Below are 72089 nucleotides of genomic sequence, written 5' to 3'. Positions count from 1 at the left end.
GTTGGCGTGTAGGTTTAAAGAAAATAAATGGGATTATAGAAGGATAATCCTTGCATCAAGATTTTTAGGCATAATACAACTTCTCATATTCAATAGATTTCTTGTGCATCGCATAGGTTAGCAACTAGTTTATACTAGTATTAGACCCTTTTGGACAAGCAGTAATCCTACCAATTCTACTCTACTCTACTCTCCCTCCCTCTCTCTCAATCCAAATGGATCTTTAGCATAAAGTGTTGATTTATTAATTTCTAATCGGTTAAGTATATGTTGTAAGACTTCTTGGATGGTTCTTGATTGGTCCAGCTTTTTCCCATGTCAAGGAGACTTCTAAGAAAGCACGCCCTAACTCTTTATAGAGCGTTTGCATATAAGGGTGCAAAATGCATATAAATACATTTTAGATGATACTGTAGCAAAAAATCATAAAAAATTCACACTTTATTATATATTACTATTCAAATTTATACACATTTATTGCTACAATATCATATAAATATAGATGATCATCTTAACATGTAAAATTAAACACAAATTTTATTCCACCTAGTACTAAAGAAAGAATTAAAAAATGATTGTTGAGGACAATAGAGTATATTATTAAAGTGGTTATGTAAATAGATAGAATGACTTTTTGGTGATGCAAAAATGAATATTTTTTGCATAACCAAATGTGAATTCCCTTTTTTTTTTTTTTTTTTTTTTTTTTTTTTTTTTTTAACTTAGTTCTTGTGTCTTTCACTAGTTTGCTTTTGTTTCTTAATTTTTGTGATTTCTTTTGACCTACTAAAAGTAAGTCGAAGACTTGAAATACTAATTAAAAAGAAATAAAAATTCACTCCCATTTTTTGATTTATACTTTATACTGTACTAATTACACTGTGATGGGTGTTTGATTTTTTTTTTTTTCATTTCAAAACTTTGATTATTTTATAAGAAAATTTAAAAAATGCATGTGACAAATTGTGATTAGTAGAGCACAAAAAATAGGACAAAAGATTTTTATTCATAAAAAAAATAACTTAGCTCACCGTTCATTTTCTCTACCAAAAGGGCTTTAATGTTTGAGATGCCGTCGAGTTGAGGTCGTACGAAGCCCATATGTATAAGTGCTAGAAAAATGATAATCTTAAAGTCAAAAAAAGAAAAAAGAAAACGGTAATCTTCTTTATCTCAAAAAAAGAAAAATAGCAATATTTTATTCCCGACCTGGGCCTCATACGAAATTTTGGATGGATATTTGGTTGAACTGGGCCTCGTAAGATATGTTGTTTGTGGCCCTTAGGCCCAAATAAAGTTTATATTGTTGTTATGTCAGACCAATAAAACTCAAGGATGGGCCTTGTGGGAGCTTGACCGTGCCGTCAAATAAGCCTTCCTAGTTGGTGTGTATCTGAGATTGTGTTTACACTATTCTTAGACCCGTTTAATATACCCACTTAAACATATATTTTCAGTTTTTAAATAATATTATATGTATTTTCAGACATTTTTTCACCCACACGTATTTTTACACATGTTTTCAAACACATATTTTTAGTTTTTAAGTGCATGTACCAAATACCTTTTTAGCTTTGCTAAATAATCTCTTCAGTTTTTTAGCAACTACGTCAAACAATTCTCTTTTTCATAGCACCAGGAATAATAAAGGAATATTTAAAGGGAAAAAAAAAAAAAAAAAAAATTGTTGGAGTGTGTATTATTCAGTAGATATTTGGTTCTTCCATGAGCAATCCACATTGCATCAAGTATGATTTCATTGGTCTCACAAGCAAAGGACCCTCTTGTATTGGACTTTGTGGCCCAAGTCGGTTAGTTTTGTGGTCTAGCTCTTGTTAGTTTCATGGGTTACCACAATGGATTCTGGGCTGGACCATCAATGTATGACATTTATGGACTTCGGCCTTCTTTTATCGATAGAAATATTTTCACAGCTCAAATATGTGCAAAAGGTGACATTAACTGTTATGTATTTAAGTCTGATGACAAGAGTAATTAATACAGAGAACATTAACTATTAGTGGGTTTCAGTTAGCTTAATTGGTAAAATTTTTGATAGTTGAATAAAATATTTGGTAGATTGGTTCAATCCCCGCCTATATCAAAAAACCAATTAGTATCTTGATTTAATGATAAAAAATTATCATCAAAAGTGGACATTATAAATTAAAACTCCCTCTAAAAATATATATATATATATATATATATATAGAAAACATCATAAGTTGAAATAGTATTTATTAATATAAAAACAATCATTATCATCAAGTTTAATGAATCACCGACAATATCAGAGTCCCTCCACATATAAACCCAAACATTATATTTACATAATTACTCCCCCGTATAAATCCAAACAATATGATTGAGATATCAGCAGTGAGAACCACATTTTTTTAATGCTAAAATCGCTGAAATAGTATGTGGGCCCATTTTATGGCTTTTCCAATTACAGAAGAGTAGTACGTTTTTTTGGGTGGGTAATAACTAGGGGCTCCTCATGCAAATCACGAGAATCAATATATGGTCTTTTTCTCAATGCTGGTCGGCCTAAGTATTAAAGAAAAGTATGCATTTTTGTGCTGACCAGGAAAATTTGAAGGAGAAAAAGTCCAATTCAATTTGCAATTGACTACTTAGTGCGCGTTTGAAAACAGATTAAAAATTAAAATTATTTTACTATTTAGCTTATTTTTGTTACTATTTATGAGTCTCATTTCATTTTTTGGTATTATTTATGAATCCTACTATATTATTTTAACTAAGTTTTACCTTTATTTACAGTATTTTCAGCAATAAATTTTAGTTTCAGTAAAATAAGTGGTATTCAAACACACCCTTAGTAGTTACTATATTCTATTTGTTAGGTTATTGGTTGACCTGGTTAATTAATTCAATTATTCAAGTTGATTAATTAGTCAAATTATATGTAAATTAAGTGGAGACACAATCAAATCACCAAACTATATAGAGTGCAATAGAATGTAAATTTGACACGGCTATTGGATCACGATGGAGAAAATCTTCGCAGACAAAAATCCCACCCAGTGAATTTCAAGCCACCACTCTTGAAGAATACACTAATCAAGAATCAAGCGGTTACAAGTATAGGAAATCCTACTCCATTGGCCTATCCCAAAATACCAATCTATAGTTGAATCTATTAACCTATACCAGTATTAGCTCTAATACCCATTTGGACTTGTTCTTATAGATACTTCTATTTTGCATGAATCCCGGTACGTAATTAACAACACAACAAATGTTGATTGTTATTGTATGGCAAAGTTTTTTAATCCACACTTGTACATCTAGAAGTAGCTTGGTACAAAACCCTAAGATGCACAAAAAGTCATAGCAACTCCTGTAAAAGCATGTATTTTTGTGTCTCTTTGTGTGTATGATGATGACCGTAAAATATAGTTTTTATGTACTCTGGAAACCTAGTGCACGAAACCCTTGTCATCATGGGCCGAAAATAGATTTCAAATTTCAAAATACCGGAATCTCAATAGAATGAGAGGTGTCAAGCTAGGTATCGAGTTTCATTAAATCTCAATAGATCGACAGGTATTGAGAAGGTGTCAAGATCTACAATTCTAGCTTTTCTTGTATTATTTCTTGAGTATTCTGCATGTCTTAAATAATACCACTTGTTGAGCACTAAATGATTTTCTTGAACACATTAGAACCTAAGACTCAAATACAAGTATAGTATGTTTTATCTCGGGATTTGCCAATTACAAATATGACCCTTACACTATTATAATTTGTCTGATGTAAAACAGAAAGCAAACATATGCAACTACTAGCTAGTATAATTATTAAATAACATATCCTCTTTTTTTTTTTTTTTTTTTTTTTTTTTTTTTTTTTTTGAGAAAGAAGACATTCATTAAATAAAATTAAAGGTCGGCCAAATCAGCCTGAACAAAAAGTAAGGTACGAGATAGAACCTCCTTCATCCACACAGTACAATCTAGTGTGATCAAAGCTAGCCTAGCTAAACTATAAGCAACTTTGTTGACATCTCTCCCAATGTGAGAGTATGACAATTCTGAAAACAAACCCGAAAATAAAGAGACATCATTTATCAAAGGGGCAAAAGAAATTAACCCATTATCGTTGTTCCTCAAAGCCTTCACAATCAATTCCGAATCACCCTCCATAATAGCACAGTCCACTCCAATCTCGCTGCTAGACTCCACTGCTTTGCATGCAGCAATTGCCTCAACTTCCAAAGGTTGGTATGCCTGCTCCAATTGCTGAACTAAGGATGCAATTACCTCACCATTGCAGTCATGAACTACCACTCCAACCCCTGATTTATTATCTGCATTTGAGGTCTCTCCATCATAATTTATCTTATATATATTTGTTAGGTTCTAAATGTTTAGAACAATTGGCAAATCGTGAACACAAACTTGTTTAGATATAGATCTTAGAGTCTATAAGTTTTATTAGACAATGCTCAATGTGATTCAAGTCAAGATTTAAGAACATACAAGCTGCAGGAAGAAGATTTCATAATCTGTCTGGCTCGACCAATCGAAAGACAGGATCGACCGATCGAAAGTCGTATCTGCAGAATTTTAATTAAGCCCAAACAGCTGTTCAAGCCCATTTAGGATTAGGGTTTCTAATCTACTTCTCCCAGTATATAAAGGAAACCCTAAGCACGTTTTTGTGTGGGTTTTTAGAGAGAAAATAGTGTGCCTCTTTGGTATTTAGGGTTTTGTTCCTAAAAAGCTCTCTTATGTCTTCTACCGGTGCTATTCCTTGTTGAATCTCAAGATCCGGTATTGTAGAAGTTGCTTCCTTCTCTTGTCATCAAAGATGTTGATGATCTAAACCTTCAAGGGTGGTCTTGGAGTCACAAACAGGAGTGTTTGTGTTGCTAAACCTTTGGGTGAGATCTCAAAGTCACAAACGGGGGTGTTTGTGTTTTGCAAAGGCCAAGAAAGAAGGAGTCCGTGGATTCAGAACTTGCACGTGGTCGTGTCAGTAAGTTCTACTGGTTGGTAGCATTAGGAAGTCAAGCGGGGGTGCTTGTAAGTCCTTTTGTATGAACTTCGATTCTTTCTAGTGGATTTGCTTTTTACCTTGAGGATAGCTAGGTTAAATCCTCCCCAGGTTTTTTACCGGTTTGGTTTTCCTGGGTGATCATATCATTGTCTTATTTATTTTCCGCTACTATGCATGATATGATTGTTTGATTGTGATAACCTAGACTTGTTTAATTGGACTAAGTAACAACTTGGCTAATTACCTAGGTTTAATCAATTGTTTTAAGGGGTCTAAAAACTATCAATATTTAGTGGAGGTGCTATCCATTTTGGCTTTGGCTGTGGTCTAATCGGGTTTGGCAGGGGATTGACAGAATAACATATCCTCTTGATCTAACAAAAAACAATTAACACATCCTCTGGTTTATTTAAAGTTTTGACTTTAATATTAATTAGTCGCTAACCCGTGCGATGCACGGGATAATTTAAAGCAAGTTGTTGACAATTATTTTTGTTGAAAGTAAGTAATTAACCTACTGAAAGAAATAAGTTTTTGTTGACATTTTTCCTTCAGAATAATTTTCATAAACTTAGAAGAGTAGGTGTTGCGTTCCGTCAATGATCAATAGAATCTTTTTTTTTAAAAATCATACCCAACGGCTATATAAAGATGGTCTAATCCCAATTAGACTACCAAAAATAACCTATAATTATATATATAAATTACATTCCCACTTTTTTTGATTGACCACATAGAAGTCATTATTAAAAAAAAAAATAAAATAAAATGCAATGATACAAAAAGAGAGAAAGGGGGGGATGAAACATAAATTTGACATAGACACCAGAAATTAATATTGAAAACTAAGAGCATACTCAGAAACTTCAAACTTCAAAGAGTCTCTCAAGTATATAGAGCCCCTAAAACAATTCAGGTAAAAAACCATTTTGAGAGGAAAATATATTTTTAGACCCCTTCATAAATTAAAATAATAAACGAAATAAGCCTTTCATAATCATCATTATTATATTTCTGCAAAAACTAAGCATGATAATCACAATAACAAACTACAAAATTTGTACTATAATTATAAAATTTGACACTTTCAATGATGATAACTATCAAACTGGTAGTAGGAAAAATTAAATTTGAAATCATAATGGAGATTAAGGGTCCGTTTGGATATTGCTTATTTTGCTGAAAATATAAAACACTGTAGCAATTTTTTTTTTTTAAAAAGTATGAATAGTGCTGTGGGACCCATTTTTAATGAAAGTTTTGTTGAAAAAAGAGATTTATGGGTCCCGTGAACAGTGCACGAGACCCACTGAAAAAGCAAAAAAAACGCCAGTGCACGTTCTCAAAAAAAAAAAAAAGAAAAAAAAAAAGGAAAATGTTGAAACGCAGACGCTGGGTCTGTTTTAGCTATACCCAAACAGGTACTAAATTATAAGCTTACTATTTCAATCAAATTTAATAGAAGATTGGAATAATAATAATAAAAAAAAAACCAAAAAGTTCCTCTCAAAATATGATTTTGAATAACATTTAGCACCAAATTAACAATAAATTAAGGATAATTAACATATAAAATTTAAATAGTAAAGTCATTTTGGAAACATCATATAGCCAAGTTTCAAACAATATAATCAAATCCAACAATACCAACACATATTAGAAAATTCATATAAGGTTAGCACAAAATGTTGTTTAGATAAGCATATCAAAGCACTCTGCAAAATAGAAGTTTTAGCAAAGATGTGAAAAAGAATGGCTTACTAAATGGGCAGATAATGTCACCTACTTAGGACTATTAGGTTGCAACCAATTTGATCAACATAACATTGTAGGATATAAAACATTGCAGAATAAAGCTGAAAGAAGCAATCTTTTTAAGCAGAATTTTTTAATGTTACGATGTGCTCATGCTCATTATCTTGAGCATATATTAATCGTTTCCATTAGTAAAATACCACAACTTATCAAACAAAAAAGTAATAATTTTTATGTAATTCTTTAGACTATCTTGTGTGTTTATTATATACAAAAAAGATTGATTGAAATGGTGAAATTTTCAACTGGGTTTCACACTACAAACAATGATGCATGTTTAAAAGCATAGAAACAAACACACTATACACACTCATATTAGACGTGTATTGTGCATATTTTGAAAGAGGAATTTTATCAAACAGTTGAACTGCATTCAACTGAGAAGCAAACCTTTTAAAGTCATATAAAATTTAAATAGTCAAGTCATTCTAAAAACATCATATAGCCAAGTTTCAACCACTATAATGAAGATACAACAGCTACTAAGAGGAACATACACCATAGTTAGCATCCAAGAAGGGCTTGTCGACTATTTACAAAATATTGTGTGTCCCTAGCTACCAAAGTTTTTGCTAGTGCAGATCAACACAGAGACAGCCACACATGAGAATTCGAAGAGAGAACAAAGTGGATAGATGATGATCAAACCATATAAGAGGAACTCATGCACAAACACAAACAATCAGAGCTCTAAGAGCCAAATATTTCAGAACCCATCACATGCACACCCAACGTTGATACCTTATCATTCACTTCCAAAGAAACCTCGTGCCTTGTCTTCATCTTCCTTACGTGGATTCCCACTTTTGTCAGATTCTCTTATGGTTTCCTGATATATTCTGAAATTTCAAAGATGAAAAACATATTAGATAAGTTAAACTCAAGACTTATTTAGACGCAAACAAAGATTAGCAACTCAAGTAAACTCAATGTAAAATCACAAAAAACTATATATAATAGTGGAGGAGATACATGACTAGAGTGGAGACAAATAAGGCTAGCGTTTTAGGGTTTGAGAGAGGAGCAAAGTGAAGTGTGACTAAAAAATAGAAGAAAGAAGCAGATGACAAAAGGGGCAGCCGTGGGTTTTATTACTTTTTTTTTTTTAATATTGTGCTGACGTGGAAAATTGTAGGAGTTTTAGAGGTTTCGGTTATATATATTATAGATATAGATGATAAAGGATGATATGCTAGCATACAAAAATAATAGTGACGCTAACAACAAATATAAGTAATATTAAATAACAACCATGAAGTAATGTATTTACATGGTGAAAAAGGGTTTAATGGAGACAAAACAAGTTGCTTTAGTTAGAGTAAAATATGATTCAAATCCTTTCGTATATTACTATTTTTTTAATCATTTCCCTTAGTATCTATTAAAAATCTCAGAGCATGATTATGTTTTTTGTTTTAATTGTAAGATTGGTCTTTGTCATGCTAAAAGTCATCAAATTGATTGACTGCTTTGTTTATTGGTAGACTAACAGTATATTAAAGGGTTAAAAAAGGCAACTACTAGTTAGTGCTAGTGCATGCTAATATTAACAAGAATAATGTTTATTACATATACTCTAGTGTAAATAATTGTAATTTACAAGAGAACTCATGACTTTAAATTAAAATTTCGAAGTTTCAAAATTGTGACTTAAAGTCACGAGTTCCCTTGTAAATTGTAGCTTGTGTGTACTGTGTACACTTAGTTGTATGCACTAGTCATTTCTCTACTAACAAACAGATCCTTTAGTTTCTTAAATTTAAGAATAAAGTTATTGGTATTAATATTGATGTTGATGGAAGAAAATGGTAGAGCTAGAATTATTATTATTATTATTTTTTTATGGAGCCTAAGAGCATTAGCATCCTGTTTCTTAAAAAAATACGTCATTTAACACTGTAAATGTTACTTTATCTATTTTAGCATACCATTTATAACTCATTCAACATCCTATTTCTTATTTTAAGATACAACTCATTAAAATAATATAAAATACCCAATAAAATAATATAATTCCACAAATAGATCACTGTAGCCTTTAGCAAAGAAGAGAGAGAGCGAGGAGCTGATATATAAAGGAATTATGTTTAGAAACAATGAACAAAAAGTTCTACAAGTAACAAATCACTATAGCACAGTTGTTATATTTTTTAGATATAAGAATCCGGTTGTTGGGGTTTTTTTTGGTGGTTTGGAGTTCTAAAATGCTAAATTTTAGCCTTTAGCAAACCGGATACTAATGCTCTAAGTAAATATATTCAAAAAAATATACATATCCAAAGAATAATACTTATCCATTAAATATGTCTGTAACATGATTTAACATATGCTATTTTCTTATATGTAACAAAAATATTTACATCAAGTACTTAGTCTTTACATGTGATTAAAAAAAGTTAGTCTTTACCTAACTCAAAAAAAAGAATTCTTTTCATCCAATTAATTTATAAATTATGAATTATCTTTTAAATCACATTGATCACAATTAATATTTAAAAAAAAAAAACTAAATCAAAAGTTTTTGTTAACTAATGTAGAAAGTATACAATTATATTATAATAAAAATCTAAAAATTATTTTGAAAGTTCAAAAAACGTGTACAAAACACCTTTGAACGTTTAGACTCCCAAATAACAACTTAACCAATTCAAGCAATATGTCAAACAACAAGTGTGCGGAAACTTAACATATGCTATAATATGAGATTGGTTAAAAACTATCTAAGCCATAACAAAATAAAACCATAGCAGATAATAAAAAGGCAAAGATAGAGAGGAAGGAAGATGCAAACACAAAGACAACACGCGATGTGTTATCGAAGAGGAAACCGAAGTCCTCGGCGAAAAACCTCTCCGCCTCCCTCCAAGCGGTAAGCAATCCACTAGAAAATACAGTTGGGATACAAGGACAGCAATAGACCCTCCAAGCCTAATCTACCCAGTGCACCTAAGCCCTCCAAGCTTCTTGCTTCAACGAGGTTGCACTGAACCTTTTTCTTTTCTAGCTTCCCGGATTCCGCTACTAGACCGTAGCATCAACCAATGAAGATTGGTTCCTTCCTAACTGCTTCCCAGAAATCCAAACAGCTGACTCACAGTGATGATGTTGGTGAGAACCAGGTTTGGTATAATGCCTCTCAAGGATTTGACAATGGAGAGGAAGAGAGTTGAGGAATTTGAAGAGACTCTAAGGTAGAGATTGTGGGTGATACAATCTGGTTTTTCTTTAGGGTTTCTCTCTCAAAATTCTCTCTGGAAGCTCTCTTTCAATCGTGGGTAAAAGGGGTATTTATACTGGAGTGGGAGAGGAATGTGAAACGTCAGGTTTTACAAAACAGGGGTGGCTCGCGACTTGACTAAGTCGCGAGATCTAGTCGCGAGTTAACCGTATGGCCAGTTGTCCTGTTTTGTCCTGTAGTGCTCCAGCTAGCATGACTGTTCATCTTCCAGCATGCTTGGCACGTGTGCTGCTTCTGGCGGCTTGCAGCCGCGAGTCTCTGTTTTCTTGCACACTCTTGAGCAAACTTCACTCTATCTCACTCACTACCATTACAACAAACCCACCTAAATACAGGGTTACTAAATGCTGAATTACAAGCAAATTTGGCACGGAATAAAGCCAATTAGATGGTTGAATAAATTCAACCTTACAATCTCCCCCTTTGGCTATTCCGTGACAAAACCCTAAAACAAACTCTAGACTTAACATGTAAGTTGAGAACAGTTGAATAAAACTCACTCACATCTAACTCTAGAAGCTGTGAAGCACTTGAATCATATGAACATAATACTCCTGAAACACAACAATACACCATGATCATTGAAAGCAAAAAATTATAAATGCATATGAAACAGACAATATGTGATCAAGCAAAGATGGAGTTAAGGAACAAACCATGGCTTGATCAACCAAGTGAACACCACAAGGTAGTGATCACAGTGCTCATTCACACTTGGAATGAACACAAGGACATACAAGTTAACAAGCACAAGGCAGGACATTTGTATGCTCAACACTCAACCAATGCATAACACAGAAGGCATATGCATCTAGGAACAATCCTACAAGGGCACAAGAGTGACAGTACATAAACCAAAATGCAGAACATTTAGATTAAAGTACTGATTTCAACATAGCATAAAGGCTGCATTAAGCAAGGTACATACCATAAAGCCTACAAATCTATGCATAAAACATTAACCCTAAAAGCTTACAAAAGCACATGGGTACAAAAACAAAAACATCCTGAATAACATCATCAAAATACATTAAAGATTAAACCAAGAGTATAAGTAAAGAGTTAGTAACAACTATACACCAAAAACACAGTGTATCAAAACCATAAGTTTAGAGGTTAAGACAAAAAACAAAAGTATGACAAAAGTATGTGTGTACTCCCCCTATCACTATGCACACTTCCCTTTGAACTTTTCTCCCCCTTACTGAATGCTCTCCCCCTTTTTGTCACGAATAGCTAAAGGCTCTCGTCCAACTTTCGTTGAATATCATCTAGCTGATTCTCCATAGTCTCGAGACGCATTTGGACATGATTATTTGTGGAGTAGAGAAGTGCCACAAGCTCATCAACGTGTTTCTGAATATGCTCAAGTACACTGCCGACTCTATCAGTATGAGGAGCAGTCTATGCTTGCGGAATACTAGCCGGTGAAGCTTCAGGAACAGCACGTGATGTAGATGTGGTATGTGTAGGTGTCTCTGAGTCAGAGGCAGATGGAGTAACCGGAGAGATGTGAGCACTTCTTGGTGATTTAGAGGAGTGACTTCTGCTAGCTTGAAGAGTGAACAATGAAATGGGACGTTGACGAGTCAACATTTTTCCATCTGCAGGAGGAATAATGCCTGCACGAAGAATGAGCTTCATGATGAGACTGCAAAATGGAATAACTTCTCGAGCTGCAGATCGACACGCGGTCTTCCTCAAGGTGTAGTAGATGTGAGCACATATATCAATGGGGGCTCCTGTAATAAGGTCACAAAGAAATAGAGCTCTCTCAAGATTGATGAATGTAGTGTTGGACAGTGGGTAGAGATTGGTGAACATGATCAACTTCAGTGTGGTCAGCTCAGGTGCAAACTTTGCGGTGCTGATGGATGTTCCTGCACTGGATACTTCATGATCGTATCCTAGGATTTGTAAAATTTCTCCAACTTCTGGATTTTGGTCATCGTAAGGAGTGATATTCACATTCTGAGGTCTGGTGATGCCGAGAAGATCTGCGATGGAGTCTGGGGTAACACTAAACTCTGTTCCTCTGACCCAGAAAATGAGTTTAGGTCCAAGATCAGTTGCATTGGAGAAGCATTCTTTGACCAGCTCATCCATTGGATCATCAAAGTTCCCGAACAAGTTTGCCCAATCTTGTTTCTCAAAGATTCGAGGGATGAAAGTGGTCCCTAAGGTGTTGAACTCTACCACCCGTTCCACTATAGTGGTTGACTTGTCAAACACGTTTGAGTAGACGTGTGAGTTAATCGGAAATCTAAACCTATCCTCATTGGGATCTTGAGATGCCTGAGATGATAGTCGAGTCCTTTTAGCAACTGTTGTTGCTGGTTTGTCAGCAACAATGTCTTTACCCCTGGAAGATCGACGAGACATCTGCAAGAGAACAGGCCCACAGCAAAGAACCAAACAACAATACCACACAAGATAATTGTCAACAAGATTCAGTTTAAACAAAATTTCAATATATAAACACAAACTGAAGATAGTACAGACCCAACCAAACTTCCAACAATACAAAGAAGCACAAAATAACAGGTGCAACAAAATGGTGATAGTGCACCAAGACATAGATAGACAACGCAACTGACAAAACTGTCAATGAGACAGGTTATCATGACCATGATATGCAAATAGATACAACATTCAAACATTTAGAGCAGATAACATAAATCACTCCACCAGAGATATGAACAAGGGGAAAATATTTCAACATGAAGAAACCAATCATCCACACTAGAGCACATGGTTGAGAGACATACATTATGTTATCCTAAAAACTCAGTAACCAATACCGAACACCAACATCAATACTTAAGCAAGAGAAATGAGTAAGTCAAATAGACACCAAACCCATTTATGAAAAGATTTTCAGATTCAATAATAGGCAAAAATCAGAGCAATGAAAAACACATTGTGACCGCTCAGCATGAAAACAGGTGAGAACAATATCAAACAAGACACGCCATACCCATTACACAAAGAGAGAAGTATTTCGAACACAATATCAGTCCAAACGGTAACAAAAATATGCAAGAAAAAAATGAGATTGAGAAAGCAAAAACCCATACCTTTTCTTGATGATTTGGATAAGAAATGAAGCACCAATGAGGTTTGAAAATGGAGTCACGAAGTGTTTGGAAGGAAGATAGTTTAAAGAGAAGATGAACAGTTACAAAAGTTCGAGGGAAAACTGAAAAGAGGTTTAAAAACTGCTCCTGTTTCTGCAAAACACGCGTTTTTCGCGACTTGATTAAGTCGCCACACAGTTGCTAGCTCAAGCCGCCAAAGCACTCAAGAACAAAAATTTGAAAAATTTTTCTAAGTGTTTTTCGCGACTGAAGGGTCTACCCGCGAGTGAGTCGCGAGCTGAGCCGCGAAAATCTCTGAGTGAACCTCGCGACTGGACCTTCCACTCGCGAACAAGTCACCAAAAATGACCAGCGAAGATGCGACTGGGGCTCGCGACTTGACATACCCGCGACTGAGCCGCCAAAACAGGGCAAAACAGGATTTTAGAAATTTTCAGATTTTTCAAATAAAATACTTTCCAAAAACACCTAAAACACTCAAAAATCTTTTTGTGCTTGAATTAACAAAGATTGAGCATGTGAAAACACATTTCATCAAGTACAATCACACAAATGAATATGACATTTATTGACCATAAACTTGTGTGTTGTGTGTGGATATCAACAATGAGATAGTCCTTCGTCTAGTGTGAAGCTTCAATGATCGATTCAACCAAGGCATACACAATTAGTACTAGATCATGTGACCTATCTTAGTTATAGAAATATGTATATATGACCTCCCACAAAACTTGATAACATGACTTGGAGCTTTACATTTTACTCCACTTTTAATCATAACATATGATCTTTTTGATCTTTTGAGGCAATCACCTCTCATTGTGAGAGTGATATTTGACATTTCATCTTAATGAACAAGCCTTTGGCTTTTTTGAATAAACATTCACTTTAATATAAAGTCGCTTACCCTTTTTCCTAGTCGAATACTAGAATGTGCGACAGGCTTTTGCAGCTCAATATCTCTTTTCATTTGGAGATTTACATTTGGTGAGCTCTTTTTAGCAAAACAAAAATAAGAAGTGGGAAGATATATAGACACAAGTCTATGCATGTCTCAAGATCAACATGACCATTCAATAATCATTCATGACAAGTTTGAAGATCTATTTACAACAATCACATAGATTTCAAGATTTTTCCCACAGTGATATAAGTGCATGAAAACAAGCAATGCTCGAAAATGCACAAAGCCATTAGCACAAAGGTACAAGGCAAAACAAGTTTTGAGACAAAACTCAACAAAGTCAATCAAGCTTTTTGATTTTCTAATTTTTATGTGATTTTTGGATTTTTGACACAAGAAACAAAAAGATTGATAAAACAAAATTAAAAATATTCACAAGAAGACAAGCAAACAACCAACATCAAAAAACAGCAAGCAAACCAAACAAACATTATCGCAAAGCATAGGAAGTATTAATGCATGGACATGTTGTAATGCTTATGCATGAGTACCCTTTTTCACCCACACGTCACTTGCGTTTGGGGTGATTTCCTTATAGGATTGGGTACGGGAGTTAGGGCTTTCAAACCTTCGTGAGAAGCTTTCCAAGCAGTTGGTGAATGCACCAATCATCTTCATCACGTTCATCATTCCGGGATCTCCATTTTGATCTCTAGATTGATCACCTGCCCAAATTCTCCTATCATTTCTGGGTCCTCCTGACCTTTGAGGAGTTGCACTGTTCTTTGCTCTCAGCTTTTGGCAATTTGGTCGAGTATGCCATTGAAGTCCGCAGTAATGGCACACATAAGTTCCTCTAGGACCTCTTTGTGGTTGTGGACGTGACTTGGCACGAGATTCAGACCTGCCCACAGACTGATTACGGGGATTCAGCATCCGTTGGTTCACCACATTCTTTTTCTCCTCCACCTCGAGCTTCTCACCAGTAAGGTCAGCTATAACTGGATCTTTGGCCTTTACAAACTTCACTTCTTTAGTGACATTTCCAGCTGAACTACTTCCTCCGGTATATCCCAATCCGGATTTGTCTGAAAAGCTCTTTTGAGATGATATAACATCATCTAGCTTCTTGGTGGTGACCCTCTCTATTTTAGCATTCGCTTGCACAACCTCATTCTCAAGAAATCTCACTTTTGTGTAAGTTTCGGACAACTCACCATTCAGTGTTTCTATCTCACATTTGGCCTCCCTATATCGAATTAGGAGACTTTTGTAGTCCTCCTCAGCCTTCTTCATTTTTCTCACAGCAGCCTTGGCCACCCTTGTGTACTCACCCGACTTCTCCAAGAGTGAGTTATAATTCTCTTGAAGATTTGTTGTGCTTTCATCTTCTTCAGCATCTGATTCTTCAACAATTCCTAGTGATTCATCATCACTATGTTCTCCAAGGTCTCGTACAAGCAGATTCAACTCATCCGAAGACTCAACATGAGCAATAGTCATAAAAGCTGAATAGTTCCCCTCTCCATCACAACTCTCTTCAGATTCTGAGTCAGACGAATCCGAGTCACTCAAGGTCGTGGCATACACTTTACCTTTCGATTTCAAATAATTCGAACATTCCTTCTTAAAGTGTCCATGCCCGTTACATTCGAAACAAGTGACACTTTGTGTGGGTTGGGATTCTTTTCCATCTTTCTTTTTGAAATCCCTCTTCTCCCTTCCAGAACTTTGGAATTTTCTTTTATCATCAAATTTGCCATTATTTTTGAATTTCAAGAACTTTCTGAAATTTTTGACAAGGTAGGCTACATCTTTGTCAACCACATCTTCTCCCGATGAGTCTTGATCTTCCACCTTCTCATTAATGGTCTTTAGAGCAAGGGATTTACTCTTCCGTTGATTGGGCAGCGACATCTCATAAGTTTGCAGAGAACCAACCAGCTCCTGTACTTTGATGTCATCAAGATCCTTGCTCTCTTCAATCGCTGTCACTTTAGCACGAAAACTTTCCGGCAATGATCAAAGGATCTTCCTTACAATCTTTGAGTCCTCCGTTTTCTCCCCCAAGTTGAACTTACTGACAACCACCTCATTTAGCTTTCCATAGAAAGAGTCAAAAGACTCATCCTCACTCATTTTAAGCTCCTCAAACCGAGTGGTCAGCATTTGCAACTTGGTGTCTTTCACTTTCTTCGTGCCTTCATAGGTGGTTTCCAAAATCTCCCATGCTTCTTTGGCAACGGTAATATGAGAAATCCTGTGAAATTCATCTGGAGACATACCACAGAAAGTAGCATTGAGTGCTTTACTGTTAGCATTAGATGCAGCAAGTGCTGCCTTATCCCATGTGGATTTGGCTGCCTCAAGTTTGGTCCAACCAATCTCAACAGCATCCCAAACGGATTCATCAATAGAACACAGAAAAGCTCTCATGCGAACCTTCCAAAAAGCATAATTACTACATCAAAATATGGAGGTGCATTTAGGGATTGAGACCTATCCGTCTCAAAAGGGAGTTAAGGATCACACAATGGTAATGAAACCAATAGCAGTGTACCCGCTTTGATACCAATTGAAAGTTCAAAAAACGTGTACAAAACACCTTTGAACGTTTAGACTCCCAAATAACAACTTAACCAATTCAAGCAATATGTCAAACAACTAGTGTGCGGAAACTTAACATATGCTATAATATGAGATTGGTTAAAAACTATCTAAGCCATAACAAAATAAAACCACAGCAGATAATAAAAAGGCAAAGATAGAGAGGAAGGAAGATGCAAACACAAAGACAACACGCGATGTGTTATCGAAGAGGAAACCGAAGTCCTCGGCGAAAAACCTCTCCGCCACCCTCCAAGCGGTAAGCAATCCACTAGAAAATACAGTTGGGATACAAGGACAGCAATAGACCCTCCAAGCCTAATCTACCCAGTGCACCTAAGCCCTTCAAGCTTCTTACTCCAACGAGGTTGCGCCGAACCTTTTTCTTTTCTAGCTTCCCGGATTCCGCTACTAGACCGTAGCATCAACCAATGAAGATTGGTTCCTTCCTAATTGCTTCCCAGAAATCCAAATAACTGACTCACAGTGATGATGATGGTGAGAACCAGGTTTGGTATAATGCCTCTCAAGGATTTGACAATGGAGAGGAAGAGAGTTGAGGAATTTGAAGAGACTTTAAGGTAGAGATTGTGGGTGATACAATCTGGTTTTTCTTTAGGGTTTCTCTCTCAAAATTCTCTCTGGAAGCTCTCTTTCAATCGTGGGTAAAAGGGGTATTTATACTGGAGTGGGAGAGGAATGTGAAACGTCAGGTTTTACAAAACAGGGGTGGCTCACGGCTTGACCTCGCGGCTTGACTAAGTCGCGAGATCTAGTCGCGAGTTAACCGTATGGCCAATTGTCCTGTTTTGTCCTGTAGTGCTCCAGTTAGCATGACTGTTCATCTTCCAGCATGCTTGGCACGTGTGCTGCTTCTGGCGGCTTGCAGTCGCGAGTCACCCACGAGTCTTAGCCGCGAGTCTCTGTTTTCTTGCACACTCTTGAGCAAACTTCACTCTATCTCACTCACTACCCTTACAACAAACCCACCTAAATACAGGGTTACTAAATGTTGAATTACAAGCAAATTTGGCACGGAATAAAGCCAATTAGATGGTTGAATAAATTCAACCTTACATATTTAAATCACAACTTTTTGTTAAATTTCTTGCCATGTGCAAATTTTACCTAAAAAGGGACAAGTCAATGACAAAACACCCATAATCATGATCCCATCCCGCTTCATTGTCATCCCTAAACATCCCCCCCCCCCCCCCCTTCAAGTCATGATGGACGATATGCTAACATACAAATTGTAATGCTCAACAAAACTATATATGTAATATAGATAACAATAATAAAGGTGATGTAGGGGGTTAATGAAGACAAAAGAAGTTGGGAGGGGGGAAGAGTCCACTCCTATATTCAATTATTAATTAACACATCCTCTAGTTTTGTTTTGTTTTTGATAATTCAACAGTTATAATGAAGGATTTGAATTCAAGATGTTTCGTTTGAAGCATTAAGAGGTGTCAACCAATTAAGCTACAAGTTTTTGGCATATCATCTAGTTTATTAAAATTTAAAAATAAAATTATTGACATTAATATTGATTACGATGGACAATATGGTAAAATACAAATGATAACAAAAACAACAAAAATAAGTAATAGTAATAATAATTATCAAGGTGATGTATTTATGAGGTAAAAAGAGGTGATAAATATTCTTTCACACTCATTTTACACACTTTTTCACACAATAATGACAATTACACGCATTGATATATACATTTCAAAAGACAAAAAGATGACGCACACATTTAGAACATGAAAAGTAACTATGACGAGAGTATAGTAGGATTTGGTAAACTAACAGTAGTAATTTTATTTTGTATGTATTCTCTTTACACAATATTCACGTTACATGAGCTGCTATACACATTTTAAAACATGAAGATGTGATATCTACATTTAAAACATGAAAAGTGGATATGAAATAATGATGTTGAGAAAAACTGGTAGATAAATTGATTGGGTGAAACAACTTCTCAACAGTAATCCAAGCAACATCAGTCTCTCTGTTTGGACAAATTATTTAACTTTTTGCTGAAAGTGTGCTAAGAGGTGACAAGCAATTGAACTATAAGCTTTTGGCATATCATCTAGTTTATTAAATTTTTTTTTAAAAAAATATTGACATTAATAGTGATTATGATGGACGATATGCTAAAATACAAATAATAACAAAAACAAAAACAACAATAATAAGTAATAGTAATAACAGTTATGAAGGTTGTGGGCTCAAGTTAGCTTAACAGGTAAAATCTTTGATGGTTGTATAAGAGATCTAGAGTTCAATCATCACCTACACCAAAAATCGATTGGTGTCTTAGTTTGATAATAAAGAAGTTACTTTTTTTTTTTGAGAGAGTTTCAACCTATGACGTCTGCTCTTGATGATAGCTCTTTATTATCAGACTAAGACACCAATCAGTTTTTGGTATAGATAGGGAATGAACTCTAGATCTCTTATACAACTATCAAAGACTTTACCAGTTGAGTTAACTGAAACCCACGTAAAGAAGTTACTTTAACTAGAGTATAGTAGGATTTGGTAAACTATAAGAGCATTCACATTTGGTTTCTTCAAAAAATTCAATTTTACTATCTTAAAAGTTATTTTATTAATTATACCGTACCATTTTGTAATATACCCAACATCCCAACTTTTATTTTTCTATTCAACTCATTAAAATAATATATACTACCCAATAAAATAATACTAATCCAATCTCTCTCCCACCCTTCTCCTCCATCACTGTTTATCTTTTTATCTTTTTCTCACTGTCTCTCTCTTTCAGCCACCCATCACCACCACCTCTGCCATAAGAATCCCACCGCCACCATGAAAAAACCTATCAGATACAGACCCACCATTGGATAATAACCCATCAGATACAAACCCACCGACCTAGACCACCCCATCAGATACAAACCCATCAGATTAACCCACCATCATAGACCACCCCAAACCCATCGACCTAGACCCACGTTGCCACCATTGAGACCATCCCACATTGCCGCCATCGATCACCGACCCAGACCCACACCGCCACCATTGAGACCACCCTATCTCGACATCAATCACCAACCCAGCAACCCAGCTCCAGTGGCATGCTTTGAATGAGAGAGAATCAGAAAGGGAGTGAGAATTGAGGATGACAAAAAAGAAAAAAAGAAAAAAGAAGAGAACTGAGTGGTTGAGAGAGAGAGAGAGAGAAAAAAAAATACTTTTACAAGATGCTACAGTACCGTCATAAAAGTAAGATGGTACTGTAGCACTATTGTAAAATTTTTTACAAGTACAAGATTGGGCAACGAGGGCCTTTTTGCATGTAGCCACGTGTTTTCTGCTGGAGGGGTGACTTTGCTAGACCCAGATTTGTTTTGGGGAGTTCAACCCGGAACTCGACATTGGGCCACATGGACCAATGGCTTCTGGTGCATTTTTAAACCTACAAAATAGATAAAGCCCAAAGTAGAATCATGATAATGATTAAAATAAATAAATAAATAAATAAATAATATGTTTAGCATAATAGCTTTGATTAAATGATGAGTCCAATAGTCCATATCCAGTTGTGTATAGTTCATTTTCAACATAATACGGTATGTCCAGCAATGGTCTATGTTCAAATAATGTATGTCCAGCAATGGTTTATGTCCAAGTAATACATATCTAACTGTGGTTTATGTCCAAATATTACACGTCCAGCAGTGCAATAGTGATGAGTTACTGTATACTTAATAATATAATATTGAAGATAGAGAAATATTGACTTATCTTATATGTTTCTAACTCCAACCGTATAGCATCACTTTATTCTTTATATGATTTGTGACTCCAGCCATATAGCATTAGTGAGCTGATAACATTCTAGCGGCATAATAATATGAGTATAGCAATACAATGATAATGAATTAAAATATACTCAATAATATAATTTTCGAGATAAAAATATAATGACTTATCTTCATAGTTTGTGGCTCCAGTTGTATAATATCAGTGGACTTATAACATTTCAGCAGCATGATAAAATGAGTCCAATGGTACAATATGATATTATAAATCCATTCATGGTGACTTCATGATTGAAGGGGAAAAAATGGGTGCAACTGGAGGGAGAGAGAATATGTCCAGTCGTGTGCATAGGTTGGTTAAGTCTATCTCCTTTATCATGCATTTAAATGATTTTCCTCATGTAATGCTCTTTTAGTTTTTAGTCAAACATGAGTGATATTGCCTTCCATAAAAAGGGTTTTTAGTATTATAAGTTTGTGTCTTTCATAAGAAGGGCTTTTAGCATAATAATTATATGCCTTCCATGAGAAGGGCTTTTGTAACATGTTTTTTGAAGAGTGTTTGATATCTTTTAAGGTGTATGGAAATGGTAAGAAATATATATGTTTTGTGAGATATGTTGTTTGTAATATGTATGGGAAGTATATGAAGACATTTTGTTGAATATGGAGTTTGTATATATATATACTTTGTGAGGCATGGAGTTTAAAGATATATGAGAAGTATGTATGTATATTTTGTGAGGAATGTGTTTGTAAAATATAGGGAAGTATGAGAGATATTGAGGTTAAATATAGTAAATATATGAGGTTACAACTGCTACTGGAGTGGTTTTTTGTGTTATGTCATACGTTATGTTGCTTTCAAAGAAAAGAGTTTTTGTAAGAGAGATGGAGAAGGAGATGGAGATGTGTTTATGGGCAGCAACATGAATGAAGTTTCAGAATATTGAGAATGAGAGAGTAAGAATATGATGGGTAGTGGTGTTGTGTAATAGGTGTGTTTTAATGGTATTATCTAAGAAGGGAGATTTTGTAAGAGAAATGGAGAAAGATATGGAGATGTGTTTATGGGCAACAAAATGATGAAGTATCAGAATAAGAGAGTGAGAGAGAGATGGATAGTGGTGTTCTAGTGTGTTATAATGGTGTTATCTAAGAACAGAGATTTTGTAAGAGAGATGGAGAAAGAAATGGAGATGTGTTTATGGGCAGCAAAATGATGAAGTTTTAGAATAAGAGAGTGAGAGAGAGATGGACAGTGGTGTTCAAGTTTGTTGTAATGGTGTTATCTAAGAAGAGAGATTTTGTGAGAGAGATGGAGAAGGATATGGAGATGTGTTTATGGGCAGCAAAAAGATGAAATTTCAGAATAAGAGTGTGAGAGAGAGATGGATATTGGTGTGTTAGTATGTGGCTTGGTCCTCTTTATATAGGGCCAAGTATATAACTAGATTAGAATTAGTTGAAGGGAGATTTAGCAAATTAGGAAATTTTTTTGACAAAGTAAGTGATTTCATTAGTGAGATTTTGGTTTTTAGCCAAAAGAAGAAAGTTTGAAACTTTAAGGCTGCTGCTACAGTTGCATAGTAGTCGACACAACAGTACAACAGTAGCTGACAACTTTACAGCAGTAACTGTTTTGACACAGTTGGATGATGTTAAATGTGTGAGGTCTTCTACTGAAGAAAATATTCTGCATCAAATTCATGGGTTTGGCTAAAAATGGTAAGATAACTTTTATGAGATTTTCCTATTGCAATTGGAGGCTATGGATCTTAGTTTAAAATAGTATGATTTCTTTTATAGGACCCTTACTTCTTTGGATATGGCAGCAAGTTGTTGGGATTGGGCATTAATGGGTTGATAATGTCACTTTTGGACATGTGTCAGTTGCTGGAGCTTCTACTGGAGCTGTTGCAACTTCTGGTAAAGTTAAGGTAGTTTTTGTTGGAACTGTTGCTGGTATTTTTGGCTAAGTTTTCTCTTTTGGAAAATTATATGTTTAGTCCATGGCTTTATTACAATATAATTTTGGTAAGTAATAGACTCAATGGTTGATATTTGATGAAGTTTTAGAGATGTAATTATGGTCTCTTTGTATTGTGACCAAATCTTGGAGAGCAAGAAGGACATTTAATGTTGGATGAGATATTAAATAAATTTCTTATATTTAGAGATAGCCAATAAGGTTTAGGCATGTGTTTGAGATTGATGAAAATAATAATATAATTTATATGAAATAATATAATTAGATTACATGATGAATATTAAGTTTTAGGTAAAGAGCAATGGGATGTTTTTATCATTTTAAGTGTTATGTGATATGAGAGGCTTACTAGATGTTACTTATTACACATTGACTCATCAGAGTTCAGGGAATTGGGGAAGACATGCCTAGCAACATGTTTCCTTTATCAACTTTGAACCGCTGGAGTTTTACTAAACATACTTCTTGGCCCTCCAAACCACGACTCCCAAAGTTCCCTCAATGAGACTCATGAGCTTGGATCATAAGTCGAAAATGAGATGTTGTGCCATGAGCTTGAACTATGAGCTTTGATGAGATAATATCGCCATGGGTTATGGACCATGGGCTTTGGCGTCATTTTGTGAATATGGACTCTTTTGGGCTTTAAAAGAGGTTTTTCAAAATCCATAATTTGTTGATGTGGTGCAGGTTACCAATGAAATAAATTCCATGTGGTGTGAAAAATTTGTTCTCAACACCGGGTAATGCCCTTGTTTTGTGCTTTGATGCTAAAATCTCCCTACATATGCCATTTGCAATACCGGATGTGAATGCTCTAACCATAGCCATTTTATTTTATATGTACTCTTTACATAGTATTCACGTTAAATGAGCTGCTATACACATTTAAAAATGTGAAGATGTGATATCTATGTTTAAAACATGAAAAGTGGATATGAAATAATGATGTTGAGAAAAACTGGTAGATAAATTGATTGGGTGAAACAACTTCTCAATAGTAGTCCAAGCAACATTAGTCTCTATTTGGGAACAACTTATTTAATTTTTTTGTTGAAAATTTTTACTGAGAGTGTGTTAAAGTATACTTATATTTTGAAAAAGTGAAAAAATATAAGAAAATGTGAAGTTTTAAAAAACTGTACAACAAAACTAAAAAGCAAAAGACCAACTTATAAGCTAATGCCAAACACACACGAGCCTCACCTTGTTGCGCCCACCGAATAAATGGGTGTCCACGATGCGCGACGCACCGCAGCGACATATAAAGGTCCACATCGGATTCAACTCTGAACTTTATACAAAAACCCGAGCAGTGCACCGCATACATATATTGTCATGTCCACCCTTCCTTATCATTGCGCTAATAATAATTAAGTTTATGGTCACTGACGGTGAGAAGAGTCAAGCCAAACCTAAAATAGGCCAAATGAAAATCAACAAGAATCTTGAATTTATGGTTACAGTTTACACAATATGAGAATCTGGGGCATATCCTAATAAGTAATCCATTGTTTGGCCACTCATATTTGGTAAATGAAATCGACAAGCAGACAAACTTTGAGCCTACATAATGATAATGGTGAGTGACCAATAATGCATCTCAAAAGCAATGTTGTCAATCCGACAAACCCTTCCCATATTGGTTGGTGCATATATGTATACATACCCTTTTCAAGAAAATATCCGAGATAGTTATTTTCTTTTTTTGTAGTGGTGTCACCTTCTTGTGAATAATAAAGTACATAATTTTAAAAAAAAGCTTGAAACAAAGAGCCCTAATGGATGACAATGACTCGATGAAGATATTGGGTTCAGTGATTTTGGATGTATAAGTAAATTAATTATGTTAATTAATTAATTACCAAAGTTAATTAATTATATTCAATTACATGTAATGGCATGGTAGCACAAATAAATCACCAATTATACTAAATGCAGTGAAAAATAAATTGACACTGATTTGTTTACGAATGGAGAAAACCTTCAAGGCAAAAACTCTACCGAGTGATTTTCAGGTCACCACTATCAAGAATCCACTATTATCAATCACAAGCGGTTATAAGTACAAAGAATCTTATCAAACCCTTTGACGTATCCCAAAATACCAACTTACAGTTGAACCCTTAACCCAATACCCAATTGGACTTGTATTGTAGTGGCAATCTTCCAGTTTAATGCACAAATCCCAGTACGTAACTAACTAATGATGCACGGATCCAAGTACGTGACCAACACCAATAATAATTTGAAGAAGATGTTGGCTGCAAAGTTCTTCAGTTCATCATTGATGAAGATCAGGAAACTCCTTGATTACAAAATCCTATGGCGCAAAGACGCAGTAGCTTCTTCAGAGAGAATAATGAATTAGGTCACTTTCTGCATATGCGACGGTTTTTAAAATAATCCTTATATATGTCTAGGGTTGTGATAAAAGAAACCTTATACAAATATACATGCATGGGCCGAAAATCAAATTTGGAATTTCTGATTTCGTAAGTCTCGATAGAAACAGCTTGTGTCAAGCTTCTATTGAGCTTCAACATTAAATCTCGATAAAAAGGATTCTGTTGAGATTTCTGTCGAGTTTTAATGAACAGCTCTTCTTCACTTGTTTCTTGGTCAGATCTTCATGGCTTTAACACTTGACTTGAACAACATATTTTTTTGAAGTGTTAAACCTATCCTAGATTTACCCAATTACAAGTAAAATGCATTTTGTCAAAAGATTAGCCAATTACATAAAATATATCTCTAATACGCCCTACCAAGAAATATATACAATAATACACTGCTGCACAGTGCAGTTCCAATTACAATACAGACCAACAAGAAAAACTCACAGTGAAGCAGTATATATATGCATGCAATTACATCTCACAACCTAAAGTGAAAAAAGTTATAATAAAAAAAAGAAAAACACGTGAGGGAGATCAGCCTTTTAAGAACACCCATTCCAAGAAACACAAACCATTTGCTCAGCAGAATCTTCAAGTTAAAAACTCCATGTGTTGCAGATATATAACTCCATGCTTTCGTATTAATTGTCCTCCATTCTAGCTTTAACTTCTATCTTAATATCTTTTCATTATGCTTTTCTCTAATCGATTTCCTTTATACTATGGACATATAATTGCATTTCTAGCTAGCCAAAAGAGAAGGAAAATAAATGAAATAAATAAATAAATATGTATGTATGTATGTAAATTAACTAAAAGAATATTTCAACATTATAGTATAATATTGGAACTAAACAATGAAATAGATAGTAAAATACTATATATAAAAAAAAATTATAGGTTACTATGAGAAACCGTGACCTTGGGAAACCCAATTGAACGAGTAGGCTGCGAATAACTTGTTTCTCAAATTAGAACTCAATTGACAGTATAGTACTTCTTAGATTGAAATTAAGTTTTACATTTGGAGTCGCACTTGTTTTATTTAGAGATAAAACAACAAAACTAAAATCATATGAAATACCTCTTTATTTCATTGGAATGTTTTAATTTTTATTATAATAGATCATAAAACTCTAAGGTTTGAAAAGTATCTTACTCAAAAAATTACGATAGCAAATTACAAAATGACTAACTTAATATGCTTAGAAATTTGTTAAATACAAAAAAATGAATTGATTTAGAATTTGACTAACATTTTAGGATTGAACTTATATGTATAAATATAATTTTTTTATTGTCTAAAAAATATGTGAAACTTGAATATTAGGTTCAATTCAAATAGTTTGAAAAGGTCTAAGGACATAATAAATGCCACTATATGTTAAAGTGGTCCACTATAAATATTTAAAACAAATTATGATAGATTTATATGAATATGATTATTTATTGTTAGAATTATGATTAAATTCATCATTTTTTAATAATTTAAAATTTTGAGAGAATTGTTAATTTAATATGGTATTAAAGAAATAGATGAATTCAATCTCAAGTTTAAATCCACACGTAATAATTTAAGTTTTAATAAAATTGGTAATTTAACATTTATTTTTATTTTTCCCAACCAACCACTTTGAGAAATTTGGTAAAAATTATTATTTTTTGAAAGTTACAATCAACCACTTTGGCAAAAATGGTAAAAATTATTATTTGGTCACGTTAACTTGTGCTCATAGGATAATTGTTAATAAACCATATTAAGAATTTTTTTACATTACTTTCTAATGAAGTGCAGATTCGTCAGTTGTTGTAAATACGTCCAGATGGAGCCGAATGTTCGTCAATGTCACCGTGAGAAGGGTAAGATAATTCCCTTAAGGTGGTCATCGGTGTGGTGCCTGCCACAACGTCTCCAATGCCAAAGTCAGTATAAGAAAGCTTTTGGGAAATAACAGAGTATCAAAATAGTTAGTAGTGCTTTTTGGGGTGTCTATGTACCTTGTATTGGAGCTGTGAGGGCTTTATATATGTTTCCACAAGCCCTAACCGTTGTAGTAGTTAATGTGGCTTTAATGTCTCTCTTGGCAACGTTTCATGCTCAGTAATGTGGGCCTTAATAAGGCTTCTAACGGTCTGTACACCTGGTCTTGTAATTGCTTGGGACATTATTGGCTGCATTGAATGGCTTCGTTACTTTCGTCAGTGATATGGACATGTGGTTAGCTCGTCACAGAGGATAGACTCGTTGGTCTTGGTGAGGTCATTTAGGGAGGTTGAATTTGTCAGTCCCATCAGCTGCCCCCAGATTTTGTGGTCGTCGTGACGTGTCATGACGATCATAGAAGATGAAAGGTCCTTAGGCTGTACATGACTCTTGGGATTTCGCTCCGCATTAAATGCGTAGTGGCGGCGCCACACGCGTTGTGGCCATGTGGCCCATTCTGATCAGTGGAGTTAATGCTCCAATTTGTATGACTCTTGGGTTTCCTGTTGAATTTCAGTTTTTTGAGCCTTGGTTTTTAAACTTCTCCTCTTCTCACTTTACCTTTCCCAAACTCCCAATCATTGCTCTGAGTATTTTCTTCTCCAATCTTTCTCTGCGATTCTTCTTCGAATTGGTGCATAGTTGAGCTTTCTGCATTTTTCTTTTGAGGTATGTCTTTCTTCTTACTTTTTGCTTCTGTTCTCTTTTTGGCGTAGACATAAACTATGGTGAATTTCTGATTTTCTCTCCCTTTTCTTTTGTGTTTGTTTTTGGGTTTCAGTCTTTGGGGTTTTTAGGATTCATCCTTTTCTCTTTGTTTCCTGGTTTTCCATGGTTAGTAGCTCTAAGGTTAGGATAGCCTACCCCTCGATTTCTTTCCTTTTTGCGCATTTGGGGGGTTCCTTAGGTGTTTTCCCACACCTTGAGAATTTTGTTTTTGAGGGTAATAGTTTGAGTGTTGCATTGGCTGATTTGCTGCCTTTGCTTCGTTAGTCAATTGACTGGTTTGAGAATTTGGTGAGAGAGCGAGGGAGAATGTCTAAGGTGAGGTTGAGCTAGTTAGAAATCGGGTTATCGTCCAGTGATAAACCCGTGGAGGGGGATACCGCCGTCTCTGCCCCTCGTGAGGTTAGGGCTTTCCATGCCCTTGAGGAGGAGTGCGGTTTGGACGGTGAGACACTTTCTAGGTTCAAGGATAGATTTCAATTTCCGGATAGGGTTAGGGTTCGTCTACCCCGTGAGAAGGAACGAGCTTGCCACTTCTTCCCTAGGGAGGTATGCTTCTACGAGGCTACCTTCCTGTATGGGCTTAGACTCCCTGTCCACCCCTTTATAATGGAGTTGTTAAATCATTTTGGTATTGCTCCTGGGCAACTTATGCCCAATTCGTGGAGGATAGTAGTCAGCTATATGGGGATATGGCTGGCTGCTACGGATGAAGATATGATCAGGGTGGATGAGCTCGTCTACCTATATCGTTTGAAGGAGTCTAAGGAGCATGGTATTACGAGCTGTTGCCATAGGAGAGGAGAACTAGGATCGTCCGGGACTTGCCTTCGCCCTTCAGATACTGAAAGTCAAGATTTTTTTTTTTTGTGTCCAGGGACGACTGGGAGACTCCCTCTGACGAGGTTTGGGGTGATCTCCCAAGGTTGCTCTGTCGGTGGGGTACCCCAAACTTAGGTGCGTCATTGTTTCTCCTAGCTCCTTAATTTTCATCGTGATCATTTCATCGTCACTAACTCCCTTGCCACTGTTTTGTGCAGTTAAGAGACAGCCCAAGCTTAAGAGCAGGTACAAGGGACACGTTGAGAAGGCGATTAAGTATGCGAGGACGATCGAGGACTTTGACGATCTGGTGGATCTGTGAACTCTTGCCTTCTATTGTCTTAGTCTAGAACTGTTTGCCTACGTCCTGCGGAATATAGCTATTGAAGAGAAAAAGAGTAAGTGTTAGGTTCGTCTGTTTTGATTCTGTTGCCTTCTTTCTTCCCCCTTTTTTTAAATTTTTTTTTTTTTACAAGTGTTTTCCTATGGCAGGAATGACGACCAAATTCAACCAGGGAATGTATGCCCGAATGAGGGCTAAGAAGAACAAGCCCCTGTCCAATCTTGGGGCCAAAACTATGAGGGTGATGGACAAGGGTGCCTTTGTCACTCTTGCTCCCCCGATTACTCCTAGCATCGAGACGATGAGGATGGCCTCCCCAACTACCTCGATTGAAGAAATCCCTCCCCAACGGAAGAGGCAGCGGACTGGTGACAAGGGGAAGGAGAAGGCTGACTCTTGTCCGTCCAATGTCTAGGACGATGCTGAGGTCGCAACGGCTAGAGCACAAGAGACTTTTACTGCTGAGGAGATGAAGGTATTTTCAAGTTTGTCTCTAAGTGAGCTTATGGGTTGTCATCTAGGTAATGCACTTGTGCCAATTCATCCCTTTTTTTTTTTTTTTTTGAGATCTGATTCCTTTCTTCTAGGTGCAGCGGGAGAGTCTCCACCTTACCTCGGAGTATCTTACTCAGGAGGCGAAGGTTGAGTCTGCAGTGTCTCGAGTGGTGGCCTTGGAGGCAGAGAACTCGAAGTTGAAGAAAGACTTGATAACTGCCATGAATGAAGCTAACCTTGCCAAGGAAAAGGTCAAGACCCTGGGTGACGATCTTAGATTTGAACGATAGTTAACTTTGGAGAAAGACGAGCAACTCCTGGTTGCCAAGGAGAAGATCAAAACCATAACTACTAAGGCTGTCGAGGGTTTCCAGCAGATTGAAGAGTACAATACTGTGCTCTTCAGCTAGTACTTCAAAGGGTTCGAGCTTTTGAGGTGATACTTTATCAAGCACCCTTTTGGAGTAGATTTGGAGAACCTAGACCTCGAAGAGGTAGACAAGGAGATGGCTGTTGACGAGGCCTCCCGCTCCAAAGCCCCTGATGGTGACGCCCCCGAAAGTGCTCTTCCTCCTTCAGCTGGTGATGATGCAGTTGCTAATGCTTGAACCTATTACTTTATTTTACTTTTTTTTTTTTTTTTTGGTAAGTGCCCAATGTGTTTTTTGGGCTTTTTAAGTCTATTTTGAGAACAATATTTTCATTAGAATTTGGGAACAATGCCTTTAACCTTGTATTTATGGGTTTTTAGCTTTAATGTGAAAACAATGGTAACTGCCCCAAGTTTTTGGGCTCTTAATTATATTTGTAATTGCATACTTACTTGCCTGTACTTCTGTTCCTTAGGTTTTTTCTTCTAGCGTCCTTACCTTGTACTTAGCCAAATTACTTGCCTGCACTTTTGTTATTTTATGACTTGCACCCTCTTGAGGGATTTGTCATTCTTTGCCTTCGTCAGTAACTTATATCCGTCTAGGCGGAATTTTGTTACTTGACCATTTTTTTTATGACTTATTTCCTTTTAAGGGATTTTGTTGTTCTTTGGGTTCGTTAGTAACTTACATCCGTCAATGCGGAATCTTGTTACTTAGCTTTTTTTTTTTTACTTACACCCATTTAAGGGATCTTGTCATTTTTTGGCTTTGTCAGTAACTTACATCCGTCTAGACGGAATCTTGTTACTTAGCCATTTTTTTACTTACACCAATTTAGGGATTTTGTCATTTTTATGGCTTTGTTAGTAATTTACATCCGTCAATGCGGAATGTTGTTACTTAGCCATTTTTTTGACTTACACCCATTTAAGGGATCTTGTCATTTTTATGGCTTCGTTAGTAACTTACATCCGTCAATGCAGAATCTTGTTACTTAGCCATTTTTCTACTTGACTTTTAGGCTACTAGGCTTGCTTGTATTGAATCATTGGCTGAATAGCCCTTTTATTACTTTCAATAACGAATACAACTTTCTGTTACATCTATTGGTAGTATTTCTTTAAATGCTCAATGTTCCATGGTCGTGGCAATCTCTGTCCGTCTAAGGTCTCCAAGTAATAGCTCCCTTGTTTGGAGTAATGGACGATCCGGTAGGGTCCTTCCCAAGTTGGGCCAAGTTTCCCTTGGACAGGATCTTTGGTTGTTGGGGTGACTTTGCATAGAACAAGATCCCCTATGTCAAGTCGTCTGAGCGTCACTCTTTTGTTGTAGTACTCGGCCATCTTCTGTTGGTACTTGGTCATTTTGCTTGAAGCTTCATCCTTGATCTCGTCCAAGCAATCCAGGTTGACTTTTAGTTGATCGTCATTGCTTTCTTCGTGAAACATTTCTCGTATGACGCTAGTTATCCCCACCTTGACCGGGATTACAGCTTTGGTGCCGTAAGTGAGTTTGAAGGGGTTTCTCCTGTCGGGGTTCTGGTTGTAGTTCTGTAGGCCCACAAGACATTGGGTAATTCTTCAGGCCAGGCCCCCTTAGTATCATCTAGCTTGGCTTTGATGACCTTGAGCAGTGTTCGATTAGTCACCTCCGTCTGTCCATTTGCTTATGGATGTCCTGGGGATGAGAATTGGTTCTTGATCCCTAGACCTGAACAAAAATCCTTGAAGTTCTAACTGTTGAATTGCCACCCATTATCTGATATGATTGTCCGTGGAATCCCGAACCTGCAAATTATGTTCTTCCATACAAAGCTCTGGATTTTTGCTTCAGTGATGGTTGCTAATGCCTCTGCTTCAACCCATTTTGTGAAATAATCAATAGTGACTAGTAGGAACTTTACTTGTCCTTTACCTTAGGGCAATGGGTCGACGATGTCAATTCTCCATTGTGCAAATGGCCAAGGGGAGGATATCGTCGTCAGTCTCTCGACTGGAAGGTGTTGGATATTCCTAAACCTCTGGCACTTGTCGCACTTCTTAACGAGCTCCCTCGCGTCCACCTGCATAGTAGGCCAGAAGTAACCAGTTCTGATGACCTTACTTACCAAGGACCTGGGGCCCGTATGATCTCTACACACCCCTTCAAGATCTAACTATCAGATTGCCACCCATTATCTGATATGATCGTCTGTGGAATCCTGAACTTGCAAATTGTGTTCTTTCATACAAGCTCTGGATTTTGCTTCAGTGATGGTTGCTAATGCTTTCGCTTCAACCCATTTTGTGAAATAATCAATAGTGACTAGTGGATCGACGATGTCAATTCCCTATTGTGCAAATGGCCAAGGGGAGGATATCGTCATCAGTCTCTTGGCTGGAAGGCGTTGGACATTTCCAAACCTCTGGCACTTGTCGCACTTCTTGACGAGCTCCCTCGCGTCCACCTACATAGTAGGCCACCAAGGACCTGGGGCCCGCATAGTCTCCGCACAACCCTTCATGAATCTCTTTCAGAATATACTTGGCTTCTTCTTCTTCGTCTACGCACTTCAAGTAAGGCATGGAAAAGCCCCTTTTGTACAAGATGTCATTCAGGATCGTGACTCTGGCTGCTCTCTTCCTGACTTTCCTGGCCTTTCAACGTCTTGTGGGAGATGGCTATCTTGAAGGAATGATATGATCGGGGTCATCTAGTTGCTTGTGTTCTGGACTGCAAATGTAGAGATTTCTTCAATACTAGGGCGTTCCTAGGCTTCCATCTCTAAGCCCATGCATGTTGATCCTTCTTTTAACGATGCTAGTTTTGCGATTTCATTTGCTATCATGTTTTGGCTCCTGCGAATGTGCACGATCTCCACCTTATCAAACTCCTGTGTCAGACGCTCCATCAGCCTGAGGTACTTTTGCATTCTTTCCTCCGTTGCTTCATACTCCTCTTTTGTTTGCCCTATTACCAGCTTAGAATTGCTCTGAAGGGGCAAGTTTTTAGCTCCTAGTGCTTTTCTGACTCTTAGCCTCGTCAGTACACCTTCGTACTCGACCTCGTTATTGGTGGCTGGGAATTTTAGTTGAACTCTATACTTAAGCGTTCCTCCTTCTGGGGTAGTGATGACGACCCCTACTCCCCCCCTCTTTTGGGCTGACGAACTATCGGTCTGTATCGTCCACCTTTCTGTCTCGTCCATGGGGCTGTCTTTGTCTGGAAGGGTGAATTCGGCGATGAAGTCCACCAGAGCCTATGCCTTGATGGCTGTCTTGGGGTGGTACTTGATGTCGAACTGGCTGAGCTTGATTGCCCATTGGACCATTCTCCCAACTGCCTCGGGTTTGGACTTCCTGATGGGTTGTTTGTCATTACCAGGATGGGGTTTGCCTAAAAGTACGGTCGCATCTTGCGCGAAGCTACTATCAGTGCAAATGCAATCTTTTCGATCTTGGGATACCTAGCTTTTGCTCCTTGGAAAGCTTGACTGACGTAGTAAACTAGGAGTTGTTTCTTGTCCTCTTCTCAAATCAGGGCTGTGCTCACAGCTGTGGCTGATACTGCTAAATACAAATATAGATTTTCTCCTTCCTTGGACGGACTTAGGATAGGTGGATTGTTCAGGTAGCGCTTGAGTTCTTGAAACTCTGCCTCACACTCATCAGTCCAGGCAAAAGCTTGGTTCAGTGCCTTGAAGAAGGGCACACATTTGTCCGTTGCTTTAGAGACGAACTTGTTGAGTACTGCTATTCTTCCTATGAGCTTCTGGACTTCTTTGACGGTCTTGGGTGATGCCATATCGAGTATGGCTCGTACCTTCTCCAAGTTTGCTTTTATCCCCCTTTGGGATACCATGAATCCTAGGAACTTCCCCGAGGCTACTCCAAAGATGCACTTGCTGGGGTTCAACTTCATTTGGTACTGTCTGAGTGTGGCAAATGTTTCCTTAAGATCGTCTAGTTGGGCAAGCTCCTCCTTGCTCTTAACGAGCATGTCGTTCATGTACACTTCCATATTTCTCTCGATTTGCTTGCTAAACATTTTGTTCACTAACCTCTGGTAAGTTGTTTCTGCATTTTTCAGTCTGAAGGGCATTACCTTGTAGTAGTAGAGCCCTTGACTCGTGATGAAAGCGGTTTTCTCTTGGTCCTCTTTAGCCATTTTTATTTGGTTGAACCTTGAGAAGGCGTCCATGAACATCAGTAACCTATGCCCGGTAATAGAATCCACTAGCTAGTCTATCCTTGGCAGAGGGAAACTATCTTTTGGGTAGGCTTTATTCAGGTTCGTGAAGTCCACGCACATTCTCCATTTCCCATTTGCTTTCTTCACTAGGACGACGTTAGCAAGCCATTCTGGATAGTAAACCTCTCGAATAAAGCCAGCTGATAACAACTTGTTAACCTCGTCTCTAACTGCTTGATTTCGTTCTGGAGTGAAGACTCGTCGTTTTTGCTAGACGGATTTCATCTCTAGATCCACACTTAGCTTATGTTGGATGACTTTTGAGGATATACCTGGCATGTCCTCGTGACTCCATGCGAAGACATCCAGTTTCTCTTTAAGGAACTGGACGAGTCTCGTCTTCATCTCAGGACTTAGTGTCGTCCCTATTCTGGTTGTTTTTGCTGTCTTGCCTTTAACCAACTCCACTATCTCCAAGGCTTCCACTTTATCTTCCTCCTTCTCCTCGATCATCCAGGTATGATTTTCTTTTGTAGCTAACACTGTTTGGTAGCATTCCCTGGCTAATACTTGGTCTTCTTTCACCTCGCCCACACTGTTCTCTATTGGGAACTTTACCTTCAAGCAATAAGTAGATGTGGCTGCCTTCCAGTGGTTAAGAGTAGGTCTCCCAATGATCACATTGTAAGATGAAGGCAGTCTACCACCAAAAAGTCCAGCTAGCGAGTCAACTGTCTCAGGTAAGTCCTCACTATCACCGTCAGCGTCATTATGCCTTTGGGATACACCCTGTCTCCACGAAAACTGATGAGGGGAGAGTCAAACGGGCGTAACCTTCCTGGATCTAGCTTCAGCTGTTGGAAAGTAGAGAGGTAGATGATGTTTGCCAAGTTACCATTATCCACGAGGATTCTCCTGGTATTGAATCCTTTTATCACGAGCATTATGACCAAAGGATCGTCATGAGGTTGCTTCACCCCCCTAGCATCTTCTTCTGAGAAACACATGTCTCGGTCCGTCCGTCTTTATTTAAATGGGGGCATCCTGTGGATGTTGTTCACTTGCCTTTGATACGCTTTCTTGAGGGATTTGAATGACCCACCCGTGGATGGGCCACTTGTGATCGTCTTGATCTCCCCGATCACATTTGGTGGGCGTTGGGACATGCGATCCTTATCATTGGGTGAAAATTCTCGCTGGTTCTTGTTATCATCTCTGAATCTACTGGATTCTCCATTTTTCACATACTTCTGCAGTTTCCCTTTCCCTATAAACTCCTCTATCTGTTCTTTTAGGTCTCTGCAATCTTTTGTGTAGTGGCCATGATCCTTGTGGAACCGACAGTACTTTTTCTTGTCACGGACGTTGGGGGACGAATGTAATGGCCTTGGCTATTTGAGGTAATGCTCATCCTTAATCTGCGCCAAAATTTTGTCAACAAACATAACTAAAGGAGTGAATTTACCGTTTGAGGGGTTTTTTCGTCTTTCCTTTTACCCCTGTCATTGGTCCGACGATTTGGACGCTCATTTTTTTGTCCTCTATGATTGTCCTCCTTTCTTCGTATGTCTCCCTGCTTTTCTACGTCCTTTATGGCAGCTAATGCGTCTTCAATGTTCATGTACTTCTGTGCTTTCAAGAGCATCTCTGCCATCGTCTTTAGAGGATTCTTCGTGAGTGAAACCACGAACTCTCTGGACTTCAACCCCGCCTTAAAGTTCGTCAACTGCACCTTGTCGTCAACTTCATTTACTTCCAAGGTCTCCCGAGTAAAGCGTTTCACGTATGACCTCAGGGTTTCTTTCTCCCCTTGTCTAATGGTGAGTAAGTGATCTGTTGGCCTCTTAGGGCATTGTCCCCCGACGAAGTGGCGTAAAAAGGTGTTGCTCAACTGCTCGAAGCTATCGATGGACGAAGTTGGCAACTTTGTGAACCACTCTCTTGCTGCTCCTTTGAGAGTGGTGGGGAAGGAACGACACAGTATCTTGTCAGGAGGTTGTTGAAGGCCTAGCGTCGTCTTGAAGGTGTTGAAGTGGTCCTGAGGGTCTTTAAGTCCGTCAAACGGTTCAAGCTGAGGCAACCGAAATTTCGAAGGCACTGGGCATTCCAAGACCTCCGAAATGAAGGGCGAGTTTGTTGCCCTGACCATTCTATCCAAACTTCAGTCCGTTTTCCCCTTAATGGTGTTTCTCAGTTCGTCCATCTCCTTCCTCATCTCTCAAAGAAGATCTGAGTTTTGTTCATCTGGAGTAGTAGGTCCTCAACGATCACCTCTTCTATGGCTATCTCCCTCATCCTCCTGGTTGGCTCTGGACCGGTTCTCCTCCTGTTGAAGCCGTAGTCTCATTTCCTGATTCTGTTTGGTGAGCTCTTTGACGGTGGCCGCAACGATGGCCGGAAGGGCCTGGACTTGCTGAGCTAAGGCTGTTGAATCTTGGTTGGACTCCATTTGAATGTAGAGGTTGATTGGAAACTACATTTTCGAACCAGAGTACGAAAGAATGTCGTCCCCATAGACGGCGTCAAATTGATGAAGTGCAGATTTGTCAGTTGTTGTAAGTACGTCTAGATGGAGTCGAATGTTTGTCAATGACACCGTGAGAAGGGTAAGATAATTCCCTTAAGGTGGTCACCGGTGTGGTGCCTGCCACAACGTCTCCGATGCCAAAGTTAATATAAGAAAGCTTTTGGGAAATAACAGAGTATCAAAATAGCTAGTAGTGCTTTTTGGGGTGTCTATGTACCTTGTATTGGAGCTGTGAGGGCTTTATATATGTTTCCACAGCCCCTAGCCGTTGTAGTAGTTAATGTGGCTTTAATGTCTCTCTTGGCAACATTTCATGCTCAGTAATGTGGGCCTTAGTGAAGCTTTTAACGGTCTGTACAGCTGGTTTTATAATCGCTTGGGACATTATTGGCTGCATTGAATGGCTTCGTTACTTTCGTTAGTGATATGGACATGTGGTTAGTTCGTCGCAAAGAACAGATTCGTTAGTCTTGGTGAGGTCATTCAGGGAGGTTGAATTCGTCAGTTCCATCACTTTCAATAGGAAACATAAAAAATGACTGTTAACAAAATTAATTACATTATCATCTTACATAAAATATTTTAAAAAATGAGTAATTCTTAGGTACGTTGAGAATAGTGCCCTCTTCTCTCTCATTTATTATAAAATCTATTTATTAAATTCATTAAAAGGAATTCCATTTCTTCGCACACCGAACTGAGAAATTTCCTTTAAAACTAGCAAAGAGTAGTATCTCTGTTCTGACAAATCCGACGCGGCTTCTGGTAGCGTGTCAACGACAATTCTCAATTTACAAGTATTGCCACTGTTACAAATGCCACGATTCAATCTGGACCGTCCGTTTCAGCAGAAACCTCGCAAGGGTTTTACCGAGCAAAGTAGTAGTCGTCGAAAAAGAGAAAAACTCCAAAACTCAAATAAATAAATAAAAATAGAAAAGAAAAAAAAAGCGCACTATAAATACTAGTATATATATAACGCCAAAAAGAAAACAACAACACAACACCCCGTTTTGGCATTCAAACGGTCTTTTACGTTGAAGAGAGGCCGCGCCGCCGGGTTTTTCTTCTGAGTCGCATTTTTCTCACATTTATTCACTTCAGGGCTTCAAACTTCTGCACTCAAAAATAAAATAAAGTCGGAGTGAAAACTCAACCAATTTTCTCTTCTTCGAAGCTCTGCGTTTTGAACCAACTCTTGCATTTCTCTCTTCGTAGCTCTGTCTCCAGGTACTAATCATCAATTTTTTTTTCTCTGGTTGCATTTTCTTTCATTGAAATATACAGCGCCGTTTAATCTTTTATTATTGAACATTTTTTTTTATTTGTTTGTTTTTGAATGATTTTGATTGATCATTGGAATTTGCAGATCGAGCTACTGAAGATTGAAGCAAATTTTGTTGAAATTTCTAGTTCTGCGGATTCAGATCTCTGAGCTCTTACTTGAATTTTGTACCTATTCGTCGAAACAACCTGTTAGACTTAGATCCATTGCATTAGCCTCATTTCGCTACAAATTTTGCTACATTAAAACTCAGTTTTGAGCTAATTAAGCATGGCGGCTGGTTTGCAATTCAGCGGAGTTAAAACGCTCTGTCCTGTTTCATTGCGAGGAGGAGGATCTTCGTGTTGCTTGCCTGTACGGTCGCAGCGGCTTCATTTTGCTAGTTCAGTAGCTTCGGTGGCAGAATTTTCGGAATTTTCGAATGCGAGTGCGAGAAGTTGCCTTAGGAGTAGAGTTTTGAGAGTGAGTTGCGACGGAAGGCTTGTGGATGTTCTTGACAAGAAGGAAACGAAGAATCAAAGTTTCGCCGAAGCGGAGAATCAATTAACGTGTGTCATGAAATTCGGAGGCTCATCAGTGGCCTCTGCAGAGAGAATGAGAGAGGTTGCTGAGCTTATACTCAGCTTCCCCAATGAGAGGCCGGTAATCGTGCTCTCGGCGATGGGAAAGACAACTAACAAACTTTTATTGGTATAAAATTCATTATGATATATACATTTTTAGTGTTCTTGTTACGTTTTCTTTTGTGTTGAAGGTTCTTTTTTTGGTAATCGAAATTTTCGTTTGTCTCTTATTAGGCCGGAGAAAAGGCCGTTAGTTGCGGTGTTACTAACGCGTCGAGTATTGATGAGTTGAGCTTTATAAAAGAACTGCATCTCAGGCAAGAATGGCTGAGTTTTCTTGCTGTTAATACCATGTATTGTGAAAATGTAAAATCATATGTTAAATGTGTTGTTTCACCTTTTTATCTTATTCAGGACCGTGAAAGAGCTTGGAATAGACAAGTCTACCGTCACACGTGAGTTACTTCCTTGAATGTGAAATCGGCTGTAGTGGTCAGTTTGAACAATTTAGAGTCATATTGTGATATGTAAATCGGGTTATGTGTAATGCCTATAGTCATGTGATGGTGGAGATTTGTTTTATGTATCCTTGTGTTTTGCTTCTTCATAGGCTGTTTCTGTTTGGTTATGTTACTCTATAATTATGTCCTTTTTAATGGTTATGATGTTGATATGCTGTATCTTAAGTGCTTAACCCCAGGGGTTGGCTCAAGTGGTCATGGTCTTGGGCTTGGTGGTAGTCTCCCTCCAAGTCTAAGGTTTGAATCCTCTTGCGTGCCAACAATTTCTAGGGGCCATGTCTTATTGGCAAAGCCAATGACTTACCTGATCCCTGTGATGTGGGCGCATTACATGGGTCTGGGGTTTAACTGGATAAAAAGACATGATGCTCTGGACAGTCTCTGGGGTTCCTCGTCAAAAATATTCAGCTATCTTTTTTTGATGTCAATATGTAGCTAAATCTGAATATGTCTAGAAGAGTTGTGTTTAACTAAGAAGTTTATTTTAGAACTGGTGCATTTAAAGGAAAGTACATGTAAATTATATGGATTTGGCAAATTCTGCTAGTGTCTGTTTCGAGAGTAGCTTGCTTCATAAGCTGCTTCAAATAGGGAAAAAAAAAAAAAAAAAACTAAAGGCATTAAAAATTAAGGCAAACTTGGTTAGTTGTCAATTAAGGAATCATATGAGAGAGTATGATTTTAAATAGAATAGAATGATGGAAAAAAAAATACATGTAACTGATCCTAACTAATCTAGTGAGGATCGATAGCCAACCCCAAAAAATATAAGACTAAGGATTGGTTTATTCCTAGTGAGCAGCTTGACAAAGATTGGTTTATTTCTCAAGCTTTGGAACCCCAATGTGAACCATAATACCTTGACAAAGAACCTCATATGTACTTGAACAACCTTTAAACTTTAAAGCACAACGTTTGTGTTTGAATATTTCTAGTGAGTAGCTTAAGATTGGTCCATTTCTTCAATTACTCTTCATATTACGCGTTTCATTCTTTATACAATGAAAGTTTTAGATTTATTGTCAAGGTAGATTAAAGTACTTGTACCAGCAGTATCCTTAGTACATTTGTTGGATTCAGATGATGGTTGATTGTTCTTATTTGTCTCCATACTGATCTGATGTTGTGTCTGAAAAATAAAATCAGCACACTTAGAGGAATTGGAGCAGCTTCTGAAGGGAATTGCTATGATGAAAGAGTTGACTCTTCGGACGAAAGATTATTTAGTTTCGTTTGGGGAGTGCATGTCAACTAGGATATTCGCAGCATATCTGAAGAAAATTGGTGTTAAAGCTCGGCAAGTATGTAGTTTCCTGTTTACTTATTTTCTCAATGCATTAGCAATTTATTATTCTCTAATGACTGGTACATGAACTTAATAAGTCTTTTTTGAAGAGAATGGTCAGACTTTGATTTGTGCTTTTGAGTACCTTTGTAAAACCATTCTTGGTTAGAGTAATTTATATACTTTTTGTTTTGTGGCAGTATGATGCCTTTGAGATTGGTATTATAACCACAGATGACTTCACAAACGCGGACATTTTGGAAGCGACCTATCCAGCTGTTGCAAAGAGGTTACTTGGTGATTGGGATTTTGATCCTGCTATACCAATTGTTACTGGCTTCCTTGGAAAGGTCTTCTACTCACTAACTGCTTTGAAAATCTTATTGGAAGAACTTGGGGGTGTTAGCACCACTAAAAAAATGAGTTTCCCATGATGATTTACAATAGTGCTATAATTTTTATATTCCTGATTGTACTTATCAAAAAAAAAAAAACCTGATTGTAGGGCTGGAGGTCATGTGCAGTTACTACATTGGGTAGGGGTGGTAGCGATTTGACGGCCACAGCCATTGGTAAAGCATTGGGATTGCGAGAGATACAGGTCAGTGCAGATATTTAAGGTTTACATGTAAAAAAATTTCAAGAGATTTGCATATGCATTAGTGATGAGCCTCAAGGCCTTGGCTTCAGATGTTAAATGGATGGGGGGTGGAGTGGAACTGGGGAAGGTATAAGGTTCTTTTCTGGCATTGCATATTAAAATAAAATAAATAAATAAATAAAAGAGTTGCAAATGCTGCCTGGACACCAACCTTTATAACAAAAGCATGCAAAGGATATATAGATAGCGGTGAAAATAAATGCATATAGGCTATTATCTTTTTTCTGAAGCGCATAAAACAGTCATATTTTAACAACTTCTTCGTAAAATTTGAATGGGATTCTTGTATTTGCATTTGCATAATTTCTTATTTTCTTCCATTAAAATAAGTTGAATTTCAATTCTTTACAGGTTTGGAAGGATGTTGATGGTGTTTTAACATGCGATCCTAACATATATCCACGGGCAAAACCTGTACCATATTTGACATTTGATGAGGCTGCAGAACTTGCATATTTTGGTGCTCAAGTAAGATTATCTCATAACCTCTAACCTATTTAAGCTGCGGAATCTGCATCGTTTTTGGCTTTTCTCATTTGGCTCCTAACAGGCCAAAATTAGTCTGCCATATTGTCATGGTGTAAATTTTAACGTACCTCCCTATATTGTGTGCCTTTGGAGTGGTGGTTATGGCTTAATTTATTATTTTTTTTTCAAAAGAAAATATGCGGGAGTTGGGTTTTTTTTTTTTTTCACTTTTTTCGAGGGGTTGGATTGCTGAATTCACCTTCAAATAACCCAATGTTGGTTCTGCAAACACAAGGTTGATACCAATATATATTTTGGTAACTTATAAGTAGTACCAAGAAGGTCTTGAATCCATGACCCAAACTTTCACCTTAATCTTATAAGGTGCCATTAAAGCAATAACACATTGGGCTTTCGTCATGTTGATGATATATTAATTACTCAGAAATTTTTTACATCCTCTATTTTTTTTTTTTTTTTTTTTTTTTGCCTTCTTTGGGATTATTTATGCATCTTATTCTAACTTAAAGATGGCAATTTTTTTACTCTAACCTGACAAGAGTCCAATCATGGGTGCAAAAGAGTTGACTTACTGTGTTTTACATGTTATTTCATGGTTTTGACCCTATTCAACTAGTTAAATTGGATTTTGCATGCTCTTAAACTTAAATGTGATCTGAAAAGTTTTGGTTTCTTGTTTCACAGCATGTTTAGTGTTCGTGTAGCATCAGGTTATTTTTGAATTTCTTTGCTCCAATTGCTTGAGAGACTTTGAACAACCTAAAGTTTTTAACTTCATCTTCTGTATCTTATCAAATTTGCACTCTAGCTAAGTTGTTAATAGATCAAGCTAGGTGCATTCATTCAGTTGTGTTGTGAAATAGTATTGTGTTTATTGGACATATAAAGATAATCAGAAAATCAGAAACTTTATGGCAAAGATAAACATGATATTTAGACTGTCAGCTTCCCTCTCCTCCCCCCTTTTTGTAGGTCTTGCATCCGCAGTCCATGAGACCTGCCAGAGAAGGTGATATTCCTGTTAGGGTTAAAAACTCTTACAACCCTGAAGCTCCAGGTACTCTTATAACCAGGGCAAGAGATATGAGTAAGGTTTGTAGCAATTGAGTGTTATTACATGTTGTATAGAAGATTCCAACTAGCATTAAATTTTCTTTCTCCAATATTGCAGGCAGTACTAACTAGCATTGTTTTGAAACGGAATATAACTATGTTGGATATTGTTAGCACAAGAATGCTTGGTCAATATGGCTTCCTTGCTAAGGTGAGAAGCTAATGATTGGGTGCTTTTTGGCCTTTTGTTGACTCAAAATCTCATTTTTGCACGGTTTATGTCCATGCAGGTATTCTCAATATTTGAAGATTTGGGCATATCAGTTGATGTTGTAGCTACTAGTGAAGTTAGCATTTCCTTGACATTGGATCCATCAAAGCTTTGGAGCAGAGAGCTGATTCAACAGGCAAGCGTATGATATCTTGTTCCATGTGTACAATTTTTTGTTTAAATTTACGATTGAAATTAGCACATGCTTCAAATTCCAGGCATTTTGTGGTGTTCCTGCAAGTCATTTCTTTCTTGCATAAAGTCAACTACTGTATCTGCTCCATAGAGCATGCCTACCGTACTAAATATACTATTAGTATTTTATTCTACAGAGCAGTTGTGTTTTTTTTTTTTTTTTTTTTTTTTTTTTTTTTTTTTTTGCAACTGCATTTTATTTATTTTTTTTTTATCTCATCTCATACTATTATTTTTTGAGCAGGAACTTGACCATGTTGTGGAGGAACTTGAGAAAGTTGCTGTTGTGAACCTTCTTCAGCACAGGTCCATCATTTCTCTCATTGGAAATGTTCAGAGGTCATCACTGATACTAGAGAAGGTGCTGTATACATTTTGCGGATTTAGTTAGAGAATATCTCTTGAATTGTTGTAGAAACTTCTTAAGGTGATTGCAATTGTTGAGTTTTTTTTTTCTCTAACTGTTGTAAGAGATTTTATGGATTACCTTCTGTCCATAAATTTGTGGAATATAAATCTCTTTGAGATTTTTCTCATATACTTTTTCCACTGAATTCTTACAAGAAGTTGAATGCTTTGTAAATAGTGGAAACTTCTGGACATGATTGGAAAAAGCTTTGAGGAAGAATGGAAATTATAACAAGTTTCTATATTTATTTACCTATCAGAAAGATAAAAATCTTACAAGTTCCTATGTTCAATTTTGTCAAAGTTTCTCCGTTAAGTTTATCTTTTGAAAAAATAAAAATTAATTCAGTGGAGGAAAATTTTCATATGAAGCCATTGTCTTTCCATGGCATTTTCTTTCTATATTTCTGTTGATCTCATTGGTCATTCATGTAGCTTTATTTAACACACATGTTCAGTAGTCAGTATACAAACGCACATAATTGCAAATGATTAAACAAGGAATAGTCATTGGCCTTCATAGCACTGATATCCTGCAAGGCTTAGCCCTTATCTTGCTGTCTCTTTTCACATTGATTTTACGTTACTAACTTACTGGGTGTGTATTATGGCAGGCATTTAGTGTTCTGCGAACAAATGGAGTCAATGTTCAGATGATCTCACAGGGTGCATCTAAGGTCTCTCACAACAGTTTATTTTTTATTATTTATTTTTGCATATATGTTATTTTAGGGTGTTTCATATTTCAGCATCAGAATTAAGCTTCAGTTTCTTAGCACCCTGACAGACAGGCCACCCCTGTTTGGAACTGACAGGGATTTCTCTTTATAAAACTATCGTAATCCAGTGCATCTATAATTTTTTTTTTTTTTTCTATTTATTTTCTCTCCCTCTGTCTTTGAACATCATAATTACAGGTTAGATAAAGTTTGAAACCATAACTTTCTTAAATTTTTTCTCTAGCACTACTCAACTTCGACACACAAAGCACCTTTGGTAATTTAATCAAGGAATTAAATTAGTAAGTGTAGTTTTCTTCTCAGATCTTCCAAATCTCTGGGGTTGGGCCATCTGTTGAATCTCTCTTTGATTGATCAATGGAACTCCAGGTTGAGGAGTTACTCGGAAGGTTGCTGAAAATAATAAGAATTTGTTTACATCTGTATCTGCCTCACTGTTTTGTTTTTTTCTGCTGGCCAGGTTAATATTTCGTTGGTTGTAAACGACAATGAAGCAGAGCAATGTGTGAGGGCTCTCCACTCAGCTTTCTTTGAGTGATCTTCTCTATGATAGACGTGGAATGTTAAGAATGGTTATGATCATTATCTCCTCGACATTGGCGTTGTTTGTTCATGTAGTAGTAGTAGTAGTGATTTTGTCACTGTTAACCATTTACCATAATATTTCTCAATATTATCTCTATACCCAAGCTTGGGGAAGGAAGTTGCTTCCCTTTTCTTGTCCAATTAAAGATCTGGCATTGTAGCCATTTTTTTCTTGAACAATGTATTAATATTTTAGTTTCAAGGTTATAGTTAATCATCATTTATGACTCTGGGTAATGAACTATAGCTGAACTAACACTTCTTCTCTCATATGGGATTGAGGTTGAAGTTGTGGGTTCAATATCCACTTCCCTTTCTCCTTGTTTTAATATTTGCTCAGTGATTCAAATCCGGATGTAAGTGCTCTAATTTCCCCAGTTAGGGCACCCACATTAAATTAGACTTTAGCTTACCATGTCAACTGTACTCTGAAACCAAACAACCTTTTTATTTTTAATAAAAAAAACTAATATTATGCTCCTGTGATGCACAATTTAATCAAAAATCTGAAAATTCCCCAAAGTGTATCTTTACAATGTAACTTCATATTGACCCCAAACAAGATCTCATCCTTTTTCGGAATGGGAACTAGAACTTCCAAATGTTGTTGCATCATAATATTTTCTTAAAACTAAAGATGTACAGGTGTATTGGGAGAGAGACCAAGAAACGGAGATAGAGGGTGTAAGAAGATTATGGAAACTGGTTTATAACATATATAACTAAGATGTAAAAGATCACATGAAAATATGGGATGGAACACAGCACAAGATACAACAAGTTAAGAGATATTATTAGATTCAATAGCTTTTTTACATTAGACATAAGAAACACATCTTACTACAAGGGCTTTCTTTTCTCACTTCACTCTCTTGCCTCTTCAGAGTTACAAGGACTCTATTTATAGACCACAAAGCTTAGAGATAATGTACATTATACATTTCAAAAGAAAGTAAGGGCCTAAGCCATGGATTTACAAGTGGCAAAAATAGTAGGGCCTGGTTGGAGACGTATCTTCTTCCAGATAGAGCTCTGCAATGGTAATAATTGTGGATGTCAGGATAAGGTTCACATGCATTAGGAGTAGAGGTCTTGGTTGGAGCTGATGAACAAGTGTCATACCGTGTAGGGGACTTGTCTGCATGGGTGAGCTCACTTAGATATGTTTCTGACAAAGGAGTAGATATGTGACTGTTGAGGATAAGAGTGCTACGTCTGAAGACGTTTGTTGGACCTTTTTATTATTATTTTTTTTTAAGTGTTAGAAATGTCTAGTCCCATCCATCTCTTCCTTGGAACCATTCTTCATCAACATTAGCATAGACATCTGGATTATGGTTATGGTAGTGGGGATCATCATATCCCCCATAAGAGGATTGGGCATTTCCCAATGGTCTGTTCTTAAGCACAATCTGATCACACTTTCTTTTCTTCCCCTTGGAAAATTTCAACATCGAATAACTTTATAAAAGGGCTCAATTTGTTTTCAAAGTGAAAGACAGACATTAATATGTCAAACCAACATTATTATAAAAGGGTTCAATGTTTTTATTTTTTATAATCGATATCATGTATGTGTTCTTTCTACGTATCTATTTAATGACGTGTTCTCATTAAACAAAAAAAATATGACAAATTAAGAAAGAGCTGTAGGAATTAGGATTCAGGAATGTTAATCCACACTGTGGGAGAGATTAACATAAAAAAAACTGATAAATAGCCGGAGTAGTGCTTAACAGAAAACTTGACCCAGCCCATAAAATTATGGATAAAACACAACACATGCTGCAAGTGCATCGTATATTCGTATATACTAATACTGGTATATACTCAAACACAACCATGCTGCAAGCGCATATTTACTAATACTGGTGTACTCTTTTTTTGAGAAAGTAATACTAGTATACTCAATTTGACATCTATGCAAGTGTAGCTAGAATTAAAATTTAAAAAGAAAAAAAAAATTCAAATAATGCAATTATGTCTTCAAAAGTTTGTTGTACAAAGTCATGTTATAAGACCATCCAAGCCATTGCCTTTATCAAAAGGCCACAAAAATTTCTTGGTGGAAAATTATCAGAATAATTAGTGACTACAATATGAATGAATTGATTATTTGATGTATCACATTTATTTACAGTATCATAAATTAATTTACTTGATTTATGCAATGTTCAGTTACAGAATTGACATGAGGACAGAACCTGAAGAGTGGAAACTAACTTTCTATAATACATTACAGCCTAAGAAAATAAATTAGAGACTCAAGAAACTCTGTTCAGAACCTTGCTGAAACAATTCATTCCTTACTAGGACTAAAGGCACATTTTACTTCTAGCTGGGTCAAATCAGTTTGTGATATATAAGAAACCCACCATCTGAAGGACTATCCATTAACTTGAAATCAGCAAACTTTATAAGACAAGTGAATATTTTTGGCAACAAAGATGATGATTTGGAAAGTGCAATCTCAAAGATTAATATTAAATCCTTTCTTTTCATGTACGCAGATGTATCCCAGTGTGTGCACCTGCAGATGCATGTGAAAATTTTACCATCTCTCAAACTACACTTCATGTTAATGCCCATAAATTTTCTTGTCCCATGAACAGATGAACTTACTGCCTTAACTTCCAAGATAAATCAACTGAATATTCATTTCAGAGACTGCAGGTACTCAATGAGTTTCTAGACTTGAAAGGTTAGTCATCTTCAACTAAAACTATTAACAATTTTCTAGATTGAAGATATGTAAATGTTTTTTTTTACTGCTAAATGGTCTAGGAAGGGTATACATCTTCCGAATTGTAAAGTGGTTGCCCTCGGAGAAGTAGGGTACATAATAGGTGTAAGTTTTAATAGTAGATTAAAGATTTCGTTGAATAATAGGTTGCATTCAACCTGAAAAATCTTTGTAACTTCTTTTCTGGAAACACCAATATATAGCAGTAATTTTTTCACCATATTTTCCACTGCAGGGAACATTCGAGAGTATTTTGTCATATTAGACCCAATAGGAGTAAATTTTGGCCATTTATTTATGCTTGTTGTAGCTTTGGATTCAAGGCAAGCATGGCTAATATACATAAAGTAGGCTAATATATCTCTAATATAGATAAAGAAAGGACCTTCGGCATATCCCACACTTCTATGCCATATAAAGCGTCTCTCCAGCCCAATCATTCGACATTGTTGCTATTCTCCTCCTAACATATCTCTTTCTCCTTTTGACTTTTTCCTACCATCTAGTCTGATCAAGAAACCAGAAAAATACCTTTTTTGCCAATAATATGTAGCAAGAATGATTTAATAAAGTATGAGCATTATGCATTTAACACATTTTTTATGATGCTAGAAGTTGCATATTTAAAGTTGGTAGTTGTTGTTGTTGGCCTTTCATTATTAAATTCTAAATTCTTCAAAACTTTAAGGGTAAAATCCAAATTCTAAACTTTTAAGGTGTAAAATTCAAATATTCCAAACTTTAAGGTATAATTTGCAATTTACCTTAACATTTTTTTTTCCCTAAGAATAAGGCAATCAAAATGGATAAGAAGTTAAGAACACGAATCAAACCCCCAGCAGAGACATCGCTCCACCAAAATAAGCATGTCCTGAAACCTTTTAGCACAAAAAGAAAAAAAGGGACCAATTAAGAGATAAAAGGCACTAATTACTCGGAATAGCTCTTAAAATTAGAAAATAATACCAATTTCCAAGACAACAATGATCCACCAATATAATGTGCTTTCTTTAAAAAATTTAACAAACTATCATCCATTATTCTACCAAACAAATTTCTCTTTTCCATCGACTCTATAGCTAGTAACATACATTTAAGCCCAACTCACCCAAAACCTAAATGATCACACTTTTACTCCGTAAACTCGATTCTTAATATCCACCGTCAGAGTCTCCTTGAAGCAAAAAAAAAAAAAAAAAAAAACCAACCATGAGTGAAATCACTTAACTTCCATGTAATTTGCATTAGCAGAACTTGAGATTCCATAATCAGTGTCAACATTTCTAATTATTTTCAAATATTAGAATATTTATCTATTTAATGAGACCTATTATATAAGCAACTGCAAAAAATTAATTCTTGAAAATTACTTTAAGTTGTACAAACCATTTTCCTTCAAGTTACTTTTGAGAACATAAGAACCCATGAAATAAATAAGTAGATGTACATAGTCAAACTATCATGATTATCAAACAAAAACTAAAATACTCAAAACCCAAAAAGAAACACATTTTTATTTCTTCTCGCATAAGAGTATTTTACTTAATTTGTATGTACCTAAACTAACAAAATAGCTTGGTTTTTCGCTTAAACACACACACACTATATTCATATCACAAATTCTACTAAAAAAGTTATGGTAATTTTTAAGATAAAATAGTTTAATTTCACGGAGTTGGGCATGTAATTCATAGATGTTGCACAATTCTTGAGAATAAATTTATTTTTCTTATGTTTTATATAAATTAAAGGACAAAATAGTTTGGTTTTGGGGACTTGAGCATGTATATGACAGCTAATCACTTTTTTTATTTTTTCATAAATTTTTTTTTAAAAATAGTTTACTAATATATGCCTTTAGGACACATGCTACTAAAACTTATAAATAATTCATACATGCTTAGCCCTTGCATATAGGGGTGAAGCTTTCTCAAAAGGACAAGCACCTCGAAACCAAGCATCAGGAGGAGTGCTTCTAAGGTCAACAAATTCAAGAGCTTTGCTTTTGATATCATAAAAATACCATTTTTTAAGTGTGAAGCTTGAAAATACTAGTATTTTCCCTAACTTGAGGCATGATACAATCTCTTGATATAAGTCATAAGCATCAGCTCGTTGAAAATCCTCAAAAAGGACTCTAAATCGAAATACCCATTGATGATTCTCAAACATGGTATACATCTCTAAACATTCCTCAGGGAATGGGACGAAGTCAACCAAACACAACCTCCCTTCATATTCTGCCAGACACTTTGAAGAGTATACATCTTCTAGTTTTGGAGGTAGACTGATTATTTGGAATGTTTCTTCACTGACATCAAATGCTGTAATATGAAGATATTTCCCAAGAGAATGATTATTCATCCAATATAAAGTGCCATTAAAATAGATTGTTGAGTCAAAAAAAGCGTAGGAAGTTGGAATGTCAACGATCCTCCATGAATTCGAATGACCCACCGTTATTATTGCAGCCTTCAATTCAGAAATTCTCTGCCCACTTCCACGATTATCTTGGAAGATGTTCAGGACTCTATATTGCTTTGTTAAAGGACAATATCCAAATCCAATTAACTTAAAATTCCTCCAAGTATCAGGAGGACTGGGATAACAAACTGGTAGGGTAACAAACTCTCTGGTAGTGGGATTACATACATGAAAATCGTGACCATCGCTCAAGCAGATCAAACCGTTCAAGGAATATATACTGCCGATTTTGAAAAAGCTTGGGTGGATTGTAGATCTAGATATCTCTTTTGTAATCAAAGTCTTAAAACCACCTCCTATTTGTAAAGAACGTATTTGAAAGGAAATCGTATCATCAGAAATACGATGGGTGTTCAAGCAGATGATCCCACGAGATGTTTCCCTTAAGCGCTTTAAGTGTAAAGCTCCAAAGTCGCTGATTAACACAGACCATGCCTTACAAACGCACTTCAATCTGAACACACAATCCAGTGGAAGCAGTGAGAATATACAGAGGATGATTTCATATGGGAGAGAATCATAACTTCTGCTTCCTTCCAGTTCCATCGTTCTTGTTCTTCTTCTTTTTGGCTCTCGGCTTGCTCCCAAACGTGAAACACAGTAATATACTAATGTCATAATGTGTAATAGTCGTATATATACCAAAAGAAAACAAAAAAAATTAGGGTTACATGAGAGAGGGGTTCAAGCCCAACACACATCACTGACAAAAATAAGAAAAATTGTTAGTCTTTCTCGTATATTGTAGGTACTTACTCCTTGATTATTAATTTAGGGCCGTAAACGAGCTGAGATTTGTCAAGTAGTGAATGTTCAAGTTCTACTCGATACAAAAAGTAGAATGTTCAAATTTGGCTTGAACTTGATACGAGTCTACAAATAATGTTCAAGTTTGAGCTTTTCGTAAAGTATAAATGCTTAAGCTCGGCTTGGCTTGGCTTGGCTTGATTTATTAGTCAAGCCAAGCTTGAACTCAATATCAAGCCCAAACTCAAGCTCAATATCATGTTTTTGAGCTTGAGATCCAACACAAGTATATTATCAAGCCTACATCAAGTTTATTATCTAGGCTATTTGGTTTGGATGAGCAGTCTCAACTTATAAGTTTTAGAAGGATATGAGTTTACTTGTCAAGCTCATATAAATTTTATTACCAAACTAAAAAATAAGCCTAAGCTCAACTTGTTTTATTACATATTGAGTCTTGGTGTTCACGAGCTTGTTCATGAACAATATTTTTTACTCGGGCTCAGCTTGTTTATTAAACAAGCTTAAAACTAAAGCTTAACCTTGACTTGTTTATAAACAAATAAACATGAACGAGTTTTTTATCGAGCCAAGCACGAGCTATTTACGAACGACTTGATTCATTTATAGCCCTAATTATTATCATGACTAGAATCAGGAACGTTATTTCTTGTCCTTGATTTTAAGTTTTTAACCTAATCAAGCGCTCTTGGGATTCTTATAGGTGATTCTGACTTTTTTTTTTTTTGGTTGGTTGTGAGTACCTAAAGTTGGAAGGAAAATGAAAATGGAAGGATAAAAGATTAAAACAAAAAAATTTATTTAGAAGTGGAAAATTGGAGGGACAAAAAAAAAATTTTGTTTGGTTGAGAAGAAAATTGGGAGGAAAGAAAAATGAATTTGTATAAATTTACTAATATGCATTTATAAAAAATGATGCAAAAAAAAAAAAAAATGGCAATCACCCATGTTTATTAAAAAGGAAAATCCATGCCAAAAAAAAAAAAAAACACCAATCAACATGTAGGAGGAGGGGTGGATTAGTCATTTGACCACAACTATTTTTCTCTCCTCTATTTTCTTCCCAAATTGGAGAGAGAGAATTTTGGTGGATCTGAGAAGAAGACACCCAAGCCTCACCAATTTTCCCTCCTCTTTTCTCTCCAACCAAACACCCACATAAACCATTTTCTCTCTACTTTTATCTTCCTCTTTTTCATTGCCCTTAAAATCTCCCCAACCAAACGGATCCTTTAAGTCTTAAAACTCATTCATATCCTATGCAAACATGCAAATCTGTTTTTTGGCGTGCTTATGTTTGTAATGGTGAAATCCAACACATCCCACAGTCTCACTTTAAATCTTTGCTACTTTGAGTGGGACCTTCTCCAATTCTCCTACTATTTCCAATGTTTAATTAAAAAGATTTAGTTATGATTACTAATCAAGAGTTGATCTGGTCACAGGCCTAGAATATTTTGAATTAGATTACCAAATACCAACAAACAATACCAAAGCGAATGAAAATTTAAAAGAAACTTGAGTTTTTTCAAGTTCATTTTGGGGTAAAATAATATTTTGCTCTCTAAAATTTATCAAAAGCTTGTTTTCGTTCCTAAACTTTAAAAAGTTATTTTTCATCCTTAAACTTTGTAAATAGTTTTTATTTTTTATTTATTTATATTTTTTATAATAGCTTAGAGACACAAATAAGGATTAAAAAATTAATTTTTTTTCAATAATTTAGGGATAAAAAAGATCTTTTTTAAAATTGAAGGACAAAAAGTTAAATATTTTCAATAGTTTAGAGATGAAAGACAAGCTTTTCAATAATTTAGGGACTACGAACTTCTTAAAGTTTAGGGATGAAAAAAAAAAAAAATTTTGGTAAAGTTTAAGGACCAAAATAGTATTTCATCATTCATTTTATTTATTCTCTCTAAAAATATTATCATTTTATTTATTTTTCTCATGTGTTTTTATTTTTATTTTTAATATTGAGGTGTTAATGTGGCATTATTTTTTTAAGAAAAGAAAAACTAATATTTAGGAAAAAAAATTAAATGTTACTAAAAAAGAAGGAAAAAAGAAAGAAAGAAAAGATGGAAGGAAAGAGAGGGGCAAATGGGTAAATTTATATCTAATCTCCTATCTTTCCCCAATTTCCTCCCCAAATCGGTGAGGCTCTAAAATCACCCCAAATGTTGGCTTCGAGAAGAAAACTCTTGGCCCCATTAAAATCTCTCTCATTTTCTCCCCTCAACTAAACATGCCCTCGTACCATTTTTTCCTTACGTTTTTCTCACCTATTTTTCATCCCCGAATTTTCCCTAACCAAATGCACCGTTAGTTTATGGATAAGCAATTGTTTTGTTAGGTATCCCGATTAATTCAAATATAATCCATAAAGTTAACTCCCATTTAATTGAGATTAATAAGATTTTTTTTTTTGGTTTGTTTTTATTTATTTATTTTATTGAGAGGACCTTAAGTGGAGTTACTTTTGTGTTGGCGAGTGATAAAGGATAAGATATTACCAATGTTATTACACAATATATTTAACAATTTTTTGAAGTATGTATACACATCATAACATCATAAGTCGAAATTACTCTACTTTCTCTCATCTAATCTATGAAAAATTTGGTATTGTCGATTCTACCAAAAAATGTTATAAAATTGACCACTAATTAATATTGAAGGGATAAGAAATCGCGGAACATTGGGCCTGACGGATTCGGACTCATGGGCCAATATTAAGCATGGGCCGAGGACTTAGCGTCACTTAAAATACTTGGTGTACACGTTTGGAATCCGAGGGAATCCTAGGAAAATCAGGATGTTCGCACAAAGATAATTCTAGAAGATCCGCCTTAATGAAAAAACCCACTCTACAAGGAAATATTTGTCCATCACGCTTGGGATTGTTAGAGGAAGAGTCCCATAAGGAAAAGACTTTTAGTCCAAGGAAGGGAAGCCGACTTTCTTCTACTATAAAAGCTTCAATACCCTCGCAAATCAAGGTACGCATAATTTACCCTCTCTAGCACTCTAGAGTTGAGAACAGTTCTAATTTGACCGTCGGAGGGTATTTGGTCGACACCACACCGGTGCCCACGGCGAGATCACTTTTTCTTCTTGCAGGTTGTTAGCGGGAGTGAGCGTGGATTGTGTTGCTCACTGGTGATATTACGGCATCATCAAATATGATTAGTATCACGATAATAATCTAATAAACAAATTTCTTGATTTTTTGTTTATCTGTTTTATATTTATATAATATGGTATATTTTATAGTATCACTTTTTATATGAATATTTGATAACATACTAAAATTTACCCCATTATCCGCATTTGAAGCTAGACCTCACGGTAAATGAGGGCTTCTCTTGAAGTACTGCGTGTGCTCTCTCCTACACTTTCGTAAAAAAGCAAAACAAGTCAAGCACAATGTACTTTTACTTAAAAATCATGGCTGCTTCACTTCCTCACAATTATCTCCATTCTCATCCTAACTTAGCATGAACAGCGAGGAAAGGAATAGAAAAGCATGAAAATAATATTTTATAATATTTATTTCCTTTCTGTGGGAGCTTTAATGAAATGAATGAAAAGTCCATTTTTTTTGGGAGTTTAAAGCAATAATGAATGAAATGGGAAGAAGCGAACACTAATAAGTATTGTTATTTAAAATATTAGGTAAATGTAATTCTTTAACAAAAATATAGTGATATATAAAAAAAATAAATAAATAAACAAAAATATAATGATAATCCTAAAAAAAATTGTTATTTTTGCTTCCAATCACGCTGCTAATCAATAGAAGAAGCTAAAGGCTTTTCAACCTTGTACTCTGCGTAGGTGTTGCACCATAAGTTTGAGTCTGCCTTGTCATGTTTTAGTGCTCCTTTTGATTTTCTGGAAGTGCAAAATTACGATAATTCTAAATTATCTATCGGAGTTACAGCTATTTCAGGAGATGTCCCTTATGCATCAATATGACAATGGATTGTGGCCAAAGCAATGTGGCTTGTTCTTAAAGAATATAGAGTCACTTTTTATGAACATGAACTCCAATTAAGCATCAAAAGTAATTATCTTTTCTCATTTACAAGGGCCTCTGATAGTTGCTATTTGCAATTTTTTCTTTTCAGTTTAATATAACTCGAACAAGTTATATAATGTGGATGGGAACAGATTTTAAGTATCAGTATGTGCACACATGGTTTCGACAGATGGACAAACTCATTCATTATGTCAACAAGGTGACTGATTGTTAAAACTGCAAAGATGGTTTCAGATTGTTTTTCCATCATCATCATAATCTTATGCCTTTCAAGTCTCTACGAAGTCCTTAAATTGAGGATTGTTTGACAGACTCATTGTTTAAGTAATAATCTCTGTGATTAATATGCATGTCTCATGTCTATTAAAGAAAGGAAAATTAGATGATAAGATACTCATTCGAACTAAAATGTATTGTATTTCTAATAAAGGCTGTTGGTAATAATTTATGGAATAATGTTGGCTATCTACTAAAAGGTGAGTGTTAAATTACTAATTCTCCCAAAAGAAAAATAATGAATTTAATCACTTAACCGTAATTCTAACTCTCCCCCTCCTCACACGTGGGCTTAAACTTCCTCTTAATAAGTGGGGGCCCAACATGTGAGATTTTTAACATTTTAAATGGGAGATAGAATAAAGAAGGGAATTGAATTCTAGATTTCCTACTCTAATGCCATGTTAAATTAGCAATTCTCTCAAAGATTTAAACTTTTAGGAAATGATGAATTTAATCACTTAACCATAATTCTAACAGTAAGAATTGAGAAATTCTCTCAAAGATTTAAACTTTTAGGAAGTGATGAATTTAATCACTTAACCATAATTCTAACAGTAAGAATTGAGGAAGCATTGATTTGTTACTTGGTTGGAAAATTCAAACGTGATTTAGGTTAAATCTGAAGAATAAATGGCAGGTACAGAGGTTTGACCTAGTTGAAATACTTTATATTGTATTATATTCATATTAAAATATAGAATTATAGCATTTGGAATATGCCATTGCACTCAATTTTGGCCTGTATTATGTCAGTCTCAAACTTATTAGGATTGATAAAATGTGCAGGATATAATCTTAAAAGCTGTGCCAGAATTTTCGTTTTATATGTCCCATTTCTTTACACATAATTATTGAGGTTCGGCCATAAGGGTTTAAAGTTAATTAAACTTGTTACAGTCCTGCTAAATGAGTTAATAGTTCCATCTCATGAATACATGCCATTCTAAAATAAGTTTTAGTTTTTACATGTATCTTCCTTCTTCTCTCTCTCTCTCTCTCATGTTGAATTTTTCTTGTGTCAGTAAATTTTGCCTCATCATTTCACATCCTTCTTTTTATTTTCTGTTTTTATTTTTATTTTTTGGGTTCTAATTGGCTTTCTAGAATGGGCGTGTCGATGCTCTATACTCTACCCCATCCATATATACTCATGCAAAGTATCTACAGATGATTCCTAGACAACCAAGAATGATGATTTTTTCTTGTAAGTTTAATGTTTGAATATTACATAACCTGTTTTCTTGTTGTTTCTCACTTCAACCTTTTCTTAAAGTTTGAAGCATGAACCATGCCAGTTATGCAGATCATGCAAATGCATACTGGACAGTATACTTTACCAGTACCAGCCTTGAAGCACTATGTCAGAATAATGAGTGGCTATGATTTGGTTATTGGTATCATTTATGTGACTGTTTCAGTTTGTATGATGGATTTAATTGGAACAGTCTAATGACAGTTTTAGAGTTTGAGATTTATTTATCTCTAATGAATAGTTAGGCTGCAAGGTAACTAGAGTTTTTCAAAGGGAGGAATAATTCTGGGCCCAGTACAGACTCACTAGCAGATGCTTTAGCAATTGCTCAACATCATGACGGAGTTACTGGAACAGAAAACAATGTGGCTAATGATTACGCAAAACTTTTGTCAATAGGGTACACAGAAGTTTGAGTTTGGCTTATCAATTCAACCATATGATTTTTCTCAAAGTTATTCTCTCTCTCTCTCTCTCTCTCTCTCTCTTCCAAGTGTCATCCATTTCTTCAAAATTTATGTGTAGGCCGAGGAATTAGTTGCATCTTCACTTTCTTGCTTGGCTCAGTCTACATCAAATACTGGATGTGGGAACCCAACTTTGAAGTTTCTACTAGTAAGTATTATAAGCTTCAGCTAGTGAGCTATTTTAATTCATTGTGTAGAGGGCTCATTTTATTGTGGCATTTGTATAGCTATTTGTAGTACCCTAATTTACCTTCTTTAAATCTGATGATGGATCCTGTTTTTGACTTTTTGAGCACATTTTTAGTTCTCTTGTTAATATGGTACTTTTTGTCTGCAATTTGTTATGTTAGGTTTTAAAGACTTAAGGATTTTATGTATTTAGAACTCTAATGTGTATTGTTGGCAAATCATAATCAAAACAAGTTGTTTAGTCGTGTTTAGACTTGCGCAAAGTTGGTTCATTTATGAAAAGTTGGAATAAACCGTTGCAGAAGTTATTTAAGCTTCTCGGCCTGGTTCGATCGATCGAATCTTAGGCTCGATCAATCGAAAATCGGGTCAGAGGCGTTTTTCTGCAGAATTTCAACTCAGCACTAGTTTTGTTTTAAAATGTTTAGGGTTTTCTAATTTGCCCTAGGTATAAAAGGAAAACCTTAGCCACGTTTTAGTGTTGCTCATATTGCTGTTTGTGTAAATCTCTTGTGAGATCTGTGAGGAGCTTTCCTTTACACAAACTTAGGATTATCAAGAAGGAGATTTCTTCAAGAGCTTAATGATCGTTCAGTTGTTGCCATAAGAACTTAAAGAAACACAAGTGGGTGTGCTTGTACTTGCTAGAGAATCCAAGAAAGAAGGAGTCCGTGGTTTCGGAGCTTACACGTGATCATGTCAGTAAGTTTCTACTGGTGGGTAGTAATAGGATGTTAGTGGTCTAAGTCCTGTTGAACAACTTCGATTCTTTCATAGTGGATTCAGGTTTACCTTGAGGATAGCTAGGTTAAATCCTCCCTAGGTTTTTACAGGTTTGGTTTCTTGGGTGATCATATCGTTGTGTTATTTATCTTTCCGCTGCTTTGCATGATATGATTGTTTTGATTGTGATAACCTAGATTTATTAAATTGGACTAAGTAACAACTTGGCTAATTACCTAAGTTAATCCAATTGTGATTTTAAGTGGTATCAGAGCAGGTTGCTCTCTTGTTGTTGATCTTTTCACCACTGAGCTGATCCTTGACCCTTGTTGTCATGGAACACGGGTATTCTTTTGTTATTGCCCCTCAATTTGATGAGAATAACTATGCTTATTGGAAAGTAATGATGAAAGCATTCCTGAAATCAATTGATGAGAGAATTTGGAACTCTGTCGAATACTGATGGGAGAAGCCCACTACTCTTGTTAGTGAGTGGCAAACTTCTCAAAAAGAAGCAGCCGCGTTCAATAGCAAAGTTATGAATGCTATCTTTAACGCTGTTTCTATAGAGGAATTTAAGAGAATCTCTAATGTTGAGGTTGCTCATACTGCTTGGAATATCCTCCAGATTGTGCATGAAGGCACAAAGGCTGTCAAAATCAACAAATTGCAGCAATTAACTTCTAAATTTGAAAGCATTAGAATGTCTGATGATGAATCTTTTGATGAATTCTAAGCTAAACTTAATGATATTGTTAATTCTGCATATAACTTGGGTGAAATCTATGATCAACCTAAAATTGTTAGGAAGATTCTTAGATCCTTGACTGAAGATTTTAGACCCAAGGTGACTGCCATCACTGAGAGCAAGGATATGGACTCCATCCCTATTGATGAATTTGCAGGATCTCTTCAATCCTATGAGTTGGACCTACCTAAGACTAGCAAATCCAAATCAATGGCTCTTAAGTCAGTTGATGATGTTGATGTTGGTGGATTTGATGATGAGCTCTCTGCGACAGAGATTGCTTACCTTGCTAAGAACTTCAAGAATTTCCTTATAAACAACAACAAAAGGGCAAGAGATAAGAACACTGCTAAACCTAGAAATTTTATGAAGAATGATCCCACTAAGGTTAACAACATTGATAAACCTAGAAAGAAAATAGGTCAATCTTCTAATAACTCTATGGGTCCCCAGTGTTTTGGATGTCAAGGGTATGGTCACATGAAACCCGAATCTCTGCAACAAAGATTGCTTACCCTGCCAAGAACTTCAGGAATTTCCTTAGAAACAACAACAGAAGGGCAAGAGATAAGAACACTGCTAAACCTAGAAATTTTATGAAGAATGATCCTACTAAGGTTAACAACATTGATAAACCTTGAGAAAAAATAGGTCAATCTTCTAATAACTCTATGGGTCCCCAGTGTTTTGGATGTCAAGGGTATGGTCACATGAAACCTGAATGTTCTACCTACTTGAAGTCTAAAGGTAAGGCTATGGCTGTAACCCTTAGTGATGGTGAAGTTTTTGATGATGAGTCTGGTTGTGTCGAGGATGGAAACTTCATTGCTTTCACTGCTACTGCTATAGTCAATGAAAGCAAATCTACTGAAGAGAACCCTTCTGATGGGAAACTCTCTGAGGACGCAGATCTTCAAGAAGCTTGCAATAAACTTTGCAAAGTTGCTGCAAAGGATGCTATGAATGGAATTAGGCTTGAAGAAAATTACATTTCTTGAGCTTGATAAGAAGAATTTGCTTGTAAAATTGTTTGATACTAATGAACTTTTGAACAATGTGAAAACTGAGAATATGCTATTGCTTGATAAAGTTAAATCGTTAGAACTTGATTTATCTGTTGCTAGATCTGCTAGTTCTAAACTTGATCAAATGCTGAGTGTTCAAAAGTCTTCTTCTGACAAATCTGGATTAGGTTTTGTTGAAAGCATCTCTGTGTCTGCTCCCCATTCCACAAACTTTGTTCCTTCATTTTCTTCTGAACCTTCTGTGAGTGAGATTGCGAGTGAAACTGTCAAACCCCCTATGAGTGAGGTTGTCAAACCCATAGAATTTTCACCAACTAGGAAGATTAGGGTTGATCTGAAAGAGTCTAAACCTAAGCAGTCTACCCTTTCTAAGGACAAGTCACATGATAAGCGTGCATGGGTTTGTCATTTTTGTGGAAAGTCTGGACACATTCGTCCAAACTGTTACAAGCTGCAAGCTGCTAAGAAAGCAAACAAACCAAAAGTACCTGTGCCTCAAGCACAAGATCCGATGGTACTCATTGGTGAATTGGTAAAGACTCTAAACCTTTATTCCAATTCAGGGGTTGGTAATCATTCCCATGTAAATAAGAACTCCAATGCTCGAGGTGCATCTAAAAAGTTTTGGATGCAAAAGGCTCAATCTAATTGAGTCCTTCTGACATGGTCTTTGTGCTTCATTGCTATTCTTTGTGACCATTGTTCTTTGGTTTTTTTTTTTTTTTCTCTGTTTCTAGGATTTGCATTGCATAACATTCATGCATTTCATTCTAGGGTTTTTTTTTTTTTTTTTTTTTTTCCAAATAAAAAAAAAAAAGGGAAAAAGGAACCAAATTATGTTTTGAACTTTTTTTTTTTTTGGTTTTTGAAAACAAGGTTAGTCAATTTATTTTCACATAACATGTCTTTTGTACCTTATTTAGCTTTGATGAGCTTACTTATTTCACTTCACTAGTTGAAGCTGTGTAGTGCATGTTGTATGGGAAAGATGTTTATGGTTTTGATCATTTTGTCTTGATCTTGAAGTCACATGTCTTTGACTGTGGACTTAAACCTTTAGAGAAAGGCATAAATAACCATCTCACCACTGTTCACTAGCCAATCATGAACACCTTAGTGCATATCGTATGATTTCATGCTTGAGAAAGTGTAGCACATGCACAAAAAGATCATAAGGTGTAACCTCGGTTTAAATGCTAAAATTGGTGTGTACATTATTGGACTTAATGTTAAATCTATTAAATAAAATTGGTGTGTACATTATCCCGGCTATTTTTAATAAGTTTCTAAATAATTAAAATTTGTGTGTACAATATGAGGCAAATCAAGAAACTTACATGATTGCAAGCTTATGATCTAGGAGATGTGGGAGTTATATGATGTAACTCTTTTGGTAATAGCCTCTTTCAAATCCTTGTGATGAATTTTGTAGACTTTGTGTTTAATTGCTATACACATATCACCTCACATGTATCTCAAACTATTACTAGTTGCACACACTACACAAGTTACTCTTTGCTAAACATTGTACATGTTATTGTGTGTGTCTTTGGTCTGACCAACCAAGTTTGCAAATACTTTGAGTTTTATGCAAAACTAATTTGATGATTGAAAATTTATGGAGAATGTAAGAATTTTTAACTTTGGGAAAATTGGGCTTAAATCCCTGTTTTTGAAAATCATATCATCACATACTCATGCATTTTGTTCATCAATTTCAATGCTTTGGGATGTTCCTAAAATTTTTTTCAAAAACTGTGTTTTTCCTCAAATTTTGTGAGCCTCTACCAGTTTTGATTGATCCAATCTGTTTTTCGATCAATCGAAATTCTTTTAAAATTGTTTAAGGAAGCCTCTGTCTGTTTCGTTTGATCCAATCTGTTTTTAGATCAATCGAAACTGTTTTGAAATTGTTTTAAAATTTTTGAGAAGCCTCTATCTGTTTCGATCAATCGAAACTGTTTTTCGATCAATCGAAACTCGTGAATCAGGTTTTTAAAAAATCAGATTTGACTTATTCAAACCACTTTTTTAAAACTTTCTCTCTCTCTCACCGACTTGGCAAGGCTCCACAAGGATTTTTTTGTCGTTTTCCTCCAAATTTTTTGCTAAGTTTCTCTCTCCATAAGCCGGTATGTCTATATTACCCTTCCTTTTGCATTGTTTTTCATGTTTCATGCATTATTTCATGGTTTTTGGGTAAAATTTTCGGACTATGCATATTTGGGATTTTTGATGAGTCAAACCTTATTTTGTGAATTTGGTCAATGGGTTTTGTTGCTACAATGATATATTCATGATCTATGTTGGTTAATTTTAGACATGGCAAAACGGGCGGGTCGGGTCGGGTCAAACAGGTCGTGGGTCAAAACGGGTCATTTTTAAAATGGGTCAATCGAGTTGCGGGTCAAACGGGTTGCGGGTTGAGTCGGGTCGTGAGTCGGGTCAAGTTGACCCGTATTTTTCAAATAATTTTTTTTTTTTTTTTTGGAAATAGATGCAATCTGTCAATTGTTTATGAGTTCCTTAATTGTGATTAGATTCTCACTAGTGATATTGTTACCAATTACCACTAAACACTTGAATTGATACCTAAATTTGGTGCAACTCATGTTCCAGCTTTCTAGAAATTAATCTTGGTATAATCTTCAAGTAAAAAATGACAAACTATAATGGAGTACATAACATATTCAGTAAAAAAGAATAAGTAAATATTTTATAAAAATTACACCTCAATCTCAATCTACTCAACGTTGGTAGACGTGGCAAAACGAACGGATCGGGTTCGGATTCGGGTCGGGTCAATCGGGTCACGGGTCAAAATGGGTCATTTTTAAACGGGTCAATCAGGTTACGGGTCAAACGGGTTGCAGGTCAAACGGGTCAGGTCAAACGGGTCTGACCCGTTTTGCCATGTCTAGTTAATTTGATCAATTTGGGGATTTGTGAAAAATTAAAAATTCTAGAGCTTGTATTGAACCCGAATTGGGGATTTTGTTCAAATTGGTTTCAGTTGGCTTGTTGAATTGATGAAATTGATCATTATTTTCTGATATCTATCTTGTATGATGATCAATTGGTCAATTTGTACAAATTAATCAAGTGGTTTTTCAAACATTTTGGGGTTTTTATTAGAAACTCTTTGCTCAAGCCAAATTTTGTGAACTTGAACTAAATTTGAACTTAATTTCATTGCATTAGGGCATACATCATGTCATTTAATCTGTTCATGCATTATATAGATTTTTATTCTATATTTTTTTTGTGCTAACATGCAGTCTGCCCTTGGTTTTTGTTTTTCTTGCGTTGTGTCTTTGTCCTTATCCTAGCACCATGCCTAAGAAGACTAGAGCCCATAGGACCCCCTCCACTTCCTCTGAGTCTCCCTCTAGGAGTGAGGTGTTTAGGAATGACAAAAGCAGAGAGGTTTATGAGAAGCTGAACTGTAAGCGTAAGATCTGGGCTGAGCGTTCTGTGGTTTTAGATGAGGTTGATCCGGCCATTAGGGCAAACCTTGAGTCTAGAGGTTGGTTGTCCTTGTTAGAGATAGATCATCCACCCCCGACCACCCTGATTAAAGAGTTCTTCTCGAATCTCTCTTGTCACGTCTATGATTCCAACACCCTTGTTAGGAATTGGATACGAGGTGTAGAGATCACCATTACTCCTCAGGTAATGGCTAATGCTCTTGGGGTTCCGGTCGTCGGGGAGCCTGACTATCCTTATGAGGAGTCTCCACCCTTAGATGATGTCATGTAATACATCACTAGGTCTTCTATCCAGTGGGGTTCTGATCCTCGAATCACGTCCACTGAGCTTACTAAGACTGCCTATCTTTTCTTTAGGATAGCGTGTCATTCTTTGTGGCCTATTTCTCATCTCCATACCATCCCTCTTGAGCGATGTGTGTTTTTGTACGCTTTTGTGTTTGGTGCGTCCATCAGCTTTCTTCATCTATTTCTTCATTCTTTGAATGAAGTTCATAGGAGTTCTACCGTAACGGATGCTCTTATTCATCCTATTTTCATTCATAGGATTTTGTTGTATCTTGGTCTAGATAGTTTCCCTTCTGGTGAGCCCGTTCATGTTGTAGCTCCCATAGGTGCCACCTTCCTTAGGCAGAGGGTTGCTCACTTGAGAGTTGGTCCTACGCGTTCAAGAGGTGCGTCATCTGGTGTTGTACCTCCTCCTCCCTCTTCTACAGGTGCTGATACAGCTGAGGCGTCTAGTGCTGCTACTGTTGATGCTGATGTTCCTCCACCGACTACTTCGGATGATTCAGACATTCGACGTACGTTGGATCATGTCTTGACCGTTCAGGCGGCTCATGGACAGATTTTGGTGGACGTGCTTAATGAGATTCATGCTATGCGTGCTGAGTTGGCATAGTTTCGATGATCTTCACCGCCACCTCCTTTTGATGATGGATTTTGATTGCCCTTTGGCATTCCGTCACAAAAAGGGGAGTACATAGTTAAGCACATGCACTTGTAGAGTTTTGTTTTTAGGGGGAGAGCATTTTTGGTTGGTTGGAGCTTGTGGAGTTTAGATTGTAACTAGGTGCTTCACATTGTATTTTTTTTTTAAATCTTTTTAGCTCTTGTCATACTTTTTGGGCTATCCATGTTAGGGGGAGATACTTTTATTGCTTTATATGTTTCTTGTTTCAACTGCTTATTGATTTATATTTATGAGTTATTCATTGATATGTGTCTTTATTGTGTGTTGTTTGAAATCAAGAATTTATTTTGTTTACTTGTGTTTTCCACAAATGCGGTTATGCATTTTGTTTAGTGTTTCAGGAAATATACAGGTTGATTCAATTGAGCTGCTGTCTACACTTGCAATTGATGGATAGTAGTTAGGATTGAATTTGTTTTTATGAGCATTACTTTTGTAAAGGGCTTTTCCTTGTAAACTTTGAGCTTTTAGATGTGTTTTGTCACAGATTGCCAAAGGGGGAGTTTGTTAGGTTCTAAAAACTTAGGATTTTATGTATTTAGAACTCTAATGTGTATTGTTGGCAAACCATGATCAAAACAAGTTGTTTAGTCGTGTTTAGACTTGCTCAAAGTTGGTTCATTTATGAAAAGTTGGAATAAACTGTTGCAGAAGTTATTTAAGCTTCTCGGCCTGGTTCGATCGATCGAAACTTAGGCTCGATCAATTGAAAATCGGGTTAGAGGCGTTTTTCTGCAGCCCTAGTTTTGTTTTAAAACGTTTAGGGTTTTCTAATTTGCCCTAGGTATAAAAGGCAAACTCTAGCCACGTTTTAGTGTTGCTCATATTGTTGTTTGTGTAAATCTCTTATGAGATCTGTGAGGAGCTTTCCTTTACACAAGCTTAGGATTATCAAGAAGGAGATTTCTTCAAGAGCTTGATGATCGTTCAGTTGCTACCATAAGAACTTAAAGAAACACAAGCGGGTGTGCTTATACTTGCTGGAGAATCCAAGAAATGAGTCCATGGTTTCGGAGCTTGCACGTAGTCATGTCAGTAAGTTTCTACTAGTGGGTAGTAATAGGATGATAGTGGTCTAAGTCCTGTTGAACAACTTCGATTCTTTCATAGTGGATTCAGGTTTACCTTGAGGATAGCTAGGTTAAATCCTCCCTAGGTTTTTACCGGTTTGGTTTCCTAGGTGATCATATCGTTGTGTTATTTATCTTTCCGCTGCTTTGCATGATATGATTGTTTTGATTGTGATAACCTAGATTTGTTAAATTGGACTAAGTAACAATTTGGCTAATTACCTAGATTAATCTAATTGTGGTTTTAAGGGGTCTAAAAACCATCATGTTATACTTGCATTTTTTTTCAAAATTATTATTATTATTATTTTTATGGCTAAGAGGTGGTAATGTTTAGAGGGGTAGTTTATCTTTGTATTATTAAGGGTTAATTCCAATTTGCCCCCCTAAACTATAGCCCAATTCAACCTCCACACTAGCTCAAAAAATGAGCAAGTTCCTCCTAATTGATTGATAATGGGCAAAATGCCCTCTGCAGTTAAAAAATTATGTTAAATTTAAAATTTAAAATTGAAAAATAAATTGCTTTGAAACTTTTTGTTTTAATATTTGTATATTAGCTTTTTGTCAAAGAATAGTTTTGCAGGAAACATTTTAAAAATATATATATATATATATATATTTAAATAAATAAACTTTGAAAATCAAGCTAAAAATGGGTTTGACATATGAATTGTGTTTGTACTCTTCTATCCTTTTATTATCTTCTTATTTTTCTTTTCTTTTTCTCGTGCCCACTTCTGAATATAAGTTACTGTCTTGGATCAGAAGTTGATCTGTTTCAAGGAAAAAATTTGGTAATGAAAATATTTTTCCCATGTTATGTTCTTTCTCCTTGCAATAATTATGATTGTTTCTATTCCATTTAGATAAATACCATTTTTTGGTGTCTTCTTATCTTTGTAGATAGTTGTGGTCTACAATTCTCTTGGATGGAAGAGGAATGATGTAATTCAAATTCCTGTGAGGACTTCCATTCTTATAACAGTGTCTTGTGTTTTGAAATTTAAGGCCGCATTATGGTTTTCATTTCTTTCAATGATCTAAATGTGTGGACTACTCATGCAGTATGTATTGAAAAAGTTAGGCTACTTACTTTTATTGGATCTTCGATCTTCATTCTAGTTGACAAGTCATGTGCTTATCTACTCCTTCATACCAACATTTGGGATGTGCTAGATGAAAATGTTCATTTTTGAGAGTCAGAAATTATACATTAAAGAACAATATGAGAAGTTAAATGAATTGTTCCGTCGCCTGGTTTACTACATGGAGAGAACCAGAAACATTTGCGTGGACTTGTTGAATGATGTAAAGCACAATAAACTTCTATTAGTTTAGGTAATATAGCAGTGTGATTAAAATGACATTTTTAATCCTGAGCATTGTATGTGTGAATGCCCACTTGAATGTGTATGAAACACTTTCAATGTGGACTAGGACCAGTTGAATGTAAGGTTAGAAATTGATATCCTAAAATCGTGGAAGATGTAGAACTAAAAAAAAAAAAAAAATGAAATGTCTCCCACCCTTCTCTCTCTCGCTCTTGCTCTGTGGGGAAGAATTCTTTATTTTAAAGGTAAAATGAGAGGCCTCTTTAAGAGTATTCATGACGACAGTAGTTCTTTGGGGTGTATGTGTGTGTGAATGTATTCCATGTACTTCGGCAATTCCACTGTTTCATCATTATCCAACATGTTCCAGACTTCCAGTGTAAATAGATTGGCATAACTTTTATTCCTACTTACAAGATCTAACTCTCTTTAGGTTATCAATGAAAATGTTACCGTTCATGACTTTGAGTGGAGGGAAATTGAATCGTAACTCCTTCCTCCTGCCAGTGACAATGTGGACAAGGAACTACAATGTTAGAGCGTACTTAGGTCAAATTAGTCCAACCGAGACACCCAAGTATTTGCTTGCATTTTCAGTGTCTATACCACCACTTGGTTTCAGCACATACACTATTTCAAGTGCCGAAAACGTGAAATCCATTCTTCAAGGTAATGATATAAAATTTTGAATTATTTTACCTTTCAGTTGTAGGTGCGGTTCAACCAGATCATCTGTATACAGGTTTCAGAGTAGTAAATAATTTACTGTTGAAGTTGGCCGGTCAAGGAAACTTAAAGCTTACTTTTTCCACCGCTCAAGGAAAGATGATAAATTTTGTTAATAGCAGAAGCTTGCTATGTAATGCGCCCGATATATAGTTCTATAATCACTTGTTAATTGAACTTTATGCTTACATTTTCCATCCCCATGAACTTTTTTTCAAATTTTTGTTTTCTTAACTACGATCAAAAGTGAAATTAATGTTTTTGTTGTTGCTGCATTTTTTAATAGTTCATTTTTCTTACCCCTTCTGCCCTCCCCATCCCCAAAAGAAAATATATACAAAAAAATAGAAAGACAGCAGGAAATGAATGATTCTGTAGTAATGCACTTAGTCATAGCCTTTGAAGGTTGAGGAATCAGTTGAACAATCTTACAGTTATTACTCTGAATATAATGGAAGTGATAGATCTTCGGGTATGCTTAAGTTCATCTTGTGTTATATATCTCTCTCAACCTCTCTTTTATTTATGTTTTGAAATTGCATGACTTAAAAGTTGAAAGAGTTGTTGAATTATCCATTTCAAAGTTATTTTTTAGATTTCTGGGGCATATGTCTTCCGTCCAAATGGCCAATTTCCCATAAAGCTTGAAGAAAAAGTCTGTGATGCCTTCTGATACATATTCTCCATTGAGAACTATTAATCCTGGTAATCTCAATTTAAAGCTGTTAAAAGTTTAGGTTGCTTTGCTGTTTTGCATGGACCAGTAGTAGAGGAAGTACATCAACAAATCAATCTATGGATATATCAGGTGCCTTGCTTGTCATGATTGCTGTCTATGCATTATGTTTTTCCTCAAACCTTTTTCCTTTGTTTCAGCACTGTGAACACTATTACTGCATGCTGAAGATAATGCAAATATATATATTTTTAATTAACAATGGGCAGTCACTTCTAAATTTCAACTAAAGCCTACCATTTGGATTAAAAGTTAAATTTCTTGTACTTATGAACAGTTTTAGAGATTAGGAAAGAAATCCTAATTCGGGTGCAACTAGTTATGGGTGCTGTTGTAACTTCAGGGAATCTACTGTTGTAGTTATATGTGTTTAGAAGCTTAGATATTGCTTATAAATATTTTCTGTTTCGTTTGATTTCAATTGAGTGTGCTTCATATGATACATACCCATTAAAATAAAAAATAAAAAACCTTGTTTAGAAGCTTTTAGCATATACACTAATGAATGTTCAAATAGTGTATAAAACACTTATGAACATTTAGACCTCCAATTTACAAATTACCAACACAAGTTTATAATCAAATAATGTATGTGCGGAATATGATAATAAGCTAGAATAGAATAGGTAAAACAATTTAAACCGAAATTAATCACAACAACAGCAGTAATTAAAAGGTAAAGATTAAGGGAAGAGAGATGCAAATACAAAGACAACACAGCGATGTGTTATCGAAGAGGAAATCGAAGTCCTTGGCGTAAAACCTCTCCACCACTCTCCAAGCGGTCAATAATCCACTAGAGAATAAAGTTGGGATACATGAATAGCAAAAGACCCTCCAAGCCTAATCTACCCAGTACACCTAAGCTCTCCAAGCTTCTTGCTCCAACAGGGTTACGCTGAACCTTGTCTTCTCTAGCTTATCGAATCCCGCAATAGCTCATTGCATCAACCAAAATGAATTGGTTCCTACTGAACTACTTCCCAAGCACCAAAATACTTTCTCACAGATGTGGGTATGGTGAGATAAAGATTTAGCTAAATGTACCTCTCAAGGATGTAACAATGGAGAGGGTGAAAGTAGAGGAATTTGGAGAATCAAAAGATGAAGATTGTGGATGAGTTAATCTTGTTTTTCTCTAGGGTTTCTCTCTCAAAATTCTCTTTTGAAGCTCTCTACATTTTGTGGGAATAAAGGTATTTATAGTAGGGTGTGTATGAAATGCGAAGAGTTAGTTACAACCAAACATGGTGTTTTGGCGACTCAAGCTCGCGACTAGAATGAGTCACGAGTTTGAGTCGCTAGCTAACTGCTTTGCCAGACTAGAGGTTTTGTCCTGTAGTGCAACTGCTAGTGTGACCCTTCAGCTCCCCCTACATGTTTCACACGTGTGCCATTCTAATTGCCAGTCGCAAGATCTAGTCACAAGGCTCTTCTTGATTGCACACTCTTAAGTTTTTCTTCACACTCTCTCACACACTACCCTTACATGATTCTCACCTAAATACAAGGTTTCTAAATGCTAAATTACAAGCAAATTTGGCACGGAATAAAGCCAACTAATGATTGAATAAATTCAACACTTAAAAACGTTTGTTTAACTGGCTCTGGAGTTGGAGGACCTGCCCCTTCACCTCTGGGAACATATCAAATCACTATGAGCTAGCTCTATTTGCTAGTGAAATTGCCTTTCTTAGGACTATCAGATAGAAATTGGGAAAAAGACGTTGCAAAATGCTGGTCATCACTTTCAAGCATTAATCAGTGTGTTGATGAGATTTATGGAACACATTTTAGGGGCAAATTTAGTGTGGTCAGTCTTGCTTGCTACAAATTTATCACTGTTATTAGTCACAAGTGTTGGCCCAAGATGTTCCCACTCAACACATTGTTCCCTCCGTTACTCAAGAGTAAATGTGCACGCAGTGCTTCTACGGCTACACCAAAACCTTGGAGAATTTAAACATGCCTATGAATTCAAACAGGCTCATCATTGGCTACTACAATATTAATAATGCATTGGCTAGTGATTGTAGTAAAATGTGGTCTTTTCTTTTTTTTTTGGATTTTAATTGAGACCAAAGTTTCCTAGTGTGTTGTTTTTAGAATTTTCAATTCATCAATAAAATTCTTGTTGGCATTTAAGCCATTGCATGCACGTTGTTCTTGGAATGAATTTAGTTCAAGTTGCATTTATTTAAATGATTTACGAGCATCCACATTGGTGGAGCCATAAATTTAGCAATATGGCTCCATAAAAAGCTACTTTATCTATCTTACTTTCTCACTTAACTAAACACCCAACATTAGTGGTTTTATTTTAGCTTTCAACACAATAAAATAATATCTTCACTACAAATTAGTGTAAACACTTGAATAAAATAATATATTTAATATAAAGCAATGTGAACACGCAGTTTAACAATATATTTTTTTTTACCTATGAGTTATAGTGCAGAGTCAAAAAGTGGTTGTGCACTGTAGTTGTGGAGCCAAATTATTTGGTTTTAGCTCCACCAATGTAGCCATAAATTTGTATTTGGTGGTGCTAAAAAGCTATATTGCTATTCTTAGTACCACCAATACTAATGATGAATGTGTTTTGCAAAAAGGCATTGTGGCTTAAAATATCGTGACAAGTTCATTTATTGGAATTTACGTTTTCATTCTAATTTATGCTACAACTTTGGGGTCATCTGATCTAGTCATAGAGAAAAAAATGGTGATACAGAAATAGTATATTGAAATTAAGACAACACCACAATATTTCATTTCAATAAAAAAATTTCAAATGATCTTGAGAAAAGAATTGGTAACTTTGGTTTCCTCTTGATTTTCAACGATTAAATTACTGTAAGTTAAATACAACTAAAGAAAAGTGAACAAACAAATAACGTATATTTGGATGTGAGTTGGGTAATCTAGTAATTTATCAAGACATAGTTATGAGTCTTTTGGCTATATAAATAAAATTTTGAAATCAAGAAAATGTGTTTATGCTATTTGAAAACTTTTCTCATGGTTTTAGTCTATTGGATATTTCACAAAATGAGGTTGTGCAGTATCAAAATAAAAAATAAGTCTAACAACATGTTTTGGTTATTTTCAATGATAAAGTCTTATATTGTAAAATAAGGAACTTGAGTTCAAATTATGCCTACCCAAAAAAGAAATCAAGTAGTGTCTTGGCTTGACATTAAAAAACAATCATTATGGATTATAGGTCACAAATTTTAAAATATTATTATAACTATATATGTAAAAAATAAATGTAAGATAAAAAAAAAAAAGTTGAATATAGTTTCCTATGAATTATGAGTTGAAATTTTCTCGTAATACAATATGCATACGCAATGACGAGCCACAAATTTTCCGTCTAGTACCAAACACACTCTTTTTCCTTAAAAAACAAGTGTGTGTAATTTTTCTATAAAAACAAAACATAAAGTATTTCTATATACACACACACACACACACACATATATATATATATATATATATATATATATATATGTTTTTGTTTCGATATCAAATAATTTATATTTCTATATCTATATTATAATTTTAAAGTATATATTTCTTATTATAAAGCTTAAAGTTATTTTGATTCATTTAAAGAGGGTCACAATCCCATAAGTAATAAGTAGTATATAGCAAATATTTAAATTAATTGAACATTCACGAATTTTGTACTGATGCCTAGTTTAGTTTAATTTTTTATTCTTTTTTGTACTTCTCTAGTGCCTAAATTCTACTAATTAAAGATAAATTTAATATATATGTTCTTATTATTATTATTGGCATAATTTGTCAAGTTACACCTAGTGTGGCTTTAAGCAATGTTACAATAGTTAAAATGTTTTTTTTATTTATTTATTTTTATTTTTTTAATGTGTGTACGTTTTTAGACCCCTTAAACACAAGTTGTTTAACCTAATATTAAGCCAAGTTAATTAACAAGTTCATCAATAAGATCTAGGTTAAACACAATCAAATCATATCATGTAAATAGTGCGGAAATATAAAGAACACACGATATGATAACCTAGGAAAACCAAACCACTAAAAAACCTGGGGAGCAGGGACGGAGCCAAAGCCAAAGGTTTGGGAGGGCAAAGTTTGGAATTTAAAAAAAAATATATATATATATATATATGTATATAATAAAATAAAAATTGCAATATTTTAGTCATTAAGAGAGAGAATTCAGACCATTTTTGATATTGAGAACCCAAAAAGTGCAGTACCAGAACTTGATTTGAGTTAAAATTAAAAAGCTTGTTTTTAATTGCTTTTAATTTGTTTCATTCAAGTGCTCTGTTCCTTGTATATATAAGCATAGCTACACTTTTCTTATTCATTCAATGAGAAATAATTTTCTTTCATCTTCATCTCTAAGTTTATCTTCTCATATGAGATAGCAAACAACATATATATGGAGTGTTGTAAGGGCCCTAGTCATAACATAGCTCTGAGATTAATTTTTTTTTTGGGGCTAATTGAACATTAACATTAAATATACCTGTACCTATAGAAAAAATTTTCCCCAAAATCTAGGGGGTGGCCATGGCCCCCCCCTGGTTAAAGAGTAGCTCCGTCCCTGTTAGGGAGGATTTAACCTAGCTATCCTCAAAGTAAAACATATCCACTATGAAAGAATTGA

At 35.8% G+C, this 72089-nt stretch overlaps 3 protein-coding genes across 4 annotated transcripts; 1 reads left to right on the top strand and 2 right to left on the bottom strand.

Annotated features, from left to right (window-relative positions):
* Nucleotides 1-34063: 34063 nt before the first annotated feature.
* On the bottom strand, nt 34064-35942 carry LOC126701998 (uncharacterized). The gene is made up of 4 exons (XM_050400540.1): nt 35259-35942; nt 34859-35184; nt 34628-34708; nt 34064-34544 (listed from the first exon to the last, which is right to left on the bottom strand). Exons 1-4 carry the CDS (start codon nt 35940-35942, stop codon nt 34064-34066), a joined length of 1572 nt encoding a protein of 523 aa, XP_050256497.1.
* Nucleotides 35943-37308: 1366 nt separating this feature from the next.
* On the top strand, nt 37309-44596 carry LOC126714516 (aspartokinase 2, chloroplastic-like). 2 transcript variants are annotated; one of them, XM_050414698.1, is made up of 14 exons: nt 37309-37550; nt 37690-38295; nt 38403-38485; nt 38583-38623; nt 39836-39990; nt 40175-40324; nt 40480-40575; nt 40987-41103; nt 42097-42216; nt 42296-42388; nt 42468-42584; nt 42888-43004; nt 43666-43728; nt 44252-44596. In XM_050414698.1, the coding sequence occupies exons 2-14, from the start codon at nt 37876-37878 to the stop codon at nt 44327-44329; spliced, it is 1650 nt and encodes a 549-aa protein (XP_050270655.1). In that variant the 5' UTR covers nt 37309-37550; nt 37690-37875; the 3' UTR covers nt 44330-44596. The 2 variants fall into 2 exon arrangements, with proteins under 2 accessions (XP_050270655.1, XP_050270654.1); XM_050414697.1 differs by having other exon boundaries at nt 42468-42590.
* Nucleotides 44597-49009: 4413 nt separating this feature from the next.
* On the bottom strand, nt 49010-50149 carry LOC126701993 (putative F-box protein At1g53550). The gene has a single exon (XM_050400528.1). It carries the CDS (start codon nt 50147-50149, stop codon nt 49010-49012), a length of 1140 nt encoding a protein of 379 aa, XP_050256485.1.
* Between the last annotated feature and the right edge of the window lie 21940 nt (nt 50150-72089).

This window comes from Quercus robur, chromosome 2, assembly GCF_932294415.1.
Source record: "Quercus robur chromosome 2, dhQueRobu3.1, whole genome shotgun sequence".
NCBI classification, from domain to species: Eukaryota; Viridiplantae; Streptophyta; class Magnoliopsida; order Fagales; family Fagaceae; genus Quercus; species Quercus robur.
Note: the sequence above shows the minus strand (reverse complement) of the source record. Positions and strands in the feature narration are given on the sequence as shown.

Bases quoted from the DNA above. Each gene is read 5' to 3' on its own strand.
- LOC126701998 (XM_050400540.1), bottom strand. From the start codon at position 35,942: ATGGTCAGGGCAACAAACTCGCCCTTCATTTCGGAGGTCTTGGAATGC. The intron at 35,185-35,258 runs GTAAATTCACTC...TACCTCAAATAG, and splicing joins ACGAAAAAACCCCTCAAACG to CCAAGGCCATTACATTCGTC. The intron at 34,709-34,858 runs GCAAGTGAACAA...ATTCAATACCAG, and splicing joins CTCAAGAAAGCGTATCAAAG to GAGAATCCTCGTGGATAATG.
- LOC126714516 (XM_050414697.1), top strand. From the start codon at position 37,876: ATGGCGGCTGGTTTGCAATTCAGCGGAGTTAAAACGCTCTGTCCTGTT. The intron at 38,296-38,402 runs GTATAAAATTCA...GTCTCTTATTAG, and splicing joins CAACTAACAAACTTTTATTG to GCCGGAGAAAAGGCCGTTAG. The intron at 43,729-44,251 runs GTCTCTCACAAC...TCTGCTGGCCAG, and splicing joins TCTCACAGGGTGCATCTAAG to GTTAATATTTCGTTGGTTGT.
- LOC126701993 (XM_050400528.1), bottom strand. From the start codon at position 50,149: ATGGAACTGGAAGGAAGCAGAAGTTATGATTCTCTCCCATATGAAATC.